The sequence below is a fragment of the Pelophylax lessonae genome (assembly GCF_965119305.1).
Source record: "Pelophylax lessonae genome assembly, chromosome: 3".
NCBI classification, from domain to species: Eukaryota; Metazoa; Chordata; class Amphibia; order Anura; family Ranidae; genus Pelophylax; species Pelophylax lessonae.
In genome coordinates, this window is record NC_138770.1 from 613,545,627 (window position 1) to 613,617,715 (window position 72,089).

Genomic DNA, 72,089 nt, shown 5'->3' on the forward strand with positions numbered 1-72,089 from the left:
CAGTTCATCACGTAATTTTCTGTGCTTGCAGGGTTTTAGGAGGGACATATAACATGTACTGAAACGTGTACTGCAGAGAGGTGCCAAATATGGTGCATATCTCTGCTCACACACCCATACACTGCTTGTCTTCAGGGAAAATGAGCCTTGAATCAAAGTTGAAACCTTAATTAAGAAGACTGCACAGTCAGACTGCTGGTCTCCAGTAAAATCTGGACCCAGGGTGGACGGCTTAATCCCTCCTAAAACTCTTCTAAGCCTCAAAACTCCAGAACCCAATGAGGAAGTTACCAATCCCAGAGAAAACTGCAAAACCATTTTTTTTTCCATTCAGAACAGACATCCTGGAGCCCCTCAACCTGCCACAGTGAGAACCCTGTGTGACATTTACCCATTCTGACAAGGCATAGAACTGTTACAATATATACTTATATATAGCAAGATTTGTTCATAACTATGTAGGCTCTGCTTTGTGCTTACTAGTGATGAAGAGTGGCTGTGTCTTGCCATTCTTCTAATTTAGTGCAAGTCTTACAACTCAGGTCAGATGGAATGAACAAAATACACTCTTCATGGGACTGAGATATTCTTGTCAAAGAGGTTTATTGATTTTAATATAAGACATAGAAACAGTTCGGAAAAAAAAGAAAACATCAAGTACATGTTTATACAAGAAGGTAATTGGGCAACCAGTATTAAAGTGGACCTTCAGTCATTTTTTCTTCTTTCCATCTATTAACCATCTATTAAATCTTCTGCCCTTGTTGTTTTAACTTTGGATAGTAAAAAAAAAAAAAAAATTCTGCCAGTAAAACCCTTATACAGACCACTTATGTGGCTTTATGTCTGGCAATTAGCCTAGGCTAATGACATCATGCACAGCTCACTCTCGTGAGAGTTTGCCAGCAAGGAAGGAGGGGAGAGTCACAGGAGAGCCAATGAGAGCTGCAGAGCTGGAGAGGGCTAGATGAGGGCAGAAATACCAGGAGACTGCAGAGAGCCATGAGCATTCCTCAAGAGAGGAGAAATGTGCAGGCAAGGAGTGGTATGAGTCTGTCGGTTTGTATATGTGTGTGTGTGTCTCTATATAAGTGTGTGTGTACAGTATCGCACAAAAGTGAGTACACCCCTCACATTTTTGTAAATATTAATAATATAAGAAAACCTTGGGGGAAATGTTTACCTACAAGGACATCTCCTAATAGACTTCCATGAAAAGATAGCAGTATTAGTTATCCAACTACCAGGCCATTGTCTCAACTGTGGGAAAGATAAACAAAGAGCAAAAGCTCCCTCATTTTTTTCTCAAAAACAAACTCAGACATTATTTTAATAAATATTTGGGAATATGATCATAAATATTGATGTACAACCTCCTTGGTCCATAATATACCAAAAGGGGATATGGAAGTTTGTGTTTATATGTTTAGGACAATATTCCACTGAGAATTACATCCTATAAGGATATACCTAAAAGCGTATGATGCTTACTATACCCCATATATTATATCCCATCCTAAGTCATGATTGTATTGTTTGCTGGCATAATAATCATCTAGTAGGTAATATTCTGATTAGAAATGTCCCATATGTAGAAATGGGTTACATATACTAATTAGTGTGTTTAGAGATATATACTACAACTACATATATAGTTCCATATAGTTTTCTGCTTCTACCTAGATATGTAATTAATTAGAATATATATAGGTAAAACATTTATTCCTAATCAATATAAGTGCTGCATTAGTAATGTATACTCATTGGACGGCATTACTAGATCTGAACCTTACAGTTATATAATAGAAATGTCAGATGGCCACGCCTGTACCATGAGAAAATGGACATTCTTACAACAAATCATTTATAATAATAATTCAGAACAAATATTTCTCCAATAGGATACACTTGGTGGTTGTGGGAGGCCGTGCCTAATCACAAAAAAAAGTTAATTTTTATCTGCCTCAACCAATTGAAATAAGTTCCACCTTCTTTCTGGGCTAGGCTTATTATAATTTTTTGTCCTTTTTGTCCCACAACGTTATATAGGAGATCACAAGACACACACAGATCAACACACTTCTTCACTACATACACTTCATCCATCATACATACTTCACACCCTCATCATCACACCTCATACTCTGAAACTTTAAGGACACAAGACGCAAGCTCCTCCTTAACCAGCAACCATTTTGGGAAAGGCAGCCATCTTAGGAAACTCTGGTAAAGACCATTGTGAGCCAGCAGCCATATTGGAAGGGTAAATATGTTTTTTTGATTTTGTCATTGATTATTTGAATACTGGATATTGAGTGCTCATGATATTTAGATTATGATTCCCCAGATGTAACAACCATCGTAGATTTTTCTTTAACTTTATTTTTGTTTTTCTAAATTTTACCTTCTTTGTTTGGCGCTATATTAGCAAAACGGTTTTACGTTTTATGTAGTTTAACTCTCAATCCAACTGCAGAGGAGTAACTGTTGGCTACGCAAATCACAGACGTTTTGTCTGATAATTAATTCTATATTATATGGTTTTTACATAGTCTGGGAGAAATTAATCCTTTCATTTCATTTATATTGCTGAATGCTGAGCAGAACCCATTAGCAAGTGTTGCAAATAATTTTGTATTTTATGTAAGATTTTGTTTTTTGGGTCACCCATCTAACGATTTATTGTAAATACATGTCTTGTGAATAAATATATATTCCCTATTTAGTTTATATTCATATCGCTTGGAGTATGCTGTTAAAAAGAAATTGATTGACAAAAAGAACTCCTTATAATTATCATTCAGGAAATTATTCTCAAATGTATAACGCATAACCGGGGACTGTGTAAAAAATTGGTTTCAGTACCTAAAATTTGTACTTGATATTTATGTTCAACCCTTTAAATTAAAGCTGAAAGTGTGCACTTCAAATTTATTTTGATTGTTTTGTTTTAATTTTATTCAGGTGGCATACAGAACCAAAAGTATGAAAATTGGGCCTGTGTCCAAATATATATGGACCTAACTGTAGTTATGTGTATGTATTTGTGTCTGTATAAATCCAGGAAGTGAACAGGCAGCAGCTTCAGCTGCCCACAGTTAAAATGGCTGCAGTCAGACTTAGTGGAGGGAGATTTTTTGCAGCATATTTGGCAAATACAGAATCACAATATATATAAAATAATATGCAAAGTGGTTGGAGGGAAGCTTCGGAATGGCAAATATGTTTTATTACAAATTATGTGAGCAGACTGCAGTTCCTTTTTAACAATATAAGAGTTACAGGCAAGAAACAAAGACGGATGCTGGTAAGTAAAGTCAGCTGGCTAGTACTGCAAAGTTGGTACCTTAAACATACACTGGAGAAGCTGATGTAAGTGATTGTAACCAAACATAGTAAAAATCTGTGTAAATAGCAAAGATGGGAAGAAGTCAGGAAACCAAGAAAGATAGAGAGGAGAGAGAGGAGAGAGAGAAGGGGAAAGAAAGAGAGAAGAGATGGAGGGGGGTATAGAATAGATGGATCATTTACCAAAAATAAAAACCCAAGGAAAAACCCTGCCTGGGCAATTAGAAGAGAGGAAGCAAGGTAACAAATGTAAGAGGGAAAAAACGCCCAGAAAGTAGCGCAGTTCTAATTCTCGAGATAGCAAGGGGTAAAGAAAAACATAAGGACTTACCAAGGCGTTATTACAGTGTTATTGATTCGAAGACCAGGGGTAAGCAATGCTTAACTCAAGGCCCCCAAACTTTCTCAAATTTGCAAATATTGTAATTTTCAATGGCTTCCAGGACTGAAAAATTCTGTGACTTTGCTCTAATATATTTAGTCTCTATGCGATAGCAAAAATGGAAATATGGTACAGCAATCATGCAGAAATGTAAGTGTAACATGAAAATCTACATTAGTATAAATATTACAGTGATAATCCAATATATGGGTTAGCTGAAAATACACTACAATATCTGATTAATGGATAAATGGTAATAAAACAGAACATTGTTCTTGTAAACATTGGACTCTGCATGGGAAGTTTTAAAAGCTTACAAAACAAATACAAAAAAGTGAAACTTTCCAGTAAAAGCCAGAAAGAGTCAGTGGATTGTTTCAGTCGAATTAACTTGGGTAAAATAAACAAAGGCTGCTGTATTGTGCTGAGACGGAGAACAATGAATATCTCAGCGTAACACTTGGTATGTTATCTGTAACGAAAAACATTCCTGCTTTTTAAGAAATGTGTTATCTGTTAAAAGTAGCATGTGTGAAAATATGACAATGTCGAAATTAATTAAAACAGCCATGGAGAAAGCTTTCCAGGACCACAAGTTTGTTCATTCATGGGATTACAAGCTCTGGGAATGTTTTCTTTAAGTGTGCTAGGTGTAATTCTAGCGCTTAGTCATGGAGGGCGTCGCTTTGCCACTTTGCATGGACTGACATGTACACTACATTGCCAGACGTTTGTGCACACCTAATCATTACATCCATATGAGCTTGTTGGACATCCCACTATGTAACCTCGGGCGTTACTATGAGCTAGAATTGATCTTAAAATTCAATGAAAAGTTGAACCAAATTTCACAGAATTCTATTGGTTTTGGTGGTTCGGATTCCTGAAGGACTTTTGAAGAAAGAGATCAAAGACTGCTTCATATGCTGTTTCTGCCTTAGTTCTCCTCATACTTTTTCCTATGTACCCTTACTTTCACTTCCAGTGCCACCAACGTTTAGGAAGTGGTTAAGGCTGTATTTTGGCCTCATCATCAAGTAGGCCCGCCAGTAGCTTCCCAATCCATTCTGCACAATTTAGCATTTTTTGCTATTCTGTAATACACACTTATTTGGAGCCTGGTTTAGATTCTGTTGACCTCAATGGGATTGGCTATTTGGGGGGCCTGCAATTTTTTAAAATATTCAGCCAAACTACAATTGATGAAACTTCTCAAATTTTTGCTAAACCTTTATTATGTCTGTGCTAGGTAGCTGTGTAAGGTGACACATTTGATAAGCCACAAGTCAATCTAAGAAAGAAGGAATCCAACACAGGCCAGCCTACAAAGAATGCCGAGATTACATAAAGTTAGACTAGCAGGGTCCTCAAAACTCCTTGTTGTTAATAGTCATAATCAGTCTGCAGAGCAGTTTGAGCAAACATACATTTGTGAGTCTGTTTTTTTTTTACCTAAAGCTAAACCTTCATACAGTACATTCAAACTTTCAACTCTTATTCCACAACTCCCATTGTAATAAGGTTACCTTCATAAAAAGTTACCACAATAATGTAAGTCCTAGGAATGAAACCCCTGACAGGTCACACAGGCTCCCCTGAGGCACTGAGTTAAAGTGAAAAATTGGCCTTTACCAGAGCACCCTGCAAAAAGTGATCAGCTGGTGAGGTTACACTGGCTTTTGGCTCCAACCAAGAGGTTGCAGGAACAGCGTGGCTACACTGTGGAGACATGTCAGAGTTCAACTAGAGATTGAGGCAGGTGGCAAATAAGAGAGTAGTCAGTGTCCAGGCAGAAGAGTGTGGTCAATTTCCAAACAGAGGTCAAGGCAGTCAAGAGAATAAAAATAAATAAGCGGAGTCATGGCAGGAGAAATTCGTAGAGTCAGGGAATCTATTTCAGTAGTTAGCTAGGCAGGACAATGGTAATCTCACACAACAGGCAAGAAGATACAACAAATACCCTCTTAGGTCCATGTGCATGTCCATTCTTGGGTGTGACCAACCATAGCCAAAAATTCCATGATCTTGCACGTGCAATTGACATTCAGCACACGGACAGGATGAACCAGGCTTCTGGATGAACAGATGCGAAACCCTGGAGGGATTGTAACAGTAAGAGAACATAGCAATCAGTAGATACCAAATATGCCTAAAATACAAGGTTCAGAAAGCTAATAAGACACACTGGACTTCCTAAACTAAATATCCATAAGATTCAAATCATATTTGGTATCTAACAAATCCTTTCCTTCTACTAAACATTATGGTGGTTGTCGAAATATAGAACCATGTCAAATGGAGATATTGATGTTTCCAGGATAGTTGGCTTTAAGGATATGTCAACAGAGCATAATAAAAAATACACTGCTGTTCCCTTTCACCACCCCTGAATTGGATGAGAGTTGGCTCTGCATAACCCTCTCTATAGACAAAAAAAGCTGCTGCAATTGACAGCTAGGGCTCTCATTTTACAAAAAAAATGTTAAAGGAAAGCTATGAGTCATTTATGAGGGCCAGTAACTCTGATATATCAGATGAGACTTACTCTGTCAATTGCGAATTGGACTTTGTTTTGTAATATTCTTTATGTAAATATTTCCTGTTTTTTTTTCATTGTCATTAAAATCATATTTACACATCATTAAACTGAATTTCTAAACGATTGAAATAAATTAAGTAATTTTCTCTCTGTTAAGAGCTACCATAGTGTAAAGCTCTTTTACATTCCTGTCTGGGCATGGCAGTGAATAACATTTCTTAAAGTTTAGAAATCCAACAGCAGATGTTGTAAATAGTGTAGGCTTCTGTTAAAACACATGGTGGTGGCTACTGTGTTTGTAACGGGGTAAGTGCTCAGATACCAGACCCATTGATGATCACTTTCAATCTACTGAAGCCTAGATTGTTTTCCCACAAGCTGGCACATTTTTGGATTACGCTGAGTGTTTAATATGTCACATGGCACATTACCATCAGTGGAATCTGAGAATGTACCTGCTTCAAGTGCTATCTCTGTTATTAGTAGGGTTCTATATTTTACTGTACAGGAAAAATAACAATGCTAAGTTCCTTGGGGTGGCGCTCTTGTAGTGAGTTAGCTGAATATTTTCTGCACACAAGTGAACATATCCTTCCTCTGATCTCATTTGACCCTTAACATAATCTAATTTCTCTCCTCTAAACACAGCTAATCGCTTAAATAAACCACTAAACACATGCTCCTTGTCCTGCACCTCCCATGCTGTTGTTGTTAGCAGGAGGCAAACAAAGCTTTCCCGGCTTGGAGCCTTGCTGATGGAAACAATTGCTATTCTGACTATACTAAGAGAAGTTCCCAAAAAGTGACTTGTCATCTGCACTCAATACAAGCTTAATTATCATGTATTCTCTGTACATGCTGTATATTGTGCCTTTTCAGGACCCTTTGCTTTGTCGTCTCTTTATGGCCTTGCACATTTTTTTTTTCAGTGTTTACTGGCTGGCGTGTGTAATCCGTAAGTGCAGATCCCCTATGTGTACAGACTGCTTAAGACCACATTAATCTGACCACAGCTAGCCATGTACAATGTACTGCTGCCAGGATGCCCCCACCTACAACAAATACCCCCACTTCCTCTAACCTATCTATGTAACAAATTAAAAAAATGAATAACAAATTAAAATGTCTTCTTTCTTTACCTAGATCTGTGGTCACATTAATTGGCTGGATCCTGAATCTTCTATCTTCTAGACAGCAGAGTGGGAAGGTCCTCTGAGTGCCAATGTTGCTGCCTGGGCAATGTGGACCCTTTCAATTGGCTGTCCAGTGAAAGGGTTCATTACAGCTCCAGAAGAGTTTCATGGCATTGTAGTGCTACTCCTACAGGAGCTGCTGATCGATTTAGTTCCTCTGCTCTTGTCCAGCCCTGTGTGAGGCCTCAACCTCACTGACATCACCAGTATACTTTTGTAAACCTCAGCAGACACACAAAAAATAGACTCATAACTTTATAAAAGAATGGCAGACTGTATTGGCAGGTTAGTAATAAAATAGTAATAGTAATAAAATAATCACAGAATATATTGGCAAGAACACAGTAATACACAATTAGCCTCACCAGGTCCCTTGCAGAGACTTCTGATTCCGGCATATACTTTGACCCTAAGGGCATAAACAGTAGCTCTCTGTATGAAATAAATCGCCCAAGTGGCAAAACAAAGTAGCGGCATGAATCGACTAGGCCACTTAAGAGTTCTCAAACAAAGGGGACAAGTTTAGGACTGAGAGGTTAATGTTTCAAGTTGAACACAGAACTTCCCTCAGGATAAAGTAATCTGAGTATAGTCTTTGAGGTGACTCCTCTCCTGGCTATGTTGGGGGGTCTTTGAAAATTCTGGCATGCAGAGAAATAAAGGGTGTGTATTTAGTCTGGGAGTATCAGCAATATACCTGAAAGGTTGGCTTTAGAAAGGGGGGTCTATAGATGCAGATGCAGATGAGTACTTTGGACAGAGGCAGACCCAATAGCAGCAGTTGAATGTTAGGATTGTAGCATCCCCCCCCCCCCCAACCTCCTAGGGCCTGATTGGGACCCCCAGAGACCGGGAGGGATGACATCCCTCCTCAGGGTGTAGATTGCTAGGCATGGTGGGTGATGAAACAAGTAAAACGAGGGGCGCCAGTCACTTTTATGCTTAAACAAGAAGGGCTTTATTTCTTCTCAACAGCAACAAAAATATGGGAGAGAGGGGTAGGGCACAGGACACCCTTAGTGAACAATCAAATTGGCAGACTCCTTATACAAAAATTACATGTAATCAGACAGCGGTACAGGAAACAGATCTTGAGGCTCAGACTGACCTGGGAGGCATACCTCTTCCCTGGGACCAATATCTTACAGCAATCTGTACTGGCTGGACAGCTGTCTTCTATATTAAAAAGCAGGTAACTCACAAGAGGATGTAGGCCCCAGGCTTCAGGCCTACCCAGCAGCAGACACAATGGCACAACCCACCCCAGACGGGGTCTGGGTGGCAAGAGTGCGATCATTGGACTTCCCCCAGATAAATAGTCTCTCCCAGCATGCTCCAGTTGCAGTGTAATTGGCTAGGAGACACATACATATTCATAACCTATTTGACTGTATTTATCACTCTAATGTCAAAGGCAACAATGCCACCTACTGACAGAAGGGAGAACTACAGCCAAACCCGGATTAGGAGGAAATCCAATTTACCACAGTACTATAATTAGCCAGGCTAGTTACCGCCCAGCAAACTAAATTTACCAGCAACCCTGCTTATGACAAGGGTGCTATAGGATGTACACAGTTGCAGCAGTTAAATGGTAAGGTGTGCATATCCCAGTGGTTAGATGGTAGGGTGTGCACAGTTACAGGGTTATATCTGCAGTTTCTAAAAAAAATGAGTACTGGCAACATTAGCGTATTGTCAAAAAAAGGACATGTGGAGCCAGGCATTGTTGTGGGGGAACATTTTAAGATAAAGTCGCAGGAAGAAGGTCTTTTCAAGCAACTTTGAGGGCAACATTGAAAATACACAAATCATTTGAATCCCATTGCTTGGGAGATATCTGTGGTGCCACAGAACAGTACAATCTTTACAACCAGTGTTGGCGTACCAGGTACTTATTTTGCATGCATTTACAAAAAATGCATTTGATAAATTATTAATGATTTCAGAGCAACATTCATTTAATTTAACCAAAATATAAAAAACTCTCTGTTCTTGGTAAATAATGCTACTTTTAATGCAATACTGACCACCTTTCTGGTGCTGTCTACTGCAGACTAACCACCCAGCTTTATCCAACCCACTTCTTTTGAGCCCAGAACATCAAGAACCCACCACTGTGCTGCCCTGGACTAGGGATGATCGAACGGTTCGGGTCGACCATCGGTTCGACCCGAACATTGACTGTTCGAGGTTCGGCCGAATTTAGAACTTTTTGCTGAAAAAGTTCGGAATTCGGCAACCAGAACCGACCAAAATGCAATGGGACAGGAAATGGGCTTTAAAAGCCCATGATTGGACCAGAACCATTAGTAAAAGCCAATTGAGGGGGCAGGAGAATGCTAGGAATGTGATTGGAGTGACTAGGGGGTCCAGAGGGAAATCATTAGTGAATACGCCCCCCAGTATATAAGATAGCCCCCGCCAAATTCCTAGCATTTTAATACAGGGACATGGAAGAGAGTGGAAGCAGTTCTGTTACTTCTGCTTCAAAAGTGTCATTTAGCAATTATTAGTGTGAGGAAAGGGATATCTAGTGTAGTTAGGGTGATATTTTCCACTATAGTTAGCTTCAAAAATCAAGTTTCTGTAGGGAAAGTGTTAAGTGCCAGGGTGACCGTAGTGTAGTGTAGGGTGAACTGACACTGACTGCTATGGCAGGGTGACCAAACCCTTCCATTTCAGGGTGACCGCTATAGAGAAAAGATCGTTTTCTCTTATGTGACTTACAGAGCAGCGATATGGCTTCTCTCCGGTCAGCCTGCTTTTTGCTGCAGGTGTTTATAGGGCTTTTTTGAGGACATGTTTGGAGTCAGGCATGACATCTGAACTTGTGTATAGGGGTATATATACACACACATGTATGTATATATACACCTACACATATATAGGTGTGAAAAGAGCAGAACATTATGCTTGCGCTAATTAAATAATTAGCAGGCATATGGCTCCGCTCCTATCACACCTATATGTGTGTATGTGTATAATACATATAAGTGTATGTGTATATATACCCCTATACACAAGTTCAGATGTTTTGCCTGCCTCCAAAGACCCCCAAAAAATGCCCAGGTGTGTTATTGCAGGCGTTTTTTTTGGGGCATTTTTTTGGGGTCTTTGGAGTCAGGCATGACATCTGAACTTGTGTATAGGGGTATATATACACACACACTTATATGTATTATACACATACACACATATAGGTGTGATAGGAGCGGAGCCATATGCCTGCTAATTATTTCATTAGCGCAAGCATAGTGTTCTGCTCTTTTCACACCCATATATGTGTAGGTGTATATATACATACATGTGTGTGTATATATACCCCTATACACAAGTTCAGATGTCATGCCTGACTCCAAAGACCCCAAAAAAATGCCCAAAAAAAGCCTGCAATAACCCACCTGGGTGTTTTTTTTTTTTGGCGCAGGCGTTTTTTTGGGCATTTTTTTGGGGTCTTTAAAGTCAGGCATGACATCTGAACTTGTGTATAGGGGTATATATATACACACACACTTATATGTATTATACACATACACATGTATAGGTGTTATAGGAGCGGAGCCATATATCTGTTAATTATTTCATTAGCGCAAGCATAGTGCTCTGCTACTTTCACACCTATATATGTGTATGTGTATATATACATACATGGGTGTATGTAAATATACCCCTACACAGAAGTTCTGATGTTATGCCTGCTTCTAAAGTCCCCCAAAAAATGCCCAAAAAAACGCTTGCTACAAAACCGTCAAGGTGTGAAAATAGCTGAGCCATATCCCTGTTCTATAAGTGACCTAATAGAAACAATCTTTTTTTTCTGGTTCTGGACATGCTACAGAGCTGAAACTTCACAAGTACACTTTTTAGACCCCCCAGACATTAAATCCAAAGTCAAATCATTTTTTTTTTCAAAAATGTTTTCAATAATTGGCTCTCTATCAAAAATGGCAATTTTTAAGAACTTTTTTTTGTGTGATTAATAGTCTCTGGGGCATGACCCAGAACCCTAGGCACTTTTTAGGGGCATTTATTGGGTTTTAGGGCTTCAAAATGGGGTTTTTTGATTACCGAATTTCGGGTCCCATTGATTTCAATGGGGTTCTGAAATCCGGGCCGAACTTTTTGGAAGTTCTGGTGTGTTGGTCGAACCGAACATTTGAAAAGTTCGATCATCCCTACCCTGGACTCACTGGAGAGTAGAAAGCAGTGCTGCCCTTTGCAGAACCTGCTAACAACTATCGGAAGAACATGAAGAGAGACTGTATGTGCGGGCCAAGAACAGGGAGGGAAGAGAGAAGTAATAAATAATTTCTGTCAAGAAAGAAACACATCATTGCTGTTTCTCCTTCTGAAAATGCTGATGGGTAGCATAGTTTAATGAGGTAAAGCAATTTGATAATTTTGTTTTAGTTCAAAATCTATAGAATTCCTTTTACAAACACAGGCCTTCTATATCTGAGAACATTGATACCAAGAAAGTTTTACTGCAAAGGGTTACATCTTAGAACCCTACTATACTATTCAGTTCTCTCTTCTTCTATTAATACTACGAGCATTCCGAAAACCAGATGAGCAGCTGTATTCATTTACTAATACAATAGAATTATTTCTCCACATTCTTTTCATGTCCGGTAGCCTGATGGCAGAAGCTTAATTGGCCAAGCACTTTACAAACTCAAACAATGTAATTGATGGCAGGGGAGGACACATGTTTTTGTTTTCCATTGGTTTCCTCACTATCAGCTCCATCACGGGACAGAGATGAAAGTGGAGAGCAGGTCAAATTAAACATATAAAAAAAATGAAACTAACTTGATTCCATCAAGAGATATTCTGTTGAGATACTATGAAGACTAGCGGGAATCTATCACACAATTTGTATAACAGTAAAGCTGTATGGAAAACATATTCGGGTCTTATTAACCACTTGCCGACCGCTCACTGGTGGTACTGCGGCAAAGTGGCTCGTTATCGTCCAGCGACGTAGATCTACATCGCTGGATCCCGCCCCCTCTCGGAGGCACACGCGCGCTACCAGAGGCTCGCTCCTGCTGTATTCAGACACAGCGGGAGTCGGGTCAGGGGAGGAGAGGCGGTGATCATCGCCGCTCTTCCCCGATCGTCGGGGATCGAGTAAGGAAATCCGCCACTTGTGTAAACAAAGTGGGTGGATCTCCTATGTGACAGATAGGGACAGATTACAGGATTCCGCATAGCCGAACCTGCGATCTGTGTCTGTTTAACACAATCCCCTCCCCCCACACACGTCAGTAAGCATGAGGCATACATTTAACCCCTTGATCACCAATAAAGTTAACCCCTACCCTGCCAGTGTCATTATTACAGTAACAGTGCATTATTTATAGCACTGATTACTGTAGTAATGTCGCTGGTACCCCCAAAAGTGTCAAAAATGTCAGTTAGGGGTCCGATCTGTCCGCCGCAATGTTGCAGTCCCGCAAAAAAAAAATCGCAGATCGCTGCCATTACTAGTAAAAAAAAATAAACAATAAAAATGACAAATCTTTCCCGTAGTTAGTAAACACAATAACTTTTGCGCAAACCAATTAAAATACGCTTATTGTGATTTTTTTTACCAAAAATATGTAGCAGAAAACAAATTGGCCTAAAATGTTAAAAAATTTAGATTTAGATTTTTACATTTTTTTTTTTTTGGGGAATGTTATATATCAGAATGTAAAAAATATTGTTTTTTTTTAAATTGTCGCTCTTTTTTTAAAAAATTAAAAATCGCACAGCTGATCAAATGCCACCAAAAGAAAGCTCTATTCATGGGGAAAAAAGGACATAAATTTAATTTTGGTACAGCGTCGCACGACCGCGCAATTGTCAGTTAAAGTAATGCAGTGCCGAATCGCAAAATATAGCCTGGTCAGGAATGGGGTAAAATCTTCCGGTCTTAAAGCGGTTAGAAATACGCTCATTGAGGATTTTTTTGTCAAAGACATGTAGCTAAATACATTTTGGCCTAAATATATGGCAAAAATTGAATATATTGGATATTTTTTAACTGTCAAAGTAGAAAATGTCGATTTTTTTGCAAAATTTTCGCTCTTCTTTTATTAATATCGCAAAAATTAAAAGCGCAGAGTTGATCAATTACCACCAAAAGGAAGCTCTGTTTGTGGGAAAAAAAGGACGTAAATTTCGTTTTGGTACAGGGTTGCATGACCGCACAATTGTCAGTTAAAGTCGCGCAGTGCCAAGTTGCAAAAAGTGGCCTGGACCTAAAGCAGGAAAATCCTCCGGTGGTAAAGTGGTTAATGGAATGTTGTGTATTTTATTAAAGTTTAACTTCTCCTTTGCATTACTCATACCTGACTGGTAGACTTGCACTGAAGTAGAGGAAAATCAAGACACACTACTAAAAGAGAAGCAAAGCTTCTTTGGAGACAAGGGAGGCCTAGAAGAAAATATCCTTCAGACTTCCTTGAAGGCCCACTACAGCAAAAAATATTGTATTCTGGTATCTGTATAGGCTACACATGTGTGATGATAGCATTCATCATATTTTTTATTGAGATGCCTTCTTTTATATTTTCCTCCACATTTACATTAAGACTAAGCTGACCAGCAAAAGAAATTACAGGGGTTGGGATAAAGAATATAACATGTTGCTGTAACAGCTTAAAAGGAGTTAGCTGGATTTAGCCTTTAAAGTGAAACAATGGGCAAAATCGAAAGTAGCATATATGATGTAATTTGTCAAAAGCACTAACACAGCAATCCTATTTTCTCAATCCCTCCTGTAACATAGTGTAATTACTTGCTGATCTTGCCAATAAGTCTATTATTTATTTTTATTTTTTTGCATCAATAGTTTTATTAAAAATTTGACAAAAAAAGAAAAGAAAGACAGATATATATAGTAAAGGACACAAAGTCATTTTGAAGTCTGACATAAATAGAACATGTTTCCAGGTAACAGGGATCCAAAGTACAGAACAAGGAGTACGATAGTGTCAACAAGTATCAACAAGTATCAAGCAACTATATTTGAACCTGAGCTTTATTTAGGAAGCAGTCAAGGCCAAAGTTTCCAAGTTTGTAGGAATGTAGGATATGTACTAGTGCTGATGGCTAGAACCTTTTGGTATTCGAATATGAGATTGAGGTACATAGTAATTTCACATAGGTTGGGAGCCTGGATTGTACGCCAAGATCTGGTTATAAGAGCTTTGGCCGCTAATAAGATGCGAACAGTGATGGAGTGGAAATCTTTAGGGATACGATCTATACCTAAGTTTAGAAGGGCTAAAGCTGGGTCCGCTTTTAGCAAGAGGCCAGTGATTTGTAATATTAAGCGGAAAAACCTGATTCCAGTAGATTGTTAAGCTCTTACATGACCAAAAGGTATGTAAGAGGGTGCCAATTCGACCATATTCCCTCCAGCAAAGAGGGGAGGCATTGGGGTAAAACTTTGCTAACCTGGTAGGAGTCATGTACCACCGGAAAAGTATTTTGCGTGCTATTTCCCAATAATTAGTACAGTTGGTGGTCTGTTGTGCATAGTGGATGGCCTTGAGCCATTGGTCTTCAGAGAAGGACTGGTTTAGGTCTTGTTCCCTATAGTGCTTTTTTTGTGGGATAGAGTCAAATAGGGAGATGCCTTTATTTTTGGCATTGGGTTTTATTAGGAATCGCCATGCAGCAGTGGGAATGGTAAAACATGGTTTGGAACATTGCTTTATGAATGTTGCAACCCTCATATAATTAAAGATCTCTTTGGGTGGGATATTGAAGGTATTGTGCATGTTTGAAAGGGTTTGGGTTAGTTGTTGAGCAATAGGTCATCTACCCAGTGGATACAGAATGCTTTCCAATTTTTGGTGCAAAGGAAAGGAATATGGAACTCCAGTGTGGTTAAGGGAAGTTGGATCTTTGTGATTTGTGGGTCAGGTACTGCTTGCTGTGAGGGAGTTCTCCAGGCTGTTAATGTTGCTTTAATAGTTTCGGGAATGGGGTTTAAGTTCATTCTCTTTCAATTATCGGCTAGAAGGAGACTTGTTAAATCTTGTGTGTGCATAAGGGGGGGATTCAATATCCAGTCATAGGTTATCAGGAGATGGGGTAAACCACTGTTTCAGTTGGTTAAGTTGAGATGCCGTCCAGTAGTCGGATACGTCTACTGGACCGACTCCCCCCAATTTCCAGTGTTTAATAAGATGGGAGTAGGGGCAGCAAGCTTTTTTTGCATTGCCAGATGAATTTCCTATTGATGGAAGTGGGGGATTTTAGGCGGAGTTCACCAGGATGGGCAGTGTTCTAAATACATAAAGGATTTGCAGTAGAATCATCATATTTAGAGTGGAAATTCTGCCCATCCAGGAGATCTCACAACTTGAAAACTGTTGGATTTCGACTTGTATCTTATTACTGAGTGGTTTATAGTTAGTTACGTTTAGATGTTTTGAGAGGGAAGTTAAAGTGATACCCAGATATGGAATTCCTTTGTCAGACCAGGAGTACGGAAAGTCGTTGGAAAGATTGGAGCGTACATAGTCAGGGATCCCTAGGTCTAAAATTAAGGACTTAAGTTAACTTTGTAGTATGATATGGCACTAAAGAGGGTAAGTACCTTATGTGCGTGGGGTAGGGAGGTGCAGGGATTGGTGAGCATTAAAATTATGTCATCAGCAGATAGGTTGATGACATGTGGGCGGGTATGGAAACAGAGTCCTGATATTTCCGGGTGGGACCTGATGGTTTCAGCTAAAGGTTCAATCATCAGTTTAAAAATGGAAGGACACAGGGGGTATCCCTCTCTCGTCCCATTAGAAATGTGAAAAGACTTGGATAAAAGACTCGAGGAAAAGACTCTTGCAGAAGGGGTGTATTATAGCGCTGATAAAGCTGAAAGGATGGGGCCAGAGAAGCCAAATTTGGTCAGTACCCCCAATGAACTCTGTCAAATGCCTTCTCCGCATCCAAGGATAGGAGCAGAGAAGGCTTTCGAGTTCGCTCAGCGTGTTGGATAATGTTCAGAACATGCCTGGTGGTGTCGGAGGCCTGTCTGTCTTTAATGAACCCTGTTTGGTTGGGCTCGACCAGAGATGGGAGCATGTTGTTTAGACGAAGGGCTATGAGTTTAACGTAAATCTTGATATCTAAATTGAGCAGTGAAATAGGCCTAAAGTTGGCCGGGGTGGTGGGGTCTTTACCTGGCTTAGGTAAGGTAATTATGTTGGCCATCAACATCTCATCCGGGAATGATGCCATGCGAGCTGCCTCTGTGAAGACTTCCATTAGAAAGGGAGATAGGATATCAGAGAAAAATTTGAAATATTTGTTTGTGAGTCCATCTGGGCCAGGTGATTTGCCTGAAAGTAGGAGTTTAATGACCCAAGCTATTTTAGTGACTGAAAAGGGGGCATTAGGGAGTCTAATTTTGGTGATGATAGAGACGGGAGATTGATGTGCATGAGGAAGTCTTTAATGGATTCCGGAGTGGTTTGGAAAACGGAGTCGTCTTTATTTAGGTCATGTAAAGCTCCATAATAAACCAATAAAGCATCTGCTATGTCTTGTGGGTTGGTAAGCCTCTGTTTAGAGAAGGGATGGAAGAGGAAGGGAATTCTAGTTTTGGAACTGCAAGTTTTTAGTTTGTTGGCTAATACTTTACCTGCTCGATTATCCTGTGTAATATCTCATTTAAGTTTTCTTAAAAAGGCCTCATGTTGGGAGCATAGTAGGATTATAGGGAGTGGCGCATTTTGGTCAGTTCGGCGGAGACAGATTCACAGAGAGAAGATTTGTTTCGAGTTTCAAGATCAGAAATAGACTGGAGAAGCCTTTGCAGTTCAGTATTAAACTGAAGTTTTGTCCTAGCACCAAGTTGTAGAATCAACGCTCTGATAAATGGCTTATGGTAAAAATATGGGGGTTAGAAGAGCGATTAAAACAGAAAAATTCATTATTGGAAAGAAAAAAAAGAAAAATTCCCAGAGATGTTGAGAAAGTTTGTCTAAATTTTCAGGTTTTTGGATTATCGAGTTGCTGTCTCTTCATACATATGCCCTAGGGCAGGCGTCCCTTTCTTTAATAGATAGCGTAATAGGAGCATGGTCAGAGCATGTTATGTCTAAAACTGAAGAGGAGGAGGTCTGCTCCAAAAGCCATTTGTCAACAATAAACATGTCAACGCGTGAGTATGAGAGCTGCCTAGATGAAAAGAAAGTGAAGTCCTTTTCATTCCCGTGATGACATCTCCATATGTCAAAGAACTCTAATTCATGTAGTAGGGGGGTTCAGTTCCTGTTGTGTGCTTTAGTTTGGAGTAGAAGTATCCATTGCAACATCACTGACAGCATTGAGGTGGCCTCCAAATCAGAATGTTGGCATGTCTCAGTGAATGGACTTTCTTGTACAGCCTTCTGACGAATCGTACTTGTCGGTTGTTACAGACGTATACGTTTACCAGGGTGTAGGGTTTGGAGTTGATGTTGCACTGCAGTATGATGTACCTTCCTTCTGGGTCTAGGAAAGAGTCTTTTAGTTGAAGGAGGTTAAGTTCCTTATGGCTAGTAGTACACCCCGCTTCTTGCTGGAGGAGGAGGCAAGAAATATATGGGGTCAAAGGTTGTGGGTACAACGGGGAGTTGCTTGAACATCAAAGTGGGTTTCTTGGATGAAGAGGATGTCTGCGTTTTTCAAGCTTCCTTCCACGTGGAGCTAGTTTTGTCTGGGTGGTTGAGGCCATTGACATTCAGCCATAGTATCTTAAGTCCCATATTTGTTGGAGGAGTGACCAGATAGAGTGACTCTATATCTTGACTTTAATAGTGGGAAACTTGGAATTTGTTGTGGAAGAAATGGTGTAGGCCCGGGCTAACAAGGAGTTGCTGAGGTGAAGGAAGATTTGTAGTTCTTTGTGATCTGAACTTTGAGACAGATGGGTAGAGGAGATAGAGTATCGTAGTGATGAATCCTGGATGTGTCCACTAGAACATGAAGTGCCAACTTGGTTGTACAGTGAAGAAAAGGAAAGAAAACAAAAACTGAGGAAACAACAATAAAAGAGATATAAAGCAGCGTGTGCTGCACCATTTTGTAGGGGTAGAGTGTGATGGGATACACTCAACTTTCCGCTGGGAGTTGAGGCACATGGAAGGGTTATGAGTTGGAGCCCGTTATGTGTATTTGCGCTATCAATTATGGCCATTGTGGTGAACCTGATGCCATCCGGGGTTTGCCCTGAGAGGTGGTTGGGCTCCAGGATGGTCTACATGCTGAGAATGGATGATTTCCCAACTGCGTAGTAGGGACAGCCCTTCTTCCAGAGATGTTATGCGAGAGGTAGTACCTTAATAGGTGATCTCCAGTTTCCCTGGTATTTCCATTTGTATGGAATGTCATGGTTTCTGAGAGCCTTAGTTATAGTCATCAGGTTCTTACAAAGTTGCAAGGTGTGCTGAGAGAGGTCTGGCAAGAGACGAAAGGGAGCCGCCTTTTCAGGTAGTTGCGCTGGGCGCCTAAATGCATCCAGTAGTTGTTCCTTTACCTGAAAATAGTGAAGTCTAAGTATCACATCTCTGGGAGTCTCATCTGGGAGGAATGATGGTTTAGGAAGACAATGGATCCCTTCTATAGTCAGGTCAGAGGAGGTAAGGTTGGGGAGAACAGAAAGGAACAGATCTTTTGTCAAGTGAGGTTGTTGCAATGACTGCATTGATTCGGGCACTCTTCTAATTTTTAAGTTGTTCCTGCGGGACCTGTCCTCTAAGTCCGCGAGTTTCACTTTATTCGAAGATATATCTTCACTTTGAGCTTAGTGTGCATCCACTAGGGTGTTGTCATTTTCAGAATAATCATATTTTCTACATGGTTAATCCTCTCTCCCAATTCCTGTATCTCCACTTTATGTCGTGCAATACAGTTTGTCAGATCAACCTGTATGAAAGCTTTCAGTGATAAAAGCATGTCCTTCAGGACTGTATCAGAGACTGGTTGTCCAGTTGTAGGGAATGTGACTATGGGGTCTGGAGCTTCTGTATGTAGGAGTGTGGTTGATCCTGATCCTACCTCTTCTTGCTTGCCACCCTCGGACTGTGGGGATGAACTTCTGTGTGGTTTGGACTTGGCAGGGCTTGTGAGAGTAGGGGTTGATTTTCCTGAGCTGCTCACCACAGCAGCTGTTGTTTGTAAGTGCAGGGCGTTTGAAGTAGAGGCAGCCGCTAGAGTTCTGGCTGCGGAACAGGAGATTTGGTCTCTGCCACCATTTTACCATGGACTGTGGGAGACGCTTGGAAAGAAGACCGAGAGTTTCCGCGGTTATGGAGGTTCATCTTTTAATCCTGGGCATGGCCGTGTGGTGCTGGCAGGTATAGGCTAAGGATGCCGCCAATGATTATTGCTGTGAGCTCTCTTGATCGGCTGATCTCCCGACGGATGTGTGGAGCTCCTGATTCAAGCTGCCATCTTGCTAGGAGTTCGCCATGCTCCTCAATAAGTCTATTAATATTGAACTTCCTTTAACAGACTAGGACTGGCCATATACGGTTCCCGCTGAATCCTTAATGGCCAAGCTGAATGTACCAAGTTGATTGATCGATCAACTTGGGTACAACCAGCCTGCTGGATTCTCTTACGATTATTGCTAGCGGCTACTATAGCCACTAGTGATAATCACTGGCTTTTTCTGGCGGGGATGCCCCCCCCCCCCCCCAGCAAGGAGCAGACAATTGCTCGGCAGCAGAGATTATGCTGTCATCACTGTCTGTGTTGATGGGGGAATCATGCAAATTTCTTTCCTGCAACCTGGATATCAGGAAAGTATTTTGCACAATATATGGCCTTCCAAAGTTTTTTAGCAAAAGTGCAGGTTGGAGAGTTGATACATACGTTCCAACACTGACTAGGGTACTTACAATGGTCAGTTTTTATTCATTTAGTTAGTACCTTTATTCCAAAAATAAAAAAACTTTTTCTGAAGCTGCCTAAAATGAAGTTAAGCTTTAATTTGTTAGTCACTTATGTAAAGCTATCTAAACCCTACTAGTTCATCTGACACTATCCTCTCCAAAGGATGACAAGGCTGCTGTTCAGGTGTGACTACACTGCTCCTCTAAAAATAGATTGGAGGATTGAGCTTAACCAAACTAAGACAGGAAGTGTGTTAATGGCCAGATCATCAGGTGAAAATAACCATAAGAGAGAAATGTAATGGAGTCACAGCATCTATAGGTTGGTAGGCAGGAAGTAGGGGGCAGGTGGGAGACACTTCCTACATGTTCCCCTCCTCGTTGAGTGCCAAGTGTGGGTCTCATGGGAGGCCTACCCCGGGTTTACTTCTTCCGGGCTACGCTAGGCATGTTGGATAGGCTCACTGCCTTGCACTAGTTAACTTTCTCGATGTTAACACCACCACAGTCACTATTGCATTTAGGAGGGACACGCAGGGCCAATGCCCTTTCCACCTGTCCAGCATATCTCCGCTTCCTCACTCCCAGTAATGGAATGGGGCCCCACCATGCAACTAGCATGGACTTCATGTGTGCACTCACTCAACTTTTCCTCTTCCATACCTCTGCACAGGCGGAGGACCTTCGTGGTGCTTATCTGCTCTCATTGCTATAGAGGACGGGCCGCTCATGGAGAGAGTGCCGAGAACAACTCCTCCTGCAAGAGGCTACCCCACCTGTCATATACACACTTACGACAGGCTGTTTGAGAAAGCTTAGTTACCCTTGGTAACCACTTGTGTCTTCATACCCCAATGTGCTTTGACTGACCCACGCTGTGTGCTGGTTACTTGCATTTTTACCTCTTTAGTAACTTCAGACCAAGCAAGTACAAGGTTTCAACATTTTTTACTTTAGAAATGTAGACATTCCAGTTGACAGTAACACAGTTCTTCCTAACCTAGGCCCTAACTCAGGCTTTGTAGCTATCCCAGCATACCTGCACAGGAAAGAGTACATCCATAATGGCAAATATCCAGAGCTGGTGTCTTCGGGGTACACTGTATATCCCAGTGGTTCTGTACACTGTAGAGGATTCATTATACACAAATGCTCTGGACTTGGGAGCAGACTGGATGAACAGACTCCAACAATGGCACAGGACCAGTGGGTCAGATCTGGGACCTAGGAAAACAAGCTATCTCTAAGTGCCAAACTGGCTTGAAGCAGGTCAGAAGGAGGTCAACTGCAGGTCAAAGCACCTGGTCCAAAAATGTCCCAAACTGTTTTCAAACTGATGTCATCAACACAGGCCCTACATTTATTTGTTAGGCTCCTTTCAGACGGCCGCTCCGCTGCTTTCCGTGTGTCCGCAAATCATCCTATTTTTTTGCGGATGATTTGCGGACATCAATGTAAGTGAATGGCACTGCGGATGTCAGCGGAATACCATCCGCTGACATCCGATTTTCCTCTTTTCAGTTCTGTTCCATTTTTTGTAACGGAACAGAACCCCATTTTTCCATCCGTGTAAAAAAATGGAAAGGAAGGAAAATCGGATGTCAGCGGTGTCATCCGCTGACATCCGCAATGCCATATACTTACATTATGTCCGCATATCATCCGCAAACGGATGGGATGATATGCGGGCACACGGAGCGGATGACACAAATGTCATCCGCTCCGTGGAAAAAAAAAAAAAAAGTCCCGCAGCCGTCTGAAAGGAGCCTTACTTACTCAATTACTTCCAGACCGCCCACTGCAGTTTTACTGTGGCAGGCAGCCCCTCTTGCGTGAACGGACGTTGCTCTATGACGGTCGCGCGCCTGCAGCTAGGGGGCAGGCACGCACCGCCGCCGGAACGCTCCCGCACCCACTCGGCAGCGCGGACTCCGATGCACGGGGCAGGCGGTTCCAATTGCTGCCTGGCACCAGCGATCGTTCCCCGCTGAGAGAGAAGGACGGTCAGCTATTGTAAACACAGCTGACCGTTCTTCTCTCTGGAATGATCACAGAGCGCCTGTGATCCTTCTATATAGGATCACAGGTCTCTGCGATAATTTCAAAAGACCAAGCTTGTAGTTGCGGCAACCAGAAAGCTTGCCTGTAACCAGCCCAGCTTCCTATCAATCTGTTGGCCATCACTACCGGTGACATCATCCGTGCATCACTTCCGGTCACCGCGGAAGATCTAGCGATCCGGCGAACGGAGGACGACCCGACTCTGGGTCTGTGTAGCGGCCGCACATAGTACCCGTTCAGCCGTCGATCACCACAGTGACGTATTGGGATCGTTTTCCTCCACTTGGCACCATCTGATGCTATGAGAATTCCCTTCTTTTCACCACCAGGGAATCCCACAGCACCTTAAGGAGATTCGGGAGCTCCGGGACTGGTTTGGCAGATTTTATATGCTTATTTTTACTATTTGATTTCAATAAATTGTTATGATCATCCAGAGACACTCTCCAGTTTGTCATCCATAGAGCCAAACTATACAAAGATACCAGTGAGCGCCACCCTTCTTTTCTAGTACAAACAGTTTGTGACATCATCCCATGTTAAGGGTCTGGCAGCCTTTATAGCAAGATCACAATTGATCACCGCCATGATATCACAGCATTTGGGTTTATGATTGCCTAGGGATTTGTCTGTAGGATTAGCGCCTGGACTTTTTTCTGTGTTTCTCAACTTGCTTGCCCACTTCTCTGCAGTCAAAAGAGGCCCTCTGAGAGGTCTCCTTTCTCAATAATTCTGGACTAACTAGTCTGATACACCCTCAGAACGTTGTTGCCCAAGGCCTTGGCTTGTGTGGCCTAACCCTAAATCCAAACCTTTTTCCAACATTACGGTCTCCAATTTTTAGTACAGCTCAAGCCACTTTTTGGACAGAGTAAGATAGAACCCCTGCCATTATTTTTGTCCCCAATTGGAAAATTTCCCTTTTTATTTGTGTTCCAGGGACAACATAAGGGACATCAACAAAGACACAGCTAGCAATAAAGGACCTACAGACGTTTTCTGCCACTGGAAAGTTTGCACTCAGTTTCTGTTTTAGTGACTATACAGGAAGTGCGGGAATATTTCTCTAATGGGGGTTACAGGTAAAAACTATAAAAAGGTTATATCCTTCCCCACTCTATGCAAAGCTAAAAAGTCTTGCCTAGAGTTGAGCTTTAAATATATTCCATTATGGTTTTTTTTAAGTTTTATCACCGAAACCACAAACTTAACACGGGACAAGCTGAAAATCTGAGACCTCAGCACTGCACAAAAAACTATAATGAAAACAATACTGTAACACTTGAAGCGTACAGAATTCTATGGGAAAAAAAGTTAAACACAAAGACAGAAAGTGTAGGGAAAAAAAAAAAAGATTCGCCTTACACGACCCAAAACTCACTTAAGAGACAAATTTATTTAGACTTGAGCGCTTTGCTTAGAAATATGCAGGGCTGAAAATGACTCACACATGTTAAGCTTACTATCGATGGTGCGGGCATTGGTGGTTGAAGATAAAGCAGTACAGAGCTTGGTAACAAAACAACTCCTATCATTTATCTTACTTAGAACAGGGAGCTCCTCCACATTGTGCTTAAGTGTTTCCCACGATGAGTCAAGCTATGACATTTACACTCATCTCACCTTCATCAAAACTTTCTACACAGCTAAAATATAGGAGAGATAAACCAACATGAATAATGACTCTGGTCTTAGTGTATCTGCACCCTTCATGGATGATGTACATCGAGGGTGTATTTTCAAAATTTTTTGGACCAGCCAGTTGTATATTTTATGTTCGCTGACCTCATCTTTGAATTGACTAATAGACACAACAAATGAAAATTTTCTAATTAAACTGCACCTGTTTAGTAGCAGATGAATTGCTCCAGAGTAGTAGGAGAGGGAAGTGTATCGACTTTAGCTCACTGTTGGTACAACGGAAGACTAATTTTGTTTGTATGTTCCAGGTTACTGCACTCTTGCACATTGCTTCTCACTGTACTGAATAATCAGTTAAGACATGCTGGTCTCTCTAAAGCAGAACTAAAACATTAAGGCCTTATGCACACTGGACGTTTTTTTAATTTGGCGTGGTGTGGGGTGTCTGGCGTTTTTTCTCCTGTGTCTTAATGCCCCCACATGTTAGCCTATAGGAGTTTAAAGGCAGGGGGGTCTACAGGCAGAAAAGAACTAACAGCCAGTCAGTCTAGGAGCAACATTTTGGCAGAGAAAAATGTTTGATGTATGTAAACGTGAGTAAACGCATCTAAGCGCACTTTAACCGTAGGCACGTTTAGCATTTGAGTAATAGTTAATTTCAATGACCTGAATAAATTATTATTCTGCCAACTGAATTAACTAATGTGCCTAAACATTTTCAAGCATTAAGCGTGTTTTTGTTCTGTCAAAACGCGGCTACCAGGAGTAAAGGAGTCTAGGAAAGATAGAAAAATGTCCAGTGTGCATGAGGCCTTATGAGCAGGAAGGTTAAACTAGCAATGGTCTACTAGTCACCAGTAGAGATGGGCTCAGGTGTGTTCGGGATCCTAATCCCAACCCACCTGCCCGATCCCGCCCGGAAGCCGAAACCTGCCGATCACAGGCAGTGAGACATTTCCTGGTCTGTGCAGCTTTTGTGTTCAGGCTGTACACAGCCTGTGCAGAGAGCAGAGCTGTGGGAGGGATTCAGCAGGCCCCACCCACTACAGGCTGCTACAGAAAACTACAGGAGGGGGTGGAGTCAAGACCAGTCACCCTGCACAAGGAGAAATTGTAGCAATGACTGGTCTTTATTACAGGAAGCTCCTGCACAGAGGCAAAGTTTTACACTGGATTACTGCACAGATCTGGATTAAAGCACACCAAGAATAAAGTATACTTGTATTTAGATGATTTTTGCTTATCCTGAAGTTCTGGAAGAAATATACAAAGCACACCAAGGATAAAGTATACTTGTATTTAGATGATTTTTGCTTATCCTGGAGTTCAGCTTTAAAGTGGTTGCAGTGTCAGAATTACAAATAACTGGCATCCGTCTGTTGTATGAAGATATAAAGTATTGTGTGTCAGTTTTTCTAAAATTATAATCCTAAATACTCCACTGTGCGATCACATGACTTCCCTCTGCTCTTCTTCCCCGATCTAAGGAAAGCAGCGGAAGGGGGCTGATATTCCCCTATGACGTCAGCCGGGCAGCAGAGGGAGATCATGTGACCGCACAGCGGAGCTGTGCAAGAAGGTATTTAGAATTATAATTTTAGAAAAACTGACACACAGTACTTTATATCTTCATACAACAGAGGGGAAGCCAGTTTTTGTGAATCTTACTTTACAGCCGCAGGGAATAAAGGCAGGAGGAGAGGGGATAAGTGGGAAGGAAATCGGCTCTCACACACAGAAGTGACAGGGAGGGAGGGGGCGACTCTGAGCACACAGCGGGATGACAGAAGCATATACACATAGTATCATGGATCAGCAGCCATGATTACCAGGGTCAGAATACCCAGGGGGACACAGGAACAGGCAGGATCAACCAGGTAACTTACACGTAGAATGGGGCAAATAACACTGCAGAAGTGCTCTAGTATGTATCATGCTTTAAAGGAACAAAAGCTGTTTTTCTTTCTTTTTAGGGTTACAACCGTTTTAAGTGTTGTAGTATCAGATGTATACGTGTAGGTGTACAGCTCTGGAATACAAGCACTCCAGAGCTCTGCCTTAATATGGATTCAATTCCTCGGCCAGCAGACTCCACCCAACATATTTTACTCTTCACTGTGACGACCCTGCAAAGTTAGAAGTAGCCAAATTCTTTCATTTGTTTCACATGAATGTAAAATGAGATTACACATTAAAGTCACTATCCATCCAAATGTCTGCAAGGATCATATTCTCTATATCTTTTCATCTATGGGCATTTGCTGAGCACCATGAAATAAAATGAGAAATCCATCCTGTTTCTGTGGATCGTATTTATGAAGTGGAGAAAGGATATTTGATGAATTGTCTATATATGATGGGCCTTAAAGCCTCTTCCACATCGTATATTGAAAGCAACTCTAACTGCAGGGAAATGTATATTGATATAAATCTTATGTGCAGAAGAAGCCAAACACGAAGCATAACATCATATCATTTTCTGCACGCTCAGAGCATATAACTGCACTACAGGAAAAAAAAAGGGGGGGGGGAGGGCATAAAAAGGTACCTCATCAATGCTGTATGTAGCACAGATCAAAAAGAAGGGGGGGGGGGCAAAATGACAGACTTTTCTGGTATCAAAGGAAGACTAGCCACATACAGTAAAATATCAACATTTTTTTACAAATTACATTAAAAGAATATTTTACATTCATAATAACAAAGAGAAAATGCTCTCATTATATGACATACACCATACGAAACAACAATCACTGTGTCTTTGCTATTTGTTCCAAGAGGCCAACGCATTTAACATTTAATCGCTTCATCAGGAGCTGGATAGCTTAGCAGCAAAGAGATATGTCCTATATAACAAAAAAAAAAAAAAAAAAAATATATATATATATATATATATATATATATATATATATATATATATAATATTCAAATATTTATACATACTTTATAAGAAATAGGCCATAGACATTTTTACCTGTGGCTGTTTAGAGCACACTCCAGCTTCATAGTGGGCCAACAACCGATAAAGTGGGCAGAATATTAGAATAACAGTATCATCACTATCTGCCAACATAACAGTTACCAAATACACCTAAAAGATATCAAAAAGGAAAGTCTTCTCAGACATTGAATTCAGGAAAAAACCTGTAATAAGATAGTAACTCACATTCACAGACCAGTTTAGGATAGGAGCCAATGACCTACCCGCATGTCTTTGGAGTTTGGAATCAAACCCATGCAGGCTAGGGTTGCCACCTCATCCCTTTAATCCAGGGCACATGTTCTGAGGCTGATATAATGAACATAAGGCACCAAGTGAGTTTAATTACCACCTTAATCAGCCACAGAACCTGTTTAATGTGTGTCCTGGTTTAAAGGGATGAGGCGGCAACCCTAGTGCAGGCATAGGGAGAACATGCAAGCTCCAGGCATGCGTTGCTGTGGTTGGGATTTACTAATGAGCCTAGTTCTACCAGTTAGAAGTGCTGACCACCTAACCCAACACTGACAGAGAAATGCATTCTATATAAGATGGTTGATGGAAAATGTTCCCAATAAAGGGAATCGAATACAAAACAAAATGCTTGTGCAGTCATTCCCTGACTTTATTCATCTTGTTACCGACGTGAAACTACTCTGCAGCCCAGTCTGTGAGTTGTTTGCTGTCTGCTTCTTATGGGTGTTTTGCTTGATGACAGGTTATCTTTACTACTCCCCCCTCCCCTCCGTCATGACCAGGCCATATTTTGCTATATAGCACTGCGTTACTTTAACTGATATTTTAACTAACAATTGCACGGTTGTTCGACGCTGTAGCGAAACAACATTTATGTCCTTTTTTTCCCCCACAAATGGAGTTTTCTTTTGGTGGTATTTGATCACCACTGCGGTTTTTATTTTTTTGCGCTATAAACAAAAAAAAAAGAATTTGAAAAAAAAAAAAAAACAATATTTTTTAGTTATTGCAATAAAACACATCCAATAAAAAAAATGTAAAAAATCAAATCTCTTCATCAATTTAGGCCAATATGTATTCTGCTACATATTTTTAGTAAAAAAAAAATCACAATTTTTTTTTACTAGTAATGAACAGCGGCTCATAGTGGGACTGCGATATTGCAGCGGACAGTCAGGACACTAACTGACACTTTTGACACTTTCTGGGGACCAGTGACACTAAGCAAGTTATCAGTGCTATAAATATGCACTGTCAATGCACTAATGACATAGGCTGGGAAGGGGTTAAACATCAGGGGCAATCAAAGGGTTAACTGTGTGCCTAGCCAGTTTTTGTGCACTATGTGAGAGGTGTTTCCACTCACGGAAGCATGGATCCATGTTCCTGCTTTACAGAAACACAGGATCCATGTCTTTTGTACTGACAAAATGGCGATCTGTCTTGTTTACATAGACAGATCGAGGTTCTGGCTTTCTGCCTAATGATTGGTGGGTGCTGGCCACCATCAAGTCGGTGAAAGCCGCAGATCGGCTCACACGGTGTCAAATCACAGCGGGAGTGGGTCGCCGGCGACACGCATGTGCACCCCTGACCTGAATGGGACTGATCACATACGTAGTACGTGATACTGGCAGCAAGTGGTTAAAGACTAAACTCCATTTCTTAGGCTATGTTCACATGTAGGCGTTTTGGGGGCGTTTTTCTGCTCTGGGATCAGCTCTCAATACGCCCAACAAGACAAATCCTATTCATTTCAATGGCCCCTGTTCACATCTGAGCGTTTTGACGCCATGAGCAAAACGCCCAACGCTCAAAAAAGTACATGAGCTTCTTTTTGGGCAGATTACAGGCGTTTTCCATTGGTCTCTATTCAATCTAAAAACGCCAGCACAGAAAACGCCTGTAAAAACGCCTGTAAAACGCCTTCAAAAATGCCCATAAAAACGCCTGTAATAGCAACGCCAAGATGTGAACGTAGCCTTAATGTATTTGGACACCTGACCATATGACCAGAAGTATCTGGACATCCCTCCAAATTATTGAGTTCAGATGTTTCCAGTGAAGGCTAATGCTACATCATACAAATACATTACAAACAATGGTGTGCTTCCAACCTTGTGGTAACGGTTTAGGGAAGGCCATTCCTGTACCGGTATGACTGTGTCCCTGTGCACAAAACCATCTATATAAAGACATGGTTTGATGAGTTTGGTGTGGAGGAGCCCTCAACCCTACTGAACACCTTTGAGATGAATTGGAACTCTGAATGGGAGTCAAGACTTATTATCCAATACCAGTACCGGACCACACAAATGGTGTTTTGGTTGAATGGGCACAAATTCCCAAAGACACACTCCAAAAGCTTGTAGAAAGCTTTTCTAAAAGAATGAAGGCTATTATACTGTATATACACTAAATGAAAGGGGGGCTCCATATTAATGCTCATACTTTTTTGTTATGGGAAGTCCAACAATCCTACATGTGGAGTCTCTTTGGCAACATGGCACTCTTTCAAGGAATATGGCAGCTTTTTTGATAACATGGGGGTCTTTTTGGTAACATGGCAATGATAATAAGGCAGTCTTACTGATATCATGGAATCCTCTTGGATAACATCGCATTTTCAAACCTCTCTATTCATATGGGAGTCTATAGGGTAACACCATGGCACCACTTTCTTGTAACATGTAGCACTGTCTGGTAGTAAGCATAAATGTCTGTCTTTGACAAAGTGCAGACATACACATTCATGTAAAGATTTTTTTTTTTTTTTTGAGCCAAGCAGCACGCAATCCAAATATCAATGCAACAAGCCACAAATATATTTTTTCAAATGCTACTGCAGGCAAATAAAACAAAAACACCCTTTGTAGTGTTTTAAGGCTACAAAGTTGTTTAGGCAGCCTACAGAATGAAGGGAGCACAGTATACTGATGCTTATTCATAGTCCAATGAGCAGACACAACATGGCAGTCACTAATGCTGCCAGGAGTGGTCAACATCCTGACTAGTACGCAGTGTGAGAAAGGTGTGAGAATCACAAGAGTGGTTTAAAAGAATTATGAAGATTTTGGCAGAAAAAAAAATGTTCACATACACCATATTGTCTAAAGTAATGGGGCACCTGAACTTTAATGGCATCCCAGTCTTAGTCCGTAGGGTTCAATATTGAGTTGGCCCACCCTTTGCAGCTATAACAGCTTCAACTCTTCTGGGAAGGCTGTCCACAAGGTTTAGGAGTGTGTCTTTGGGAGTGTTTGACTATTCTTCCAAATGGGTATTTGTAAGGTAAGGCACTGAGGTTGGATGAGAAGGCCTGGATCGCAGTCTCTGCTCTAATTTATCCCAAAGGTGTTCTGTGTGGTTTAAGTTCCTCCATCCCAAACCCGCTCATCCATGTCTTTATGGACAACCCTGGGTCGCAGTTTTGAGGCCACTGATCTAGAGAGTATTTCTGATGTTTTTCAAAAGAACAAGCTCTTTTGCAGATGTATCAGTCACAGGGATGAGACAAACCATTTAAAGGCTTAGTTCACCTTTTGAAAAAAAAATAAATGCACTTTTTGTTGCAGGTAAAAAAAAATGTGCATTTATTTATTTATTTTTCTAAGTAGCCTGCAGAGCTTTGAATCCATGACCTGAAATCGGAGGCTCCTGCAGACTCCAGGATAGCAGTCTGTTTAAACAGGCCTTTACCTGAGAGCAGAAAGAATCAATGAACTACCAGAACCCTCGTAATTCATTGAAAATTATGATATTTGCAAGCTATTTATTCACAGGAAACTGTGAATGAACGACGCGGCCGTGTGATGGAGCCCCGCATAGCCCCGTTGTTTTTAAATTGTGACAGCAGGTGCAGGGTGCGGATACTGGAACATGATACATCTTACAAAAACGTGAAACATATTCCAAAGGTGAAGTTATCCTTTAACACTGATAGGGGTGGTTACAATAATCAGTTTTAATTTATGTAAAACATTTATCCAAAAAGGAAAAAAAAATATTTGCTGTAACTGTTTATAAAGTTAGCATATCTATTTGTGAGTCTATTTGATAGTGTATCTAAATCAGCTAGTACATCTAACACTCCCCTCCCACCAGATTGACAATGCTGCTGTCCAAATTTCCCCCCTGTGTTCATGCATCCAATGTGTGGGCACTGTACTACAGGAGGTGTGTTACTAACCAGATCACCAGGTGAAAACAGAGGGAAAAAAAGCCTACAAAAAAAGAAAATGAATGCAGCCGCTACATCTAAAGATTGATAAGCTATAATATAGTACATTTTTTGCTTTTGGATTTAACACCAATTCAAGTATTTTCCTGTGCTATTTTTATTAATGTTGACACGTTTTTGTGGCTGTGATTTGTGTGGATACTTTGGCATTGGCACTGATACCAACATATTATCTCACTATCAAAATATTACTATCACTCACTACAAAAATAATATGGATATACTGACTTAGATTTCAAATACATATACCCCATAATTTGTAGACTCTGTAACTTTTACACATTCTAATCTAAATAATATACACTTTTTTTTTTTTTTTTTTTTCAAAAGAAGTGCAACAGTATACATTTTGGTCTACAAAAAGAAATAATATTTATTTGTATATTTTAAAACAGAATTTTTTTTCTTTATATAGTAAAGAAAAACATTTATTGATAAATACCACCAAAGAAAGTTTTATCTGTATTAAAAAAAATATGTAATTTATATATATATATATATATATATATATATATATATATATATATATATATAATTAGATTAGGTAGACTATTGCATGAGTACATTTCAAGAAAACCATCACTTAAATTAAAAAATGTTCTGCAAAGGAGGGGGTTGTAACAATATTTGTAGTACAGTATAGTACTGAGGTGGTTAATAAAAGCGGCAGGTTTAAAAATATTGAAATTACATGAACATTAAATTACATGATTGCTTATGTGAAATTTGAGGGATTGGGTTTACATACTTTAAAAGTAGCAAGGAAGTAGCAAGTATTATACAGCCCCGTAATAACTATAACAGACATATGCAATGCTAAAATGCAAAAAATTAAATGGGGTCAGATGCCCTTTAACCAGGGGTCAGGAGATGACTAATAATAGACTTTTAGCTGTGGCTAAATCAGTCTCATGTTGGAATCAAACACAGGTTTAATTACGACCAGGCTTTGTTCTCCTTTCAGTAGACAGTGTACCATATGATGTCATCTTTCTTCCATTGGAAAAACCCCCCTCTCGGTGATTTATCGAGATTATGTAATGCTGCCTGTGGTTATTTACGACACTGAGATATGATGAGCACATTCTACGAATACAATCCCAGCTTGTAATCACATATTATGGCCACCTCCTGCTCAATAAAATTACCGGGACGCTGGCTTTAATGTACTGGGGGGCTTAAAAAGCCATCACTCGTAGGACTTAGAAGTACATTAAACTTTTCAGCAGAACAAAGAGTAACCCGATCAGAGTGACAGGATTTTCCAGCTCCCTTCCCGGGTAAAGGGGCCACGGAAACTAGAAGATTGCAAAGTGACTGATGTACATGGAGGCCAATGTATTCCTCTGCCTAATGTCACTGGATTTATTTTTCTAATCAAAAAAAGCTCACAGTCCTTCTGAAACAGAAGTCATTTTTAAGTAAAGGATAAACAGTATATTCGGTTTAAAACTAAACCTTTAACAAACCTGGGCCATGCCCATTCAAACTGGGCAATATGGCTAAATAGATGTGGCTTGATGGAAGACGAATTGCATATTTAGAGAGATTGTTGTAGGCCCCCTTCACACCTGTGCGGTGCATTAGCACTTGTGATGTTGCTTGATAATGTGCTGCATTAGGGCAACCTATTCATTTGCATAGGCTGCCAAATCACCAGAACAGATCTAAAATTGGTTGTTGTGGTACTGTCACGTACCTGGAGATGGAGCCTGATGTGGAGAGGAAGGCGATCACTTGCACCTCTGGCCTGGTACCCCTGATAAAGTAAACAGAAGGCAGGGAAGCCTGGAGTGGCACGAGTGCCTAGAAGTTCATATGGTAAAGGCTGCGGATGTGAGGTCTGTGCGTACTTGGATACAGGCTGGATCCTGACACAGGGCAGCAGGTACTTGGCAGGCTGGCAGGTAGCAGACAGCAGATATAGGGATGGCTAAACACACAGCAGGGTCAGGCAAGCCAGGTCGGTAACTAGCAGGCCCATCAGGAACAGAGCAGTGGGCAGCTGAGTAGTCAGGTTCAGGCTGGAGTTGGCAACGGCAAACAGAGGGATCAAGCAGAGACATGGTCGAAGAGCAAGACAGGGGTTGGTTAAGGCAAAGTACAAGCGTGGTAAGACAGGTCAGGACAGCAACAGGGTTTAAACACCAGGAACAGGTAGCAGAACGTGTAGACCATAAGGCAAGGTCCTAGTGCAGCAGAGGTGTTTATATAGCCCACTTGGCGCCACTTTAGTGTCGGGCATGAACGCTGGTATGCACACGCCTTCGAGTATGTTCGCGAGTGATGTGAACAGGAATTTTCTGTCCATGGGTTTAGTTAATAGGTTTTCTCCGTCTGTGGATTTGGCTAACAGAAATTCTCTGTCTGCACATAACTATGTGCCTGGGCTTATTTCTTCTTCCCTGACAGGTGTGCTGTTGGAGGTTGGTTACTTTAGTGCATTAGAGGTTCCATTCAATATTATTGACACTAGTAGGGATGCTGCACCGCTATTCTGGCCTTTTGGCAGTAATGGTTGGCTGTATATCGCTACTGCTGTTATGATAGGGGCTCTAAAGGCTAGTATAGACTGAAACAGAAACTGGGGTGCCCATGGGATGTGGGGCACGGGAATAATACCCTAGGGAATACTGGAGAGGCCCAGTGCCTCCTGATTTGAATGGGTTTACTGTGTGTGGCTATGGGCCGGGAATGCAGAAAATCCACAGTGCCTGTGCCCCCTGGGAGTTTGTTGCTCCAGGGGTACTCTTCTTAACACTGATGTTTGGGACATGGCTCCATCGCTAGTTTTTTTTTTTTTTTTTGCACAGTGTCTCTATGGACTAGGCCTTTTGGCAAAGTTCAGGGACATTTTTGCTACCAAGCCATAAGGCCTAGCCAGCCACAGGCACTATGCATTTAATTTGTTTTTTTCTCACTGTTTTGTTGCTTGCACTTTTGTCTCATTTTTTTTTCTTACTAGGATGGAGGGTGTGAGTCTTCTCGCCTACCCTGACGTCTAGGAGAAGGACGTGTGGCCATTAGTTTCCTTCCTCTCCTGAACGGAGAGGGTCTCTCCTCAGGAGATCCCATCACCTAGGACTTATTGGTTGGCTTCGGCTGACCAAGGCCTTTTGGCTAGGTGGGCTAAGTTGAGCCTTGACCCTGTCAGGAGCCTTGAGCCCCAGGAGGTCAGGGTCCAGGGTAGGACACACCCTTAAGTTTACTTTTTTGTGCATGTTTCACATGCACTTTTTTCTACACTTAGGTGTTTTGTTTTTTGTGCATCACTGTGGATTAAAAAAAAAAAAAACCCACCATGCACCACGGTACATGTTTTGTGGTAAGGCATTTTGCGACCTCGTATTACATCAACACGTACTGTATATGAGAATATTACATTTTTGCCCAGCTATGGGCATTAATTGCACCATGCGCTTCCAAGGAGAGGTTAAGGCCACCTGTTGTCTATGTGACAGGCCTAGTTGCAGATATTCAGCACAGAAAATGGTCTAACTTACAGGTTCCACAAAACTCTTCTTCCATCCAGCAACTCACTACCACGAGGAAGATTTCAATAGAACAGAATTTTTCTTTTTTTGTTAGGAAAGCATTAGGAAATAATACAATCTATAGCAAGTATAAAGTCTAAGATGAACTGTAATACAGACTATACTTGTGGTAGAGACAGAGAAGTACAAAGATATTCCCTCAATAAGCGGAGCATAAATATAGTATCAGTTTAAATCTGTCCAAACATAACTATAACACAGCACATACAGGTGGGGTAGACCATTTAAGTGTAACTGAGTTGAATTACGGTATCTGGCGATGTTGGATTTGTAAGAAATTCATTCAAGGAAACTAGGGCTAGGGATCTACTGCCATGGATGGGGGAGTAGTGGGTTTGGGAATAAATAGGGGTGATCCCTATTGTGGGCCTCGTTAGGGTAGAGAGATATAATGGGAAGGTAGACAATCTAGGTAAGTCAGGGGGAAGAGAGAGGGAATAGATAAAGGGGGTGTAACAAGACCCTTGCTCGCTCGCTTCCGCTCTCCCGACACTCCTCTGCTACTAGTCAGCTTGCAGATCGCAACGTCTGATGGTTCACTCATCCAAGGCTCTGGGATCTGAACTACAGATATGTGCCATTCGGAATCCATTAGAAAAAACACCAGGCAGGCTGTATGTAAGTTCAAACAGGAAGACATTTATTGGAAGTACACAACACACTTTTATACAGAATTTGGAACATCCCGCCCCCAACAACCGTTTTCCTATTGGTCCATTGTAAAGTACATGTAGACCTCCTTCAGGTCCTCCTTAGCCATGCAAATGAGGACTTGAAAATGAGTCAGCAGGGATCGGTCCGATAGTTTGATTAGAAGGACTGTTATGTGTAATGAGACAGAAGCCCCAGGGGGCAATCAATGTACACAATAGCCAGACACAGAACAATGGAGCCGTCTGGAGCCTTAAGACAGGGCAGAAGACCCCCCCCCCCACTGTGTAACAGATTTCAAGGAGGAACACTTCTGCATTCCAAGGTTCATGACAGGGGGGACCCAACAGATTGTGGTATCCCAGTCCTCGGTCTCAGGTGGGGAAAAAGTAGAGGGAGGGGAGTGCAAGAAGGAGGTTAGGTTTGGGCAGGAGTAGGCAAATTGAAGGTGGGAAGAAGCATAAAGATGAGAAAGATAAGAAATTGGACGGAGGAGGGGTAATAAATTAGGTACTGCTTAGTACAAAAGGCATCTGGGCAGGAGGTAGAAAAAGTTGGATAAGAGAGAAGCTGTGTGTATTCCTCAGTAAAGAAATATATCCAGTAGAATTATGTGGTTCAGAAAGAAAACTTGAATTAAAGCAAGTTTTTATTTTTTTTGCACTTTAAAGTTCTTCTGCACTGCTGGAATTTATGTGAGCGTTCACGCAACTGCTTTAGAGGTTTTATTATTTTTGATATAGAAGATCTGGTGCTAGCGACGTGCTCATTTACTACTAGCTTATTCCTTATAAAAAAAAAAAAGACCCCTTCTTTGTTTATATTAATGGCTCATGGGGTTCCAAACCAATGTGAGGCATGGTTGAAGTCAGTGTTGGTAGTAAAATATAGGCCAGTTTCTCTAGTAATGCCGAAATGGATGGATCTTGTAGGGAAGACTCATAAGGACACCAATGCCAAGTGGATGGTGTATGGATCAGTAAAGGACAATCTCAGGGTCACCGGGCATAGTCGGACAGGGTACTGTTCCCTATTTCCGAAAATGTAGCTAGTTGGGGGTGACAGTGTTTAATCAGGGAAAATTTGATGCGTGTGTGGATGTTGGGTATCTGGGAGTAATATGAATAGTCTATGATGCTGGGATTAGGGATTTTTCAGATATCTGTAAGCTGGTGGAAAAGTTGAAGTTCAACATGAAGTTCAACTTCCCACCTAGGATCTAAGAACCTTCTTTAAAAAATTGTAGGCCAAAGTTTTGAGCGTGGATTTTAAAAATTGATTATATTTTATTATATTATATTGTAGTTTGGCCGGTAGACATTGGTGAAGGTTTCTTTTTGGCTATAGATGTGACTGTTTTTGAAAAGATAGTGCTCTTTGTAACGACACCCCATGTATAACAGGGGTTACAGTCGTCTAGGATAATCCGCTCCCGAACACCAGGACAGCTATCGACCACTTCAATCCGCCATACATGAAGCCCATCATTAATTTCCCCCCCCCCCCCAAGTACGAGACAAGGCTCTGTAGTGAGGTTCGATCAAGAGTAACTCTCTTCTGCTTTATTGAAAGAAACACAGCATTTATATATACTTTGAGAATACCACATGAACAATGACTGTGTAATTACCTCCCTTAGTAGTCAGCCAGGTGAGCTCATTAACATGCTTATCAATAGTCTCAGACCCAATTAACATAGTGTCCTATTTTACACAAAAGCACTTATGGCGCTTTTCCACTGCATGGAACCGAACGGTTCGGCACGCTTTTGTGCTTTTCCACTGCTGGTACCGCATGGTATAGTGTAGGAACGGTTCGGTACGGCACGGTACGGCGGCGCTTTTCCACTGCATGGAACCGAACGGTACGGTACGGCTCTGAAAAAACAGTACCTACCTGATTGTGGTTCCAACAGGTACCAAACTGGTACCATATCCCACAATCCTTTGCATGCAGTCACTACTAGCCACTGATTGGTCAGAGAATCCCACCCACCCCGTTGTTATCCCACCCACTTAACTTTAGTACTACTTTAGTGGAAAAGCAAACCATACCGTACCGTACCGAACCGTTCCAACACCGTACCATGCGGTACCAGCAGTGGAAAAGCAAACTGGGCCAAGCAGGGCCGAGTAGAGCCGAGCCAGTACTTGCAGTGGAAAAGTGCCATTATTTATTCAGTAGGCATTCTTTAGGAGATGCTGCTGGAAACAATCCCCCCCTCTCTCTGCAGCTAATACACATTGAATTAGCAGACACGGTGTCTCTCCTATTTCCTGGATGCCCAAATTAGGAGTTGCACTTCCTGTGCCTTACAGTTTACAGGAATAAGGTAGATCTCCATATTTCCTGAGAGATATGGGTAATGCATATACTGTCCCATTTGAAATAGTCCAAACCATATTCTCAGTGTACACCACCCTCCCGGTCACCCTGCATCCATAAAATATGCAGGGTGACTTAAACATAAGAAAGCCACACAAGGCTGGACATGGTGCCTCCCAACCTCTTTAAAGGAATCTGGGGTCCACAACCCCCATGCCCAAAGTGACTCCTGTCACAATCTTCAGTGTCTTTTTAGTCATCTATGAAAATCCAGGGGAATGTGTGTGCAAGGAGGATGCTCACCCCTCTTTTTATGGGGAGAGCCAAAGTGGAAGTATGTTTTTTAGAGAAAGGCCATCCAAACCTTCTGTATGCGTAGGTCAGTAAGAATCAGTGGACATTTCCCTGGGGAATCAAGGTCGCAGACATTGTCTGAGAGGACTCCAAAGGTTAGACATGGCTTTCTAATTTTGGCATTGCACAGGGGAAGGAAGAGGTCTTAGGGGGTTCTAGGTGGAGGGGTTGTTAAGGAAAGATGTAGGATAGGGAGCCTTTGGGTGTAGAATGAAGGTTAATTCACCCTGAGATTAGGTATACATGGGAAGGACTCTCAGAACACACGACCTCAGTTTAAAATCATGGCAAGTGGAGACTAGGCAAAAAGCTTTAAGCATCCCTTCTATATAGAAATTTGTTACATCGACTTTCCTGTATATGAAAAGAAGCAAGGGGTCTACTCTGGATGTGTTTGAGAATTATGCTCCTGTATTAAAAAGAGGTAAGCAAAATGGGTTCCCAGACTACCCACAAAAGACATTGGAATGGATAGGTTCATTCTACAATGTTTTTTGCTTTGTCTTTTAGTCTAGGTTCACACTGGTGCGATGCGGGGAACCGCATGTGATTCAGACAGGAATCACACTGCATTCCTGTTCAAATCACATGCAATTCGTTGCAATGTTATTTGAGCCCATTCATTTTGTATTGGTCAAATCGTACCACTCCCACACAAAAAGGGTGCATACACCTTTTTTTTGCCACCCTGGATTCGGATCCAGTTTTGCCCATCACACTGCGTTTTGAGACCTGTTTTTGGGATATCATTAACTTAACATTGACACCCGCAGTGGTTCACATGAATGGAGTGCGATCGTGATGCAGTGCAGGAAACGCACAAGAATTTCTGCGAATCCCGCACGTTATTACTGTGAACCTAGGCTGAAAGTTACTTTGCAGTATAAGCAAGGAAGCAGTGAAACCTCTGTAGTGTATTAATGTGCTTTTACTAAATAGAAAAGCTGTACATACAACTGTAGGAAAAACAATTCATTGCATACAAAGTGTCATAAAATATGCCTACAACATGCACGAGCTACCCATCCCTCCTAACAAATAAGCATGTACAATGTATGCAAAAGGTATACTGAAAATCTACCCGAAGAGGAAGTAAACTCTTTGTTTTTTTTTTTTGTTTTTTTCTTCCCTGCAAAGTAAATGCATAATGTGCTAGTATGCTTCGCATACTAGCACATTATGTGACACTTACCTCCAAACAAAGCCCTTGTCGCCCCCGCTAACGACCGCATCCATCTTCTGCCATTGTAATGTTCTGGTACCTCTGGTACCCTTGTTCCATATTTCTCCTTTGCTAATTGCGTCCCATCTTGTGTAACAAGAGACGCATATACATTTAAGACCGGATGACATCATTGCCGAGCGCCGCTATGAGCGGCTATTTCAATCGCCGGCTTTCTCTCACTCATCGGTCGTTCAAACCACATGTTCACCGCACCTTCTCCTGTGAAGTCGGAGCTGCTGACATTTCCTTTGCTGAACTGACGCCGGAACCTCGCCGCTGATCCGTATCTCGCTACGGGATCACCTCTCTATCTATGGACATTGTTACTACTAACCTATCTAAGTGATAAGTACCCCACAGGGGATTCCTTACTAACCAATCTCCTACTGTCATCTACTGCAATTACCAGGACTATCTATCTATCTATCTATTCCATACCATCTGCATAGACTGTTAGCTCTTGGGACTACCTTCAACTATCCTTGCACTAGGTTACTCTGTCTAAGTATACTCCATCTGTGTCCCCTTACCATCTGCACTATACTAGACATCAGAACCTATCTGCTTTACCATCACCTGCAACTCTCCTAATATTACTCCTAGTAATCACCATACAACCTGTCTCTCATCTATACATTCTCATATGTTCTATCCCTCCACTAAAACATCTGATTGAGTATTGTATATTGCATAACAGGCTGTACACCGTGATGAAGTCCTGAGAGTTGGATAGGTTTATTCAACAGTATCTCTACAAGGCTACTGAGTGTGATAATTCTGCAGCTGAAAATCCATCCATTAACAAAAACGCATGAACGTTACAGATTGAACGAGCCTTAAAAAAAATATGGATTCAGCAGAATTACCCACTCATGTACTACAATTAAAACAGCAAGTAGATGCATTGATCCTTGCGCTTACAGAGGTACAAAACAAAAATCAGACCTTGAGACAGCAGGTTGGCCGTCTCACACAGCTTTCTGCTACTCAGCCCCGTGAGCCTAAGATAAACCCTCCTCTAGTGTTTTCTGGTGATCGGAGCAAATTTCGTGAATTTAAAAACGCATGTCGTTTACTTTTTTTGTTAAAACCTCTAACCTACACCACTGACCAAATTAAAGTTTGTACCATCATCTCCTATTTAACGGGTGAACCCCGGGCCTGGGCAGACGCTCTCTTTGAAAAGGATGATCCACTCCTTAATTCTTACCCTCTATTCCTAGCACAACTCGCTAGTTTATATGAAGACCCCAATAAGCAGAGTACCGCTGATACCCAGTTACGGGCCTTCAAACAAGGAAGGAGACCCGTTGAAGATTTCGTGGCAAATTTTAAAAGATGGTCCCCTGATTCAGGGTGGAACGACACATCTTTGAGAACGCAGTTTAGACTCGGCCTATCTGAGGCCGTTAAAGACGAGCTCGCCCGAGCGGATTTACCTGGCACTCTGGAGGGACTGATGCAGACCAGTATCAAATTGACAGACGACTACGAGAAAGAAAGGCTGAGAAGATGGGCTCACCATTTTCCAGTCCTTCTCGGATGTTGCCTGCTGACCCTACTCCTATGGAGGTAGGAATGATACGCCCACCTCTGACCCTTTCTGAACGTGCCAGAAGGAAGACCGAACATCTCTGCATGTACTGCGCATCCCGAATCATTTGATAAGCGGCTGTCCCCTTGTCCGCAGAAAAGAGGGTGAGTGTTCAAATGTCTTGCTAGGCGGACTCACAACTTCCTTTTCTAATCCTTATCTTTTTGTTCATTTAACATTGCAGTGGGACCAAACTAGGATCACCACCCAGGCTATGATCGACACAGGATCTTGTGGAAACTACATTGACATTTGTTTTGTCTCCCTTAATAAAATACCTATTGTTTCAAAACCCAAACCTGTCTCCGTTAGTTTTATTAACGGTACCCCCCTATCCTCTGGTCCTATCACCAGTCAGACACAGGCACTCCTTGTAACTGCTGATGAGTCTCATGTGGAGACCACCACCTTTGATGTGTTAACATCACCACATTTCCCAATCATTTTGGGACTTCCCTGGTTACACATACATCAACCAATCATCGATTGGAAAACAAGAACGCTAGCGTTCTCTTCTCACTATTGTGAAACGACGTGTAATCTCCCCACATATGATAGGATCCTGTCTGTAGTGCCGGATGACATTATACCCAAGTGTTATCAGGACTTATCGGAGGTTTTCCTTGAAAAAAACGCTCAAATGCTACCTCCTCATAGGGACTATGATTGTTGTATCGATCTACTCCCTAATAGCAAGTTGCCCTTCGGACATGTTTATCCTCTCTCACAGGATGAACTCTCTCATCTTAAGGAGTATCTGGATGAGAACTTGGCAAAAGCATTCATCCGACCTTCTACTTCCTCCACTGCTGCTGGACTCTTCTTTGTCCGCAATAAGGATTCTAGCCTTAGGCCTATCATTGATTTCAGACAATTAAATGCCATTACAATAAAGGATCGTTATCCTTTACCTCTTATTCCTGAACTTATCGAACAGGTGCGTGGAGCTTCTCTCTTTTCAAAATTGGACCTAAAAGGGGCATACAATTTAATTCGAATCCGTAAAGGGGATGAATGGAAGACGGCATTCAGAACCAGATACGGACTGTTTGAGTAACTTGTAATGCCATTTGGGCTATGTAATGCTCCCGCAGCCTTCCAACGGTTTATAAATGAGATATTCAGAGACTTGCTTGACGTTTGTGTTGTAGTATATTTGGACGATATACTCATCTATTCTCATTTCTTACCTGAGCACATAAAACATGTGAGACTTGTGTTGTCAAGACTACTTGCACATAACTTATATGTTAAATCAAAAAAATGTTTGTTTCATAAAGAAGAAGTACTATTCCTAGGATATATTATATAAAAAAATGGAATCAAGATGGACATGAGCAAAATATCCTGCATTCTAGATTGGCCTGTGCCAATCACTCGCAAAGCATTGCAAAGGTTCCTAGGTTTCTCTAACTACTATAGGAAATTCATTAAGAACTTCTCTGCGATTGTGAAACCTCTCACACAACTCACAAGCACGAAGAAACCATTTAATTGGTCAAAAGAAGCAGATGGAGCATTCTGTCTGCTGAAATCAAGCTTCACTACTGCCCCCATACTATGCCATCCAGACCCATCCCTTCAATACATCTTGGAGGTAGATGCGTCAAATATGGCAGTAGGAGCAGTTCACTCACAACGACCAACAAACACCTCACCTCTTCACCCAGTTGCTTTCTTCTCAAAGTCATTAAGCAGCCCTGAGGTGAACTACCCAGTAGGAGAGAAGGAGTTATTAGCCATAAAACTGGCATTAGAGAATTGGCGACATCTACTTGAGGGCACTCAATTGCCAATCCTGATATATACTGATCACAAAAACCTTCAATACCTTCAGACTAATAGAACTCTTTCCCACCGACAGGTTCGGTGGTCGTTATTCTTTCTGAGGTTTAATTTTTTAGTGACTTATACGCCCGCAGACAAAAATAAAAAAGCGGATGCACTTTCACGACTAGCCGAGAAAGATTCTACCGAGGTTCCCTCAGTTCCTATAATACCACTTGAACGTATTATCGGTGTCATTCGCTCCCTGAAGGAAGAGATTTTGCACAGCATAGGACTGGACTCACCTCCACCACAACTAACTACTGACGCAGAAGGCTTCCTCTATTACAACGATAAATTATACATACCCCCTACTATGCAAACCAAAATCTTGGAATTGTCGCATGACGTACCTATGGCAGGACATATGGGTATGACTAAAACTTTAAATCTACTTACTAGGCGGTTTTGGTGGCCAGACATGAAGACAACCGTAAAAAAGTTTGTTTCATCTTGTGATATCTGTGCAAGGTCTAAAATTGACAACACGAAACCATTGGGGTTACTTTGTAGTTTACCGATACCCCAGGTTCCGTGGGAAGTGGTATCCTTAGACTTCATAGTGGAACTACCACCTTCCAAAGGATTCAACACCATCTTGGTATCAGTGGACCATCTGACCAAGATGGCACATTTTACTCCTATCCGAAGACTACCTTCGTCCAAACAAACAGCGGAATTACTTGTGAAACATGTCTTTAAGTTACATGGTATTCCAAAAACATTGCTGTCTGACCGTGGTTCACAATTCATCTCAAAGTTTTGGCTAGCTCTATGTCAGATACTATGAATAGAGCGTAAGCTTACATCTCCCTACCACCCTCAGACCAACGGACAGACAGAGAGAGTTAACCAGTGCATTGAACAGTATCTGCATTGCTATACTTCGTATCTACAGGACGATTGGGCAGATCTCCTCCCGCTGGCGGAATTCGCCTATAACAACTCGACTCATAGCACTACTAAACAAAGTCCATTTTACCTAAATTACGGGTTTCATCCCACACTCCTTCCACCACGTATCTTGCCATCAAGTAATCCAGTGGCATCTGATTATCTTGCCCAGATAAAGGATTCTCTGGGATTACTCAACAATACCATATCACATGCTCATAGCCAACAAAAGAGGTACTACGACCTCCGTAGGAAACCCTCTCCCCAATATGCCATTGGGGATCTTGTTTGGCTTTCTACAAAAAATCTGAGATTAAAAATCCCTAGTAAAAAACTTGGACCTCTATTTCTGGGACCTTTCCCAATAGAGAAGCTTATTGGAAAAGCTGCAGTACAACTCACATTACCAGCAGACCTCAAGATACATCCTGTCTTCCATGTGTCTCTACTGAAGCCCCATGTTCCTAACCAAGGAATAAGGCCTACTATCTCACCTCCACCTCCTGTACAAGTGGAAGGTGGAGAAGAATTTGAGATAAAAGAAATTTTGGATTCCAGTTTCAATAGAAGAAGACTCCAGTATCTTGTACAATGGAAGAACTATGGGCCCCAAGATGACACCTGGCTGGATACCTCCGATATACATGCCCCTAGACTGATTCGCAATTTCCACTCAAAATATCCAGAAAAAACAGTTCTAGAGGCCTTCCGGAGCCGGCCTTAAGGGGGGGTACTGTAATGTTCTGGTACCTCTGGTACCCTTGTTCCATATTTCTCCTTTGCTAATTGCGTCCCATCTTGTGTAACAAGAGACGCATATACCTTTAAGACCGGATGACATCATTACCGAGCGCCGCTATGAGCGGCTATTTCAATCGCCGGCTTTCTCTCACTCATCGGTCGTTCAAACCACATGTTCACCGCACCTTCTCCTGTGAAGTCGGAGCTGCTGACATTTCCTTTGCTGAACTGACGCCGGAACCTCGCCGCTATTCCGTATCTCGCTACGGGATCACCTCTCTATCTATGGACATTGTTACTACTAACCTATCTAAGTGATAAGTACCCCACAGGGGATTCCTTACTAACCAATCTCCTACTGTCATCTACTGCAATTACCAGGACTATCTATCTATTCCATACCATCTGCATAGACTGTTAGCTCTTGGGACTACCTTCAACTATCCTTGCACTAGGTTACTCTGTCTAAGTATACTCCATCTGTGTCCCCTTACCATCTGCACTATACTAGACATCAGAACCTATCTGCTTTACTATCACCTGCAACTCTCCTAATATTACTCCTAGTAATCACCATACAACCTGTCTCTCATCTATACATTCTCATATGTTCTATCCCTCCACTAAAACATCTGATTGAGTATTGTATATTGCATAACAGGCTGTACACCGTGATGAAGTCCTGAGAGTTGGATAGGTTTATTCAACAGTATCTCTACAAGGCTACTGAGTGTGATAATTCTGCAGCTGAAAATCCATCCATTAACAAAAACGCATGAACGTTACAGCCATCTTCCTTCCTGGTCTGCGGACTCCGGCTATGCTACTGGCTGGGACCCACGTTGCGGTCACGGCACAGGGCTCTAAAGAAACGGGTGGCTGTTTCTTCAGAGCGCATGCACTGTTGACGTCATCGGCTGCATGAAATGTAAATATCTCCTAAATAGTGCAAGTTTAGGAGATATTTACAGTACCTATAGTTAAGCCTTATTAAAGGCTTACCTATAGGTAAAAGTTCTAAGAGTGGGTTTACAACCACTTTAACCTGGGCCTTCCTTTGATGAATCCTTTATATAGCTCCTTCCTTCTCAGAATCCTGCACACAATTGTCCCTTTGTCTCTCGCTATATGGCTTGTTCAAGTCCTTTCCTCTCCCCTATTTCCCTAATTCTCTTTAAACCCCTTGTATATTCTGGGCGACTAGACCTTTGTCCCTAGACAAGCTGCAAAATTATTTTCAGCAAGACTATCAATGTCCTTGGCAGCCTGTGTAACATAGATGGATGGAAAGTTCTAAATGAAAGTCTGCTATCCTCCAGGCAATAAGGATATGCTCAGATGAAAGTCCACTCCAATTCAGCCATCTTTAGAAAATCAACTGCACCTTCCCAATGCTCTCATCTCTTCTTCTGGTCTGCCTCATCTTATATGGCTTGGTCATGTGCTTTGCCTGCTCCACCTCTCGATGCTCATTATCTTCAAAGAGGAAAAGACAAAGCAGATTATATGTTCCTTCCAAGTTCTAACTGTGCCAAAAAACATAGCTCACATTATCTGCCTATTTCTAAATGCAAAACTATTGTAGGGCGCCCACTGTTGCCTTGCAAAATTCTCACGAAAGGCATAGATTTCCAGCGGAAAGACTAAATTTGCATCTTTCTCCGCTGTCCTGGGAACGCTGGCCTGCTGTTGTCTAGTCTTCACAGCATGGCACTTTCTGGCAATGTGCCCCTATCTAGGACAACAAAAACACCTAATGTGACTAAATCTACCATTCCCAGCAACTTAAGGCCCATACACACGAGTCGAAATTCGGCCGGCAATTTTCGTCCAATGACCGATCTGCCGATTTTCGGCTTGTTAGTATGATGCTTCCGACAACTGACTTTGACTTTTCGGCCGCTAAAAAGCTGGTGTGCAGGCTATAAAATTTTTGTCCTCCGTCAAAACACATCCGATTTTCGTGCAGTCAGTACAGATTTCGACAGGGAAAAATCTTATGAGCAAGACTGGGCATGCTCAGAGAAGAAAGAACACAAAAAAAGCAAACCAACACATGACATCACTTCTGAAGTAGAATTTTGTCGTGTGGGAAAATTCGTGTGCAGTCTAGGCACATTGCAACCAACAAAACACCACTCTGGACAAAAGATGGACGACCGGTCGGCAGAAATTCGTTGCGTGTTTACTAGGCTTTAATTTCACCTTTAAAGCAAAGCGGCATAGGAATCCCATCTATTCCCTCTCTAGGGACCCCTACCTTAAGTAAATCAATCCATAATTGTCTCCTAGAAATCATAGGCCTTGCTTTCATTTTATCTGATTCAACTCGGCCATCTCTAGTTGAGTTGATCACACTCACACCTTTCCATTTTTGGGAAGTAAAAATGGCACATCACTCACTTCTGCTTACAGGCTTTGGGCCTTTGTCCTTTGTCAGGGTATCATTAGACTTGATCATGAGGGCTGCACACTGCACATTAAAATCTCCAACCTTGTCTGTAGTGGTATGAACACACTTTGAACCCACGGCAGGTTTCACTTGGAGTGCTCTACTTTCTAAATCGCTTGCCTTGCTTGCAGTGTCTTCGAGACACTCGGTCACCACTGCAAGTTGCTCTTTAAACAAGCCTCAATCTACCTCTGCCTTTTTTTCTCTTTGCAGATTCTGTATGTAGAGCATGCAGGAAGGGCAAACCAAACACAGCTACTGCCCACATCGCCCCTTGACTGAACCCAAAAAATGTAAGACTATTGTAGCAAGGTTTCCAGGCTATGGCCTGATGTGGGTCTGCCATTAGTACCGGTAGTCTCTCCAGCCCATGTGAGCTGCGATGCTGGGTGTGATAACTGAAGCAGCGACAACTCCGGCATCTTTATTTGTGGTTTCTTATTTGATTTAAAGGGGATTGGAGAAGGGAATGAGTGGGATACTCCTTTAGGCTTGAACTAATTACACTTGGGACTTTTCCTCCTTAAAATGCCAGCCGGTGCCCACTAACGCTGAGAAACTTTGTAGAACACAGAAGTGCTGAATCCTCGACTTTTAATCCAGAAGATTCAGGACTGAGAACTATAGAACTCCTGTCACTGTTGTGCTGTATAAGTCACTGAATACTGTCCCCCCGCTTTGGCCAGCTTGAGGTAGTATGAAGTAGAACTCTGTATAGCTGTCCTTGCACTGACACACTCTATAAATCCGAGGCCCAGCTGCAGGTGCCCCCTTTGTAACTTGATCTCTTCAGGGTCCACTGACTATGTACCCCCTTTGTAACCTGAACTCTTCAGGGTCCACTGACTATATACCCCCTTTGTAACTTGCTGACTCTGGATCCCAGAACCTTTTCTGGAGTGGTCCCCTTCTAACTCTAGGCAGACCCCCAGGGGCAATCCTCAGTACTCACAACCTGTGTATGCTTTCCTGGGACTGGAGCCTTCTCGCTCTCCGCAGGTTCTCTGCACACCGGATCCCCCTTAGCACTCTCTCAGCACTCTCTGGATACTCAGGCGACACCCCAAGATATCTGCTTCCTCAGACAGGAGAAGAGACAGCCGTACTCTCCCTCCTGGGACTCTGCTCCCGCCAAAGACACCGTGCCACGCACTTCCTTCCAAACTTATACCCACTCCCAGAATCCCTTGCAGTCTAATCTGCCTTCTGGGGTAGTTACAAGCTGGGATGTGTCCTCTGATTGGGCTTCCTCCTCTGCCCTATGAGAAGCCTCTCACAGGAGCCAGTGGGGAGACTTCCCCCTCAGCAAACACACCTGGAAACCATGACACCCTAACCAAATAAATCACAGCCCTGCTCTTAGGTAGACAAGGCCCACTATACATTTACCTAGCACCTAACTACAGGGTGCTACACCATAATTTGAGATCCATCACTCCAAGCTCTGTTCAAAGGAGAAGCATACCTAGCAAGTTTTATGTATTTATTATTTATTTATTACAGGTACAGTATAGCGCTGTCAATTTATGCAGCGCTTTACATACATTCCCATTAGTCCCTGTCCTCAAGGAGCTTACATCCAAGGTCTCCAACTAACATTCATACATACAATAAACATACTAGGGCAAATTTAGACAGTAGCCAAAAAACCTACCAGCATGTCTTTGGAGTGTGGGAGAAAACTGAAGTACCTGGAGGAAACCTACGCAGGCACAGGGACAATATGCAAACTCTAGGCAGGTAGTGCTGTGGTTGGGATTCAGACCGATGACCCTAGAGCTAACCACTTAGCTTGCAACAAACATCCATTGGCTGTCTCTGGCTAAGGTAGGCAGATTGCAAACCTCCTCCTGGACACCAGAAACCTCTGTAGCCTTGCTCTTCCTAAACCGTGTTCGCAGCATCTTCATATCAAAAGCAACAAAAAACACTACAGAAAACAGGTTTGCTTTTGCTTTGCTTTAAAGGTTGCTTTGCGGTATAGGCAAGGACGCAATGAATCCTCTGTAGTGTAATAATGTGCCTTTTACTAAACAGAAAAGCTGCACATGCAACTGTAGGAAAAACATGGAAAAGGATTCCCCTTGGGGTGGGACTTTTAAGGCACGGATAAATGTATCACTTACAATAAACAAATATAGTTAAATAAATTTATTGAAAAAACAAGTACAAAACATAGATTAAAAACATATGGCAGGTTGTCTACAATACATAGGGTCAAGAGGCAGAAACAGATACCGCTGTACTGAAGGTATAGGCCCAACGCATTTCAGAGATACAGCAGAGTTCCTTCTTCAGGGGCAACCTTTAAATGGCGGTCTGCAAATGATCAATCACATACTATTTAGTCGTTGGTAAGTATAAGGAAAAGATGTATATACAACAATGTTTGTAATCATTATATGCATTCACATTTTAAACACAGTGTATATTTAACATAAAGCGATGAAACACTTACAGAGTCTGCCGAATGACACTTTAGAATGTATGCCTGCCCATATCGTTAAAAACAAAAGATCTGGAATGCTTTCATCCCTGTATCTGGGTGCCTGGTTGAGGAGGGTGGATAGCAGAAATTGAAGAAGTATCGTGTAAGCACGTTCTTACAAGTGTGTGCCTTTTAGCCAAAAGGCTAAGTGGGGACAGCTGAAACCCAAAGGATTGTGGGAGATCTGCCAGGTAGAGGAAGGGGAAAAAAACAAGAGAAAGGAAACAATCACCAAAAAGGGTTATGTTTCATTTATTCTCAAAAATTTAGGTTCAGTCACTGTGTTAATGGTACAAAGTATCTATCTGCAAAAAACGCTGCATGAGTAAATTGCATGTGCACAGTTCACTCGGTGCTTGGGTTATGGAGATCTTATAGGTTTATTAAGATAGATAAGTTAAGTTGGGTGGTTTGAATTCCAGTCATCCAATTAAATTTGTTCAATCCTTTTAAACAGATTTGCCTAATTATAAGTGTCCAGATTCAAAACATTGGACATAGCAGTAGCTAAAAGATTGAGCCAGGTTTAAACAGGATGGTCTACCAAATGCAGCGTTGATAGCAGAAAAACATTGCCATATAACATCACAGTGTGGGATTAGAGAGAAAAAAACGTTGAATTACCTTCACACTAACGTAGGTTCGTATAAGATCGTGCATCAAACATCCACCTTCAGGCAAGTGATCAATACAAATCACTGCCCGAAGGGGGACTGTTTATATTGGGTGGTTGATTGACTTAATTGTAAATAGCTGAGTGAAGTTACCCATCGTCCACCCAATCGGCAGTCTCCCTGTGGGTTTCCTGGCGCGCAGCCGCCAAACCGACCCCCGACTGCGCAGGCAAAGCGAGGCGGAAATCCGTGCGGCCGATGCGCTCCACCGGCACGGTCACTTCCGCCAGCGTGACACGCAAGCGGAAGTAAATGAGCGAGAACTGAGGCTCTCAAGGAGAACCAATGGTAGTCGCTCAGAAGGCGGACAGTCCAAAGAGTGCCCGCCTACCGTGCCGGGCATGTCACCAGCGGCACACTGTGTGATGAGAATAATAATGTTAGACTGAATAAAACACAAAAAAACCTGAATGTCTTAACAATTAAGTTTTGAATGACATAAAGCACAGGTTATTAATTGGAAAAAGAGATATTGGATAAATTGAAGGCTCGAACTCCTCATTTTGAGGCATTGGTTCCAAATTCATTAGGGAGGAAAGCAGACCAGTTACATAGTGTGCAGATTGTCCAAAGAATCCCCTCAATGTTCGATGGCTCTGAAATATGGTAACAGAAAGCATACAATGTGTGAAAACCATACATCAACATATTTTATGTAAATAAACAGGTTTTAAACAATATTTCATGGAAGGGAATATTTCATCTGCGGTGGACTTTACCGGAAGCCCACTGCGGGGAACACCATCCTGCATGCCTCAAGTTTCCATCCGGAGACCCTTGTCCGATCCATACCTTTTGGACAGTACTTAAGGATCAGACGCAATTGTAAAGACCTGAAAAGCTTTCAGCTAGCTGCAAACGACCTAAGAGACAGATTACTCTTGAGAGGTTATACCAAGACGACCCTCAAAAAAGCCTATCAAAAAGCAGTTGCGTCTGATAGAAAAAGTTTACTGATTCCCCAAACCCATAATGAATCTGACAACATGCTAAGAATCATCATGAAGTATTCTGAACAACATCAAAACATTAGACAAATTATTTCAAAATACTGGCATGTACTGACCCTGGACCCAACAGTTGGTAAATATGTTCCAGACCGCCCACAGTTCACGTTCAGGAAAGTGCCAGCCTTGAAAGAAAGGCTGGTACAAAGTGAATTTAAAACTCTCAAGAACCAAGACCCTTGTAGACTCAAGGGCACATATATTTGCGGTAGTTGTAACTACTGCAAATATATGTTAACTACAAAAAATCCCATACTTCCTAACGGTCAAACCTTTGTTCCCAGACATTTTGCCAACTGCCGCACCCACGGAGTAGTATATCTACTCCTCTGTGGGTGCGGCTGCTTTTATGTTGGTAAAACAAAATTGCCATTTTTCAAAAGAGCCAATCGACATGTTAAAAGCATGAAAACCTGTAATCCCGACTTACCTTTGGGACGACATACCTCCTTAGTGCATGCAGGAAAGTTCCCAAAAATAAAATTCCTGATTATCGATAGAATTCACCCCAATCCCCGTGGAGGGGATTGGAACAAAACCCTTTTGCAGATGGAACTTCGCTGGATATATACCTTAAAGGCTACAGACCCCCCTGGCCTGAATGAGATGATTTCATTCAGGCCTTTTTTAGAGGGTTTCACTTCAGGAGGTATGGAACAATAATCCCTCTGCATACTTTTGTAATTTTGTTCTTTTCTTTTCTTTTTTTTTTTTTTTTTTTTTTCCCTTCCATGAAATATTGTTTAAAACCTGTTTATTTACATAAAATATGTTGATGTATGGTTTTCACACATTGTATGCTTTCTGTTACCATATTTCAGAGCCATCGAACATTGAGGGGATTCTTTGGACAATCTGCACACTATGTAACTGGTCTGCTTTCCTCCCTAATGAATTTGGAACCAATGCCTCAAAATGAGGAGTTCGAGCCTTCAATTTATCCAATATCTCTTTTTCCAATTAATAACCTGTGCTTTATGTCATTCAAAACTTAATTGTTAAGACATTCAGGTTTTTTTGTGTTTTATTCAGTCTAACATTATTATTCTCATCACACAGTGTGCCGCTGGTGACATGCCCGGCACGGTAGGCGGGCACTCTTTGGACTGTCCGCCTTCTGAGCGACTACCATTGGTTCTCCTTGAGAGCCTCAGTTCTCGCTCATTTACTTCCGCTTGCGTGTCACGCTGGCGAAAGTGACCGTGCCGGTGGAGCGCATCGGCCGCACGGATTTCCGCCTCGCTTTGCCTGCGCATGCGCAGTCGGGGGTCGGTTCGGCGGCTGCGCGCCAGGAAACCCACAGGGAGACTGCCGATTGGGTGGACGATGGGTAACTTCACTCAGCTATTTACAATTAAGTCAATCAACCACCCAATATAAACAGTCCCCCTTCGGGCAGTGATTTGTATTGATCACTTGCCTGAAGGTGGATGTTTGATGCACGATCTTATACGAACCTACGTTAGTGTGAAGGTAATTCAACGTTTTTTTAATTAGGCAAATCTGTTTAAAAGGATTGAACAAATTTAATTGGATGACTGGAATTCAAACCACCCAACTTAACTTATCTATCTTAATAAACCTATAAGATCTCCATAACCCAAGCACCGAGTGAACTGTGCACATGCAATTTACTCATGCAGCGTTTTTTGCAGATAGATACTTTGTACCATTAACACAGTGACTGAACCTAAATTTTTGAGAATAAATGAAACATAACCCTTTTTGGTGATTGTTTCCTTTCTCTTGTTTTTTTCCCCTTCCTCTACCTGGCAGATCTCCCACAATCCTTTGGGTTTCAGCTGTCCCCACTTAGCCTTTTGGCTAAAAGGCACACACTTGTAAGAACGTGCTTACACGATACTTCTTCAATTTCTGCTATCCACCCTCCTCAACCAGGCACCCAGATACAGGGATGAAAGCATTCCAGATCTTTTGTTTTTAACGATATGGGCAGGCATACATTCTAAAGTGTCATTCGGCAGACTCTGTAAGTGTTTCATCGCTTTATGTTAAATATACACTGTGTTTAAAATGTGAATGCATATAATGATTACAAACATTGTTGTATATACATCTTTTCCTTATACTTACCAACGACTAAATAGTATGTGATTGATCACTTGCAGACCGCCATTTAAAGGTTGCCCCTGAAGAAGGAACTCTGCTGTATCTCTGAAACGCGTTGGGCCTATACCTTCAGTACAGCGGTATCTGTTTCTGCCTCTTGACCCTATGTATTGTAGACAACCTGCCATATGTTTTTAATCTATGTTTTGTACTTGTTTTTTCAATAAATTTATTTAACTATATTTGTTTATTGTAAGTGATACATTTATCCGTGCCTTAAAAGTCCCACCCCAAGGGGAATCCTTTTCCAAGTTCTATATTACGGGATGTGGCACATTTAGGTGTGATTTCACATGAGCATACATTATGTACTGTAGGAAAAACAATTCACTGCATACAAAGTATCATAAAATATGCCTAAAACATGCACATAATATCTATCCTTCCTAACAAATAAGCATATACAATGTATGCAATAAGAATACTAAACATTTATCCAACTTGGGCCTTCCTTTGATGGAGTCTTCTTATGGCTCCTTCCTTTTCAGAGTCCTGCAAACCACTGTCCCTTTGTCTCTCACCCCATGGCTTGTTCAAATCCTTTCCCCTCCCCGTATTTCCTGCAGCATAATTTTCTGCCCTGAGCTTCATGACCAGTCCAATAGGTTCATTAGCATTTGCATAGGGGAGGTCTAGCCTCCAAAAAAAACAACACATGTAACTAAAACATAAAGCAGGTAAAATAAGTATTGAACACGTCACCATTTTTCTAGGTAAATATATTTCTAAAGGTCTTATTACATTAAATTTTCACCACATGCCGGTAACAACACATGCAATCCATACATACAAAGAAACCAAAACAAATAAATTCAGAAATTAAGTTATGTGTAAAAAATGGAATGACATGGAGAAAAAGTATTGAACACATGAAGAAAGGAAGGTGCAAAAAGGCATGGAAAGCCAAGACACCAGCTGAAATCTATCAGTAATTAGAAAGCAATCCTGCCCCTTGTCAGTGCAAATTAATATCAGCTGGCTTAGTCTCAACTGATGGCTTATAAAAAGGTGCCTCATTAGCAAGCTGTCACACAAGAAACATCTCATGATGTGTAAAAGCAAAGAGCTCTCTCAAGCCATCGCAACCTTAATATTGCAAAACATACTGATGGCATTAGTTACAGAAGGATTTCTAAACTTCTGAGCGTTCCAGTGAGCACTGTTGGGCCCTTAATCCAGAAATGGAAAGAACATAATTTCACCATAAACCGCCCACGACCACGTGCTCCTCACAAGAATTCTGACAGAGGAGTGAAACAAACTATCAGAAGGGTTGTCCAAGAGCCAAGGACCACTTGTGGAGAGCTTCAGAAAGACATGAAAATAACAAGTACAATTGCTTTACCCCTTGCCTACCGCCAGCAGTACATGTACTGCGACAAGTCGGCTCTGACCCGCAAAACGACATAACTGTACGTCGTTTCGCGGGACTGTTAGTGGGGGAGCGCGTGCTGATTGGCTACAGGGGGATCCAAACAGCAGGTATGGCGATCGCGATTGCCGCCGGGCACCTGCGATCTCTCCCAGTGGAGACAGAATGTAAACACGGCAGACAGCTGTTTTGTCTGTAATGAACACAGGGAACCTGTGTTCCTCCTATTTAGGAACATAGGTTTCTGTGTTTATTCAGCAAGTCCATCCCCCAAACAGTTAGAAAGCATATTTTTAGCACCGATTGCTGTAGTAATGTCACTGGTCCCCCCAAAAGTGTCAAAAATGTCAGTTAGAGGTCCGATCTGTCCGCAAAAATGTTGCTATCCCGCTAAAAATTGCTGATCGCCGCCATTGCTAGTAAAAACATAAATAAATAAATAAATCTTTCCCCTAGTTTGTAGATGCGATAACTTTTGCACATGCCAAAAAATGTAGCAGAATACATATTGGCCTAAAATGATTAAAACAATTGATTTTTATTTTCTTCTTTTTTTATTGGGAATGTTTTATAGCAGAAAGTAAAACATATTGTTTTTTTTTTTTCTGAATTGTCACTGTGTTTACAACACACACACAAAAAATAAAAAAAAAAAATTGCAGAGGTGATCAAAAACCTTTAAAAGAAAGCTCTATTTGTGGGAAAAAAAGGACAATTTTATTTCGGTACAGCATAACGCAGTGCCGTATCGCAAAAAATGGCCTGGTCATTAAGGGGGAAAACCTTTGGGTCCAGAAGTGATTAAAGAAAAAAATAAGTAATCCACTCAACCGGCAGGCATGGTCTGTATATGCACGCTCACCACGCAAGACTCCATTGATGAAGAAAAAGCATGTTGAAGCTCGTTTAAAGTTTGCTGCACAACATTTAGACATGCCTGTGAAATACTAAGAGAATATAGCCTGGTCAGATGAGACCAAAATTGAACTCTTTCGATGCCATAATACACACCATGTTTGGAGGTGAAATGGCACTGCACACCACCCCAAAAACACCCTATACCAACAGCCAACAGTATAGTTTGGAATTGGGAACATCATGGTGTCGGGCTCTTTTTTAGCATACGGTACTGGCAAACTTCATATCATTGAAGGAAGGATGAATGGAAAAATGTACCAAGACATTCTTGATAAAAAATCTGCTGCCATCTACCAGGATGATGACGATGAAACGAGGGTGGACATTTCAGCAACACAATGATTCCAAACACAAAGCCAAGGAATCTCTCAATTGGTTTCAAAGAAAGAAAATAAAGCAGCTACAATGGCCCAGCCAATCACCTGACTTGAATCCAATAGAAAGTCTATAGAAAGAACTAAAGATCAGAGTTCATAGAAGAGGCCCAAGGAACCTTCAAGATTTGAAGACTGGATGTGTGAAAGAATGGGCCAAAATCACACGCAAGCAATGCATGTGACTAGTTTCTCCATACAGGAGGCGTCTTGAAGCTATCATTTCCAACAAAGGATTTTGTACCAAGTATTAAATACATTTCAGTTAGGGCGTTCAATACTTTTTCCCCTGTGTCTTTCCATTTTTTTACATATTTCCTCTCTGAACTTTTTTGTTTTGGTTTCTTTCTATGTAATGGATTGCATGGGTTGTTACCAACATCTTTTTTTGTCTAATGTGTCCTTAATTTGAGCCGGTCAAATGCATGCAATGTATATCTTGCCTCCAAACCTCCCATAATTGTAAAAGACTGTATAGAACCAGGTGACAAGGTGACCCTCTTAGAATTTAGATTACAGTATAGCTAAACACCAGGAAAACTGCTAAATACACAGATTTTATCTGCCAAAGCATTTGTATTTCTGACCATACAGTCCTAAGATTTACACAGCTTTGGCACATAGTACAACCCTGGCTTACAGGGGAGGGAACCTCATTTTTCTCTGCTGCAGATACGAATCTCTTGCCTACCCCCTACCCTGCAGGCTAAGTAGTTCATGCTTCTGTCACCCTACTAACTCCTCCTATCAGTATATCCCATTGCACTGTAGTACACTTAAGTGGCTCCTTGTACTGATTCTCCCTCTACTTCCCTGAGCTCTGCTGTACGGTACACTGAAAGAAGAGGCAGTCAAGTCAAATTCAGGTACTTGCACTACTTGCATTTAAAAAATACACTTATTGATGTATTAAACTGTAAATGTGAAAGAGTTAGAGCCCATGTCAGGTTTTGACTGACAACTCTCCAAGAGGAAATTCTTAAAATTACAGATCTGCATTTTATGTGCCTTTTACATGTGCCTAAGGTTTTGAGCTGATGTGAGGGGACCTTTTCTGCATAGGAAAAGAAAATCCCTCTTTAGTCCGGAATGAGGTTATTAACATTTATTGCTTGGAGAAGGTAAGCTGGGGAGGATAGCACATGTTTCTCAGAGTGGCAAGGATCTTGCTGTTCTTTCTCCCGGTTTTCTTCCTAATTAATAATGTTAGTCAGAACAGTCTGATCTCTTCAAAAGGATACATTTCCTAACTATTTCCATTAAGTCACTTAGCTGTAAATCCTTGGTTTGTCACTGTGATGTGGGAATCTAACCTAAGGGGGCGCTCTGATGGGGAAACTAATCTATGGGGACACTGTGATGGGACAACTTATCTACAAGGACACTCTGATGGAGCAACTAATCAATGGGGACACTCTGATGGGGGCAACTAATCTATGGGGCACTGTGATAGGGCAACTAATCTATGGGGACACTCTGATGGGGCAACTAATCTATGGGGACACTCTGATGGGGCAACTAATCTACGAGGCCACTCTGATAGGGCAACTAATTTATAGGGCACTGGGATGGGGGCAACTAATCTACAAGTACACTCTGATGGGGCAACTAATCTATGGAGGTCACCGTGATGGGAAAACAAATCTATAGGGCACTGTAATGGGGGCAACTAATCTATGGAGGCACTGTCATGGGGAAACTAATCTATGGGGTCACTAGGGTGGGGCAACTAATCTATTGTAAAACTCTGATGGGGCAACTAATCTATGGAATCATTGTGAGGGGGCAACTAATCTTTGGGTCACTGTGATGGGGCAAATGATCTATGGGGAACTTAATCTATGGGTACACTCTGACGGGAAGACAAATCTATGGAGGCACTGTGATTGGGGCAACTAGTCTATGGAGACACTGTGATGGGGCAAATAATTTATGGGGGCACTGTGATGGGTGCAACTAATCTATGAGGGCACTGTGATGGCCCAGCCCTCTCCTGATGCTAATCCTTTGCTTCAGCACATTCTCACATCAAGAGTAGTTAGCAAGTGAAATGAGAGAGAAGCCAGTGTCCTTAATCCGTATATTTGCTATTGGTAAGTGAGGAAGTACTGAAGGTATCGGATCAGCATGACCGTCAGGCAAAAAGGAAAGATAGGTAATGGAAGTCTACATGTTTTTCTAACAACTTGCTTCCTTTAAGTTAAAGCCTGATTAGCTTACAAAAAATGGCATTATATTGTAAATTGATGTAATGGTCTAAGCTGAAAATCAATGAGCTAAAAATCTTTGCCCACAGCAGCTCCAAAATATGGTTGGGTTTTACAATGACTACAGTTTTTGCAAAAGTGCATTTATGCTTTATTACAGACACTTTAACCTCTTCATGACAAAGGTAAAACAAATCTTAATGCCTGAACCCAGATTTGCAACTTTGCAAGTGCAGAGAGAGAGCACACACAGAGGTGGATAAAACAGAACCCAACCCGAGGGGCATTTATTGGGGAACTTTGATAAGCAGGAGCATCGGAGTAAAAGGTGGGTCTACAAATGCCAATCCAGGAGGACCAGGGGGCACACAGCAAAATTATAGTATAGCAATATGATTCATTCACGGATGGATCCAGGACAACCATGCTGGACCATAGAGGTAAATCCACGATTGACAGGGCAGCAAAGAGAAATAGTTCACAGGGTAGCAATATGACACAGCAAGGAGGATTAGTCTTCAGGGCAGCAATATGGCACAGCAACGAGAAACAGTCCATGGGGCAATAATACACCACAGCAAGAAGACTTAGTCCTCCGGGTGGCAATTTGGCACAGAAAGTGGAAATGCAGAAGGATTCAGGGACTCATGCCACAGATATCCATCTGACCTGGGTAGCTGGGGAGGTGGTTTTGGCAGAGGCAGGATTGCACAGGATAATCCACAGTGAGAGTTCTAAGCAACAGAGGTCCCAAGGTGGAGAGGGGGGTGGATCTGGTCACCATGGCTACAAATTTGGAGCAGAGGGTGCAGGCAGAAAGAATTGGTTTAGTCACCTGTGGCACTTTATAAAGGACTGAGTTATTTTATGCACAATTTATTTGTCTAATGCACTTCACTTTACCTGTCACCTATTTATTTATAAGCTATAATTTATTGATATTTATGGAGCACATTAATGCACTTTACACCTGATGGTTTTATTTGGAGATAAGAGCACTATTTCCTTTATCTTATGTATGTATAATATTTACTGTAGCACCTTTATAAACAAACATTGTTTTATTGTGCCCCTAGTTTATACATTTAATCACTTTTCTACATATTTTTACACTTGTATTTCACTTAAATATTTATTTCATAATTCGCCACCAATACTTCCCAGAAGCGCAGTATCCCCCAACTCTACTATTAGATATAAACAGGGTAACTTCCTGCTGGGTAGCTACTAATCTGAGGGCACTTCCAAAAGATATGGGCAAATCCAGCAGGATCACTAGAGCATCTCCAACAGCAAGAAGAGTAATTAGGGTATATACAATGTAGTTGTGGTGTAAAATAAATTCTGTGCACTATTTTAAATTGGATCAGCCTGTCTTTAGTCGATATTAGTGCTTGAAAAAGGCTGTCCCAGAGATCTTCCCAGTCTTCATTGTCCAAGTCCTGCTCCTCCGAACGCAACGCAGTTAGCAGGGCATCTAGTCCCACACATCACAGAAAATGTTTTTTTGAGAGCGTCATCCCGGAGGAGAACCTCCAAATTGTCTTGTTCCAAACTAAACAAGCAGAACCCAAACTGCGCTGTCGGAGTTGTGGGAATCAGAAGAACGCATTAGGCAGTGTAAATTTATCTTTGAACCTATCAAACATAAATAGTGTACTCCCATCACAAATATCTGAAAAATATCGGATTCCTTTAGCAGCCCAAAGACCGGGGTCTGATATGGAATGAAATTCTGGTAGCATGGCACTGAACCAAAGCAGAGTTGATGGGGACCTTTTACCCCTCACTATATTGGGTTTAGTATAATCATCAAAATTAAAAGAAAAAAATACTTGAAATATATCATTCTGTGTTTAACCCATCTATATAAAAAATATGAATTGCACTTTTTGAATTTAAACTGAAATACATTAACTTTTTGATGATATTCTAATTTTATGAGATGCACCTGTAATACAGGGATTTCGGGTACAGTTTAGAATGTATGTAAAACTTAACATGAAGATAAAAGATTTTGCCTTACCCTGAGTTCTCACAAAGTCAAAGAGTTTAGATTTACAAAGGAGTTTCTACTGCTGGGGGGTTGGAAACGCTTAAGTCTAGCCAAACTTTTTAGACAGATCAGGGTATGGCTATAGCTTCCATCAGGTTTTTACTGTCACAATCCGTGGAGAACTTTTCCTCAGGGTGGCATCAGTCATAGGCACAGATAGTCAAACGAATGCTGCCATGTCTACATCTTGAAGATTTTCCCTAACTTTCTGTTCTGGTGATACCAGAAACAATGGCAGTCTTTACAGGAAGGCTATGAGAGGAGGAGGAGGGAGAAGCAGCTTGAGGAGCCAATCATGTATTCTACAGTGCAAGAAGTCTTGTTGATAGAAAGAGAGCAGAATGACAGGGAGAGGAACTTATCAGTGTGTTGCTTCTCTTTTCACTGTCCAGTCAAGAGATGAGGAGCAGACCTATTAGTTAAAGTAAAACTGCAGCAAAGAAAGATCAGGTCTGCTAGAAAAGGCTGTGCTGTACGGCAGAGCTGTGTAAAATGTAGGCCTTGATGAAAAGAATTACAATTGTTTTAGAAGGTAAAACAGCTCTCATATACATATTGCATGTGTATATTTAGCCATTTTCCACTTGAGTTCAGCCTTGAACATTTATGCCAGAATATTGCTCCAGCAAGAGCGAAGAGAAGTGCAATAGTCCTGGTTGGATGCTGTGGATCATTTAGGCCACGCCTCTTTTGTTTAAGAGAACGCAACAAACAGTCATTGGAATACGTAGCTCTATCACAGAATCAGTTGGCCAGCTGACTGCGTTTCTCATAATCGGAAAGGAAAAACAAAATTTGGCAAGGCAACTGCTTGTATAAATTAACGTCAGCTTTAATAAACAGCAAACCTCGCTTCTCTGTTACAAAGCGGATGCATATACGGGAATATGCTACAGTCCCAGCCAGAAAAATATTGCAGTTGTTTATCATTTCCCTAAAATGAATGGGTCTGCTGCATACTTCGGAGCTGGCATCAGATTATTTTTATCACAGAGAAACTCTGCAATATAGTACTTGGGGTGAAAATTTCTCTTAAAGGGTAACCCCCAGCCGAACAGCTCTAGTACTTTCATAAAATACATAAAGGCTTGTTCACAGGGAGAACCCAGGGTGCGTTCAAGGCCGTGCACACATTGTGAGCAACGCCTGTGTCTGTGCAGCCGCAGTGTCCCAATTGACAGATATGGTATTGCCTGAATGAAGATGCACAGGAAACACCTGTGCATCCCTGTGTGGGTAAACATGGCCCTCACACGGGGGGATTGAATTCTTTCCCCCTTTTATGAACGATACCAAAAGCGTTTGATTTGCCAAAAGATTTGTAAAGCGATGCATGTACTCTGGGAATCAATTAAAACCTACTGTGCTATAGGTAGGTGTATACCCAATCACTAAAACCTCATAACATTTTTAAGGTACTAATCTAATATTTAACGTAAACTACAAGAAGAAAATATTGGGACTTTTTTGGTACTTCACATAACATAGCAAAAAAGTTATTAAAAATTAATTATTTATTAGAAAAAATGTTAAAAGAAAAATTAATATAAAAACATGTAGTTTTGACATTTTTCTGGTTATCCTTAATTATACAGCGGTACTTAAAGTGGCAGTTACTGACATGTTTCGCCTGTAAGGCTTCTTCAGGAGATACATTGTCCGCTAGTGGCCATAGCACCCATATTAGCTTATATATGGCTTAGGTTTATCATGGTGTAGGCTGTGCCGTGTGCAATTGCCAGGGATGTCATTTGGGTAAATTTGTAACCACAGGAGGTATTAAGAAACCAGAATATTCTAGTACTAAGAAAGGCCAGATGGGGGCGCTAGGTCCTCACAAAGCGCTTAAGGCCAAGATGTATAAGGCCAGATGGGGAGTATGTATTATATTTACTATAGAGCCTTTTACATCTTGGCCTTAACCCCTTTGTGAGGACCTAGCTCCCCATGTGGCCTTTTGTAGTACTAGACTATTCTGGTTCCTTAATACCTACTGTGGTCACACCTTTGCCCAACTAACATAACTGAGAATTGCAAATCAGAGCCATGGGTGGCTCTGCAAGCACCACCCAGCTCAACAAAAGCTGATTTCTAAGTCGACTGAGATTTTATTTTGTTCAGCTCACATGCTGAATGAGAGAAAATTATGTTGTGCATGGTTAGCATTAAGCTACATAAACACATCTGTCCTTAGCTTTCAGGTCTCATGTTTGTAAGGTTGTATTACTTTGTTACAGTTAATTATAGTCCAGTAGACATAGCCCTTTTCAGAAGGTAGAATTTTGTGGCCCTTATATCAATGTTTGCCTTCCATTTGGGACCTTCTTGTGTCAGTCCTGGCATGTTCACACACCCTAGTTGGGATTTCAGTAATAGCACAATTAAACAGTGTAAAAAAATAACAATGGCCTAGTTTGATAGTTACAGGCCTGTTGAAGATTCAATTATAGTAATATATTATAGTAATATAGTCCTCTAAAAATGGGTGACTAGACAATACACAAGCAAAGTATGGCATAATTGTTACAATATGTGGGCAAAAGCAGGTGGGAATTGTGAAAAATTGTGGGCAAGAAATGGGTATTTGTAACAATACACAGACAACCACTAATTGATACAATCATATTGACAGCATGCAAGGAACTACTTTTTGGTACAGGAAGAGGTCCAAAATATTGAAAATTAGTCTTCCTTACCACCAGGAGCCAATTAAAGCCCATCAGGCCATCACACTCTTAAAAGCCCCCTTTATTTGGTCTTAATATTGACAATTAGCCAACATGAAAATCTTTGCAGAAATATTCTAGCTTTTTTGGCCAATTTTGGCATATCTAAAATTCATCCATAATAATGAGCATTTGTAGGTGTATTCATGCACACACTGGTGTGTATACCTACGTATATGCAGAAATTAAACTGTCCACCTTGTTATACTCAACACCTTCCTGGCACATAAATTTAATACATCAATGCCACATAGCATACAATACATTAATTTTTCATTGCATATCTTCTTTAGTAAACTTTACGTAAAGTCCAAACTTTTTATTTTTAGTTTTGGTAATTGGTTTGAAGTGTTAAATAAAACACTGTTAAGATTTTATTGCTGTCTGTTTTGGATTTCCCATCACTGTCTGACCCAGTGACTATTATCTCAATGTTAGAAAGCGATAGGAAATCTAAAATTATATAGTTTTCACCAGACTCTTTAAGAGGGTATTTACCCTCACTTTGATGAGGTTTCCTATACTTCCTGCTGTGTCTCCTAGACAGAAAGTGAAGGAAAATCCATATGGAGCACGGACAGCAAAAACAAAAATGCTTATTGCTTTTCTTTGCCAGTTTTTGTATTTATGTGCCTCTGAACTTGCTAGCAAATTGGTCTAGTCAATTCCTTAGTACAGTTCCCTCCCTCCTGCCTCGTCATAGCCCTTTCCTCTTCTGGGAGTGTCTATTTATTCTTTGTGCTGGCCCTGCTCCTCTTCCCCTCCCATCACCTAACCTTTATGTAGCAGCTAGGGGAGGAGTGAAGGAAATTACCCTAGCATGTCACTTGAGGGGCTGCTGACATTACATCCAAGAAGGAGGCACCTAGCAGAAGGTCTGAGGGATTTTGGATATCTACACAAGGGAGGATTTTACAGGTAAAGAACATGCCAAAATAATTAATCCACATATAACCTTAGAGAAGGATTGGGATTGAAATGAATGGTATCTTCAAGAAATGTTTCTGCTCTTTTCTTAAAGTTTTACTAAACCCACATCAATAAAAACTCTCAATAAATGTTGTATTACTCACTCAGTCACTATGAGATTTGTTTTCTGTATTCTGCAACAAAACAGGCTGATCCTGCTGTTCTCTATCTCCCCCTTCTGTCTAAGTCCCAAAAGCAGTTAGAGATTTTGCAGAGCAATGTTGGCAGCTCTGCACATGCTCAGTTTTCAGTGAGTTTCTATGCTGAGCATTTCCTCCCTATCACATTGAGCAGCGCATGTGACTATAGAGTCAAACATGTGGGTGTACTGTATACAGTACACAGTAATAAATTACAGCCCCCTCCCTCCCTCCTCCTTCATGCCCACGAACCAGCTAAACACAATGGGGGTTACATTTAGATTGATGGAGGCTTTACCTCCCTCCTATTCTAAGACACTGGATATGTGGAGGCTGGATATGTGTAACACAAACCTGTGACTGGCAGAAATCCGCCCACACCATGTTACTGCCAAAAAATAATAAGGATTTTATTTTAAATATATATTTGTACAATAATGTAATATAGTTTATTGATATGTATTTTTTTTACTCTTTACTCTACTTTTTTTTTTGAACATGTGACCAGCAGCAGAGGACTAGAAGCTGCTTACGTATCCTGCAGACAAGCTGGGAAAGATCAGGGTCATGTGACAGCTATATATCGATTAGGAAAAAGGTACTTTTCTTCATTTTGCAAAGAATTGTGGAAAAAAATTACAACTTCAAAAAACTCACTATGCCTCTTACTAAATACCATGGCATGTCTGCTTTCCAAAAAGGGGTCATTTGGGGGGTATTTGTAATTTACTGGCTTGTTAGGGTCTCAAGAAATGAGATAGGCCATCAGTGCATTAGGTGTGATCAATTTTCAATGATTGGCACCATAGCTTGTAGACTCTATAACCAAGACCACAAAATGTATACTTATTTGGGTAATTTTTTACTAAAGATATGTAGCAGTATAAATTTTGGTTAAAATTTATGAAGAAAAATGACTAAATTAGAAAAATTTTAAAACCAAAACGAAGAAAAATGCATTTTTTTGACAAAAATTTCGGTCTTTTTTCATTTATATCACAAAAAATAAAAAACCCAATTACGATTAAATACCACTAAAAGAAAGCTCTGTGTGAAAAAAAGGGCAAAAATGTCATATGGGTACAGTGTTGCATGACTGAGTAATTGTCATTCAAATTGTGAGAGCACTGAAAGCTGAAAATTAGTCTGGTTAGGAAGGGGGTTTAAGTGCCCAGTGGGTAAGTGGTTAATATTGTTTCCTGTAGCCAAATAAATGAAACAATCAGCAGGGAAGCCCAATTCCTAACCCCATACTGGTGACCACACTTGGAGAAAATTCTGACAATGACCCTGAGACACGTTATAAGATACTCGTGAGTGTCTGAATCTCCCAGTAATCAGTCAAATCTGAACTATTCCAGAATTAAAACCAATTTTCAAAAACAACAACAAAAATTCGGCATCACATACTAAGCAGTCAAATCTGGTGATGTAAACATATTAATCTTTCCGTGAAATTTCTCATGGTCTTTTTGTATTGGAGATTGGCTTTCAATTTTTTTTTAAATACATGGAAATTCAATTTGTAAACACGACATTCCATTGTTAATCTGTCATGAACAATAATTATGCTGAGAGAAAAGTGAGCAATGGGAAAATTCCACAGCTACATTGATTGAATTTAACGATGCACTTGCAGGACTGAAGTTCAAAAGTTACTCGGAACCCAGGGAGTAGCCTGCACCGGTGCTCGGCAAATGGGAGCAATCCATGAGATCCTTATCTCGATTGAGGAAATAATAATAATAATTAGCCTGTATAAAACTTTCAGGAGCTGGGGGATTTATGTTTTCGTACTTAGATGTTAAAAAAAAAGGAATCTATACAGAAAATCTTGTAGTTCATGTTTTGTGGTTAACCAAACATGCTATGAGTCAAACTATTGGAAAAGGAGTAGTAATTGAAGACACATGCTATGACATAATCATTTATACAGAGAGGAGAGGCTTCAGATTAAACGTCCTGTGGCCCGCAGCTTAGCAAGTGTTATCTGTGATTTTTTTTTTTTTTTTCATCCGTTTATGCACTTATTTTTGCGTTAATTTGTGCCACATGTCTTTGCTAAACCTAAAAACAGCTTGGCTTCACAAAATCAAAATGTACTGGAGCCATTTTTTAAATGCCTGCCAATAGTTCCTGATTGCTCTTTGCTTTCCCAGGTTCCAGGGGAGCAAAATCGGGACATGTCTTGAGTATTCTGGGGTCATGTAACTTTAAAGGCAAACTCCAGGGATTTTTTAAATAGTTCCCAAACAGGAGTTTAAACAAAAAAATAAAAAAATATCTGGCTGCTTTGTTCCCCTCCTCTCCAGCATTGTCTTCTATACTAATTCCTATCTGTCAGTAGATGCCCTATTTTGGGATGAATGCTGCCCAGTGTCATTAACTTGAAAGACTTAATACCCTGAGTACAGGGAGTCATGGACCTGTCCCTCTTGAAGGAGCATCACCACAGCCTCCTGCATTCAAATACAATTATGGACCAAAGCCCAGAGGAAGCTGGTGGGATTTGTCTTCCTGGCGGCTCGGCAGACAGTGGCCAAAGCCTGTTGTCAGCCAATTCTTAACTTTGCTGACATCAAACAACGGCTCATGGAAACTATGGTGCATAAGAAATTCCCTTTTATATATCTTACAGATACCTATGCCAAGCTCCTGAAGATATGGGACCTGTAGATAGCCTTCAAGGACCACCTAGGTCTGGACCACTCCTTGCTATCTATATGACTGACCGTACAGTCTTAATTTAACGTGGGCAGTGGACTGGATCACACAGGAACTCACCCCCCATGCCAATCCCTCCTCCCCAGGCAAGCTTCCCCCCGCTGTCTTCTCTTCATACCTCCAAAAGCTGTTGAAGATTATAGGAGGCTATTCCCCACCTTTTCCTAAATCTTCTTTGGCCCCCCTTTTTTCTTCTTAAGACTCCTCCTAGAGCAGGCCGCCCGGCCAAACTGAGCGATCAGGGGAGAACAACCTTAGTCAGGGAGCTGACCAAGAACCCGATGGTCATTCTAACAGAGCTCCAGCATTTCTCTGTGGAGAGAGGAGAACATTCCAGAACTACTATCTCTGCAGCACTCCACCAATAAGGCCTGTATGGTAGAATGGCTAGACGGAAGCCACTCCTCAGTAAAAGGCCCATGAAAGCCTGTCTGGAGTTTGCAAAAAGGCACCTGAAGGACTCTCAAATCATAAAAAAACAAAATTCTCTGGTCTGTTGGAACAAAGATTGAACTCTTTGGCCTGAAAACCAGGCACCGCTCACCACCTGGCCAACACCATCCCTACAGTGAAGCATGGTGGTGGCAGTATCATGATGTGGGGATGTTTTTCAGTGGAAGGAACTGGGAGATTAGTCAGGATCAAGGGAAAGATGAATGCAGCAATGTACAGAGACATCCTTAAAGAAAACCTGCTCCAGTGCGCTCTGGACCTCATACTGGGGCAAAGGTTCATCTTCCAACAGGGCAATGACCCTAAACACGCAGCCAAGATAACAAAGGAGTGGCTACAGGACAACTCTGTGAATGTCCTTGAGTGACCCAGCCAGAGCCAAGACTTGAACTCGACTGAACATCTCTGGAGAGATCTGAAAATAGCTGTCCACCGACACACCCAATCCAACCTGATGGAGCTTGAGAGATCCTGCAAAGAAGAATGTGAGAAATTGCCCAAAAATAGGTGTGCCAAGCTTGTAGCATCATACTAAAAAAGACTTGAGGCTGTAATTGGTGTCAAAGGTGCTTCAGCAAAGTATTGAGCAAGGGCTGTGAATACTTATGTACATGGGATTTTATTATTTTTTATAAATTTGCAAAGGTTTCAAACACACTTCTTTCATGTTGTCTTTATAGGGTATTGTTTGTAGAATTTTGAGGAAAATAATAAATTCATTCCATTTTGGATTAAGGCTGTAACATAACAAAATGTGGAAAAAGTGAAGCTCTGTGAATATTTTGCCAGCTCTTACTGTGATTCCTGAGGTTTACTTCGTTCTACATTTCTACCCAAGGCAATTCCTGACTATGCCCCAACCTTTTGGCATCTGCTGCTTGTGATTCTTGCCAGTTAGGCCGGCCATACACGGTTCAAATCTCGGCCGGTTCAGCAGATTCAAACCATTAATGGGCAGGCTGAATGTACCAAGTTGATCATTTTACTTGTGATTATCTCAGACGGCTGCTATAGCCGCTAGAGATAATCATAGTCTTCTCTCAGTGGGCGCGGCCTCCCCTGCCCGCTCCCACATCCCCTACCGGGAGATGACAATTGCTCAGCAGGAGGGATTTTCCTATCAGTATTGTTTGTGTTGATGGGGATATCGTGCCAATAGCTTTCCCATAACCCATGGTTGCAGGAAAGCAATTTGCACCGTCTATGGCCTTCTTTAACCAAACGCTCTGTCAATTAATTTTCATTTATTTTCCTAGTATCTCTGTAAACTCACAACTAGAGCTTAGCAAACAGCTGCTCTAGCTGTGATATGGCAGGGAGTCATTATGGGGAAGAGAGGGATTGGAGGCTTGCCTGAACTCTCTATTTATCAAAGAGGTATAACATAAAACTTCAACTGGGCTTCAGCATGAACTTAACATGAAAAAACATATCTGACCCAAGGTCTAATGGTTAGACTACTGTAGTTAACCCAAAGAGTTTTTAATGGTGCTCAACATATCTCAAACAGGCATAGTGCCCATGAGCATTTGAAGCCTTTTCCACCCATAAATTCTCCTTTTATTTTGTTGATCTTTTTATATTTTTTAAGATTCATTGCGTTCTTTTCATGATGTCCAGAACTTCTTTTCTCACTAAAAATGAGGTGTAAATAGGTATTTGATGAAAGCTAAAATCAAATTATTTTCTATTGCCTCAATGCCTTCTTTCTTTTCAGCTCAAAAATATGTTACTGGCAAACAGATACAGAAAAATACCAGTGGGCTTACTTTCAGCTCATACTTTGGTAAAAAAAAAACAAGCTACTTAAAAAAACAGCTAAACTTCAGATCACAATATCATCCCCCTCTTCCAGTCCTCCACCGCTCTTTGGTCCAGTTATCTGACATCATAATCTTTTTCTTCCATACCTCCCTTCCCCTGTAGGCTCTATTTCACTTGCTTGAACTTTTAATGCACACTGTGAAAAGCTCACAATGTGGAGTGAAATCAGAGTAAGCTATTTCAGTACAGGAGAGGAGCCTGTACAACTGTGCAAGGTAAGGCTAGATTTCAGCTCAAAGGATTCACTGAATGAAAGTGCTGGGGAAATTTCCACATTTCTATTACTTTAATGTCTCAGACACAAACAGGAGATTTGTTGAAATCTCCCAAAATGAGGGGAATTTCCCCTTGAAAAAATGTTCACATTAGAAAATTTCCCTTCCACCTCTTGTTCGGGGGACAACGCTAACATTTTGGAATCCACCCTCATTGTCTTTTATGGTGACAATGGTCATCAGTACAAAGTGGTGACTCTCTAGCATCAGCACTTTTCGAGTCACTAATCCACAACGAATACACAGCCTTTCTAGTCAGAACTCTTGACTCTGCTTATTCCAGGTCATTTATTCCTAAAGTAATAAGAATGGTTGGTCAGTATGGTGACCAGGTGGTGTTTTCAGAAGAGGAGGTTAGCAAATGAAGAGTGATGGCGTTCCTGATTTGAACCTGTCACATCAAGCTGCTGTGGGAGCCATGCTGGCTAATTCATTTATTGATATCTGTGGTCAGAATTAGCTTATTTCCAAGCTGCGGTCTGATTCCTTCACCTTTAGATGTCTGCTATTACTGAGAGAAAGTGGATTGTCATTGTCCATATAAATTACTTGGCTTCTGATGGAGGGATAAGACCTGCGGCACATGTAGAGCTTAGCAGTGGGAGGGATGTGAATTAACAAAACCCAGGCTGTAAAAATGGATTTTTGTAAAATCTTACCGTAAAATCCTTTTCTCTTAGCTCATCGACAGACGTAGTCCTCGGTGATACACCACCTTCGGGTTATGTTACCTCCGCAGGAGCAGGACTAGACAGGAAATTAAAAAGCTCTGGCCACACCCTAGGGGCAGTCCCAGAGGGTATATCCTCTCTCTCTCTGCCTCAGCAAATCAGTTATGTGAAAAAGCAGTGCTTAGAGAATTTAACCCAACCCAACTCCAAAACAGAGGGGCGGGGACTACGTCTGTCGATGAGCTAAGAGAAAAGGATTTTACGGTAAGATTTTACAAAAATCCATTTTTCTCTAGCGCTCATCGACAGACGTAGTCCTCGGTGATACACCACCTTCGGGACGTCCCAGAGCAGTATCACAACTGAGGGGTGGGAAAATGGAAATCAAATCCCAATCTAGAAGGCCCAACCGGTGCCAACTAGAAATTTACAATGCTCATCCTTAATGATGAGACTCAACAAAAAAATTTTTCAAACAGAAAAAAACCCTTGAGGTAGACCACCGGTCTCCTCAAATTGCGGCCTGCAAAACCTTGCGGCCAAATGAGGCATCCGCCGATGCCGTCACATCAATTTTATAGAATTTAGTAAAGGTATGTACCGACGACCAAGTGGCCGCCTTACATACCTGGACCACTGACGCCTGATGGCGAAAGGCCCAGGAAGTACTGAGCGCTCGAGTGGAGTGCGCCCTAACAGGGAACGGAGGACTCTGACCCTTAATAGAATAAGCCTGTACCACCGTTTGTCTAATCCATTTGGCAATGGTCGCGGCAGATGCAGGCAAACCCTTTCTGGGGCCATCCGTGATCACAAAAAGTGAATCCGTCTTACGGAATGATTCCGTAGCTTTCAGGTATACCCTGATTGCCCGAACCACATCCAAGGAATGCAACGCATGTTCCCGATGATGCTTGGGCTGAGGACACAAGGAAGGTAGTACAATATCTTCATTCAGATGAAAATCTGAAACCACCTTAGGAAGAAAAGATGGCTTAGGATGAAGTACTACCTTATCCCTATGAATCACTAGGTATGGGGACTGGCATGATAATGCAGCCAGTTCTGACACCCTGCGAGCAGAAGTAATAGCCACCAAGAAGACCACCTTCTGGGATAAAGTAAGCAAGGGAATCTCCCTGATGTTTTCAAAGGGAGGTTTCTGTAGAACCGACAAAACCAAATTAAGATCCCAGGGCGGTAAGGGCGCGCGGACTGGAGGAGCCAGGTGCCGCACCCCCTGGATGAAATTCCGCACCAAGGATTTGGTAGCTAAAGGTTTCTGAAAGAAGATTGCTAATGCTGAAACTTGACCCTTGATGGTGCTCAAGGCTAGCTTCTGCTCAACCCCTTGTTGCAAAAAGGCCAATATTCGAGACACCGAATAGGTACGTGGAGGAAATCCTAAAGATTCGCACCACGCAATATAAGTCTTCCATGTGTGATAATAGACTTTGCTGGAAGTCGCTTTCCTTGCTTTAATAAGGGTAGGAATGACAGAAGTAGACAAACCTCTGTCCTTCAGTACTTGGGTCTCAATGGCCAGGCCATCAAAACCAGCGACTGTAAAGCACGAAGGTAAATAGGTCCTTGAGACTACAGACACTCCCTGAGACGAAGTTCCCACGGAACGTCTGCGACTAACCTGTCCAAGTCGGCCAGGCCGGCTTGAAGAGGCCAGCCTAGAATTTCTAGGACCACTGGCGCTGATTGGATCTGAACCAGGCGTCCCTAGAGGTATCTGGCCCCGACCATCCGAGAAAGTCTGGTCGTTTTCTGTTCCCACACATTTATCAGATACCTGATAGTTATCAGGCAAGGTGATCTTTTCTGGTTGAACCTCAGGGACCGAAGTCACCCGACTAGAGGCTACTTGGCCTATCTGGTCAATCAGATCCGATTCCTGTGAGGTATCGGGACTAATCTTGGGAAAAGGTAAAGGAAAAGATCTATACAGGGAACGGTAACTACCGCTTCCTGTACTTAAATGTTGGAAGGGAAGAATCGCACCGGTAGTAGTGGTTGATGCTCGATCTAATGTCCTGAATACCGGTGAAAACGTCCCCCCACCCTGAAATTGGGTGGGGGCGCACCTTCAGGCTGTGTACTCCTTTACTTCGGGTTTGGCTGGGTTGGTCCTCTGCTTGTCCGACCAGCCCTTCTTGAACCCTCCTGGAGGAGTCTTGCCTTTCCCGGAAGTACCAGCCGGGCGTCCTTTAT